Source organism: Protopterus annectens, chromosome 11.part0, assembly GCF_019279795.1.
Source record: "Protopterus annectens isolate FY-2018-M chromosome 11.part0, PAN1.0, whole genome shotgun sequence".
Taxonomy (NCBI): Eukaryota; Metazoa; Chordata; order Ceratodontiformes; family Protopteridae; genus Protopterus; species Protopterus annectens.
Window position 1 is genome coordinate 715,254,689 of NC_056745.1, and position 72,089 is coordinate 715,326,777.

Genomic DNA, 72,089 nt, shown 5'->3' on the forward strand with positions numbered 1-72,089 from the left:
GTTGATAGAGTGGTGAAGAAACTGCTTCAGTCATCGGTGCTGGCCAAATTGATTTCAACTCCGACCCAGTCGGCTCCGGAGACCATGGCCCCTTTATCATTTGTTGTTCCTCCTCCGAGCCTTTCTCGGCCCTCAGAGCCAGAGTTGTCGGTTCCATTGGGTGCCGTTAGGTCGGTTCCAGTAGCTTCACCTGGCCTCTCGGTTCCGATTTCTGCTCAGACCCCGTCGGCTCCTTCCACGGGGTCGAGGGTCCACAGTTCGCCGGTCAGACCCGAGGGGGAGGGCTCGGATCGATCTTCATTTGTTCCAAGCCTTCCTCTCGGTGCTTAGGCTCGGGTGAGCTTGGACCCGACATTTGCTTCGGACCTCATCTGCTCGGCACCGAGAGCTACTATTGTATCCTCTATGGTTAGTCGGCCTTCAGAGCGGGGGGGATTAGCCTTCGAGGTTATGAGGAGCGTGCTGTCCAGGTCATCAGCTGCATCCTACGGCACCGATACTCTGCCCGCTCTGGCACCGGTGTCAGTTTCAGGTCACCCTCTATCCCTGGTCAGCAGGGACCCAAGGCCTCAGGATACCTCCATGAGTGGTCCCCAACTTTCTGACGTCTCCTCAGAGTTTTTGCCTGAGGCGCCTGTCAGAAAGCGATTGTGTAAGAGGAAACATGTCTACTCCCCGGATGAGTCTCTCACATCGGACAACGACTTTGAGGAGTCAGAGGGGTCCCCCAAGTCGTCTTCTGAAGATATCTCTTTTTCAGATATCCATGACATCTTGAAGCAGAGAGGCGGCTGGCCCTCCAAATCCCCTTCTGATGAGGAGTTGGTGTTCCTGAAGGCTTTTGGGTCTCAACCTTCTGCCTCTTGGGTCTCTCCCCCTTTCAATGAGCTACTAGATCTCATCTGTCGAAAGGTGTGGGAAACTCCTGACACTGTGGAACAGGTCCCTAGGAGACCCAATACGTTTTTGTCCACTCCCACAGACAAGGAATATCTGACAAAAGGCATTCCAGTAAATGCCATGATGGTGGCAGCAGCCCCCAAGAAGGAACTTGCTGAAACTTCGTCTACCATCCATCCGCCTAACAAGGAGTCCTGGGCCATGGACAGGTATGGGAAGTGTGTGTTTACCTTAGCGGCCTTTACTCTGTGGTCGCTGAACTACTTGATGCATTTTACAAGGCTCCAGAGAGATCTCATAAAAGAGCTAGGAGATTCTCTACAGGGTAATGTTTCTGATGCCTTGGCACAGAAGGTCAGTGCACAGATGTCTACCCTAAATTCCCTTACCAACTCCTCCATGATGCTGATCTCATACACAGCTGATGGAGCGAGCAGGGAAGTGGGTTCCGGAGTCTGTCTTAGGAGACACTCCTGGATGCGCCTGTGTAATTTCGTGGAGGCCTTCAAGTCTGTGTTCACCAATGCCCCATTTGATGGTTCATCGTTACTCGGAACCAAGGTGAAGGACACTCTCACTAGGTGCGAGCAGGAAGGAAAAACCCTGTCTGCTGTGGGAGTCCATTTTTCCATGCCTTCTAGACCTTACCCCAAGGGCCAGAAGGGTGGGAAAATGTGGCTCAGGAAGTCGCAGAGGTTTTTTCAGGATCCATAAAGTGATTCCCCCTCCAGAGGCAGGGGAAGGGTGAAAATTCAGGTAGACACCACCCTAGAGGCAGAGGAGGCATGCGTAACCAGGGGGACCGTGATTCCCTTCGCGGTTCTCCCTACCAGCGCTCCTGAAGGGAGGCCCGACTGTGTGTCTTTGGAGCCGGTCGAGAGTTGCATTTCTTTATTCCCAGAAGCCTGGCAAGACATCACCAAAGACGAGTGGATATTAAAGATAATTTCCAGAGTTTATCATATTCCCTTCTCTTCTCCTCCCCTGCCAACCAAGAGAATTCCAGACGTTCCACCCAGTCACAGGGTTTCCGCAACTTTAGAACTAAAAAAGAGAGAGCCACCAGCCTGTCCCCGCAGACCAAGTAGGATTAGGGACGTACTCCAGATTATTTTTGGTGCCGAAAAGAACAGGGGACCTGAGACCCATCTTGGACCTCAGCCAATTGAACCTACATGTACAAAAGTCCAAGTTCCGCATGGTCACCTTACAGTCAATACTCCCTCTGTTAGGGAAAGATGTGTGGATGTGCTCATCGACCTCAAAGATGCTTACTACCATATCAAGATGGACAGGGCATCGAGAAGTCATTTACACTTCTGGCTGGGAGCCAGTCATTTTCAGTTTCGTGCTCTGCCCTTTGTTCTCACCACAGCCCCCAGGGTGTTCACCAAATGCATGGCAATGATGAAGGCTCACTTGAGACGTCAGGGATTCCAAGTGTTTCCATACCTGGACGACTGGCTACTTTCTGCCACCACCAAGCATTTACTGTTACAGACCAGGGATGCCACCATTACACTGTGCCAAAGATTAGGAATTACACTAAATTGGGAAAAATCTGCCTTGTTGCCCTCGCAGCGTATCACTTTTATTGGTGCCGAACTAGATACAGTGCTCATGAGGGCCTCCTTATCAGAAGAGAGAATTCAGGCTCTACAACAGCAGGTCTACACCTTACTACCATTGAGGAAGGTCAAGGCAAAAGTGGTCCTCAAGTTATTACTGACCATGGCTGCCACAATCATGCTAGTTCCCCTTGCCAGACTACACATGAGGGTTCTTCAGTGGCTGCTTTTTGCCTAATGGTCACTACAGCATCTTCCACTCTGCCATTCTGTTCTGATTATGGACATGTGCAAGCAGGATCTACGCTGGTGGCTTCAGGCCGGCAAGCTCAACGGGGGCAAGCTTTTTGTCCCATCTTCTCCAGTTGCCACGGTGACCAAGGATGCTTCCCAGATCGGGCGAGGGGGGGCATTATCTCAGCAGGACAGTCCAAGGCACGTGGCAGGATCAAGAGACCCATTTGCATATCAATGTCTTGGAGATGAGAGCAGTGCTATTAGCGTTGCAAGCACTTCAGAGCTTTCTCCCTCTAGGGGACAATTGCAATCCACTCAGACAACACGTCAGTGGTATGGTATCTGAACAAGCAGGGAGGACCCAAATCATACCCCCTTTGCAGAGAGGCATTTCAAGTTTGGCAGTGGGTGGTGTCTTCCCAATGCTTTTTAGTTGCAACGCATATACCAGGGAAGTCTATCGTGATTGCCGACAGGCTGAGCAGAGCTATCCTAATGCCTCACGAGTGGTCCCTGAACAAATATGTTGCGGAGAAGATATTCTGCAGATGGGGTCAGCCTTGCTGCGATCTTTTTTCCAGCCCCCTCAATGCCAAATGCATCAGCTAGTTCACCCTTATCCCCCCGAAGAGGGAGACACCCAGGGACACTCTGGTTCATGATTGGCCCTCTGGTCTTCTCTATGCCTTTCCACCAATATCAAAGGTCATTCAGAAAGCACAGTCTTTGGGAAGCAAAATGATCCGGATTGCCCCTCACTGGCCTCGTCAGATTTGGTTTCCCTTCCTTCAACCTATCTAATGGATGATCCTTGGATTCTGGACCCATATCCAGATCAGCTGACTCATATGTCTGGACAGTTCCATCCCTCCATCCAGACCCTCAAGTTGACAGCTTGGCTGCTCCAGTTCCGTCCCTAGTCAGGCTTCATGATTTTTCCTCGAAAGTGGTCCACATTCTGTCTTCTTCCCAAAAGCCTTCTACCAGAAAGATTTATTCCAGTAAGTGGAAGAGATTCTCCATTTTGTGCCTGTGAAAGACATATTGATCCTTATACAGCGCCTATTTCAGCAATATTACAATTTCTTTGTCAACTGTTCAGTCAGGGGTCAGCTGCAGCAACCATTAAAGTGCAACTGGCAGCGATTTCTACCTTTCACGTTGTTAATGAGCCCAACCTTATGGCTCATAGGCTTTGTAGGGCCTTTCTGAAAGGGACACTGTTACTCCGACCTCCAGTCTTTGATCCAGTAATACCATGGGACCTCAATTTTGTATTACAGAAGCTCACCTCGACTCCCTTTGAGCCCACAGCTATGTGTGACATTAAATTCTTGTCATGGAAGATGGTATTCTTGGCAGCCATAACTTCAGCTAGGCGGGTCTCTGAGCTCCAAGCTTTATCGATTAAGCCACCTTATTTGGTGCTTCACAAAGACAGGGTCTCCTTAAGAACCAATCCCTCCTTTATTCCAAAGGTTGCTTATGTTGTCAATATCAACCAATCCATTAAATTGCCTGTGTTTTTTCCTGAATTTTCTAACAAGGCAGAATTTAAGTTTCATCAGCTAGACGTTCATAGACCATTGCATTTCTATTTACATAGGACAAAAGATTTCAGGAAATCAGATCAACTGTTTGTCTCATTTTCAGACACTAGACTTGGGGTTCCTGTTTCTAAAGTAACCTTGTCTCACTGGATTTCCAATTGCATCTCATTTATTTATGCTTCCAATGCAAAGAATTACACTTTAAAGTGAAGGTTCATTCTATATGATCTGTGGCTACCTCAACTGCATTTCAGGCTAGGATATCTATGGATGATATTTGTGCTGCAGCAACATACTTTTATTAGTCACTACAAATTAGATCTGGTCAGTAGAGACAGATCTTCCTTTGGTTCCACAGTGCTCAAGAGTATTTTTCACTGAGCCACCTAAGGTCAAAGTGCTAGGGACGCTGTCCCAGGGGTAAGAATGAAGCCGAGATTGGACTACATAACATCAAGAAGTTATGTACTCACCATAACGTTCGATGTATGTAAGTCCATCTTGCCTTACATTCTTACTAACCCCCCCTCCTACCCCCTCCTTGAGGACCTGGAGGTATAGTCTCTAGGTGTCAGTAGTCCTTTCTGTTGGGGTGGTGGTTCTTCTCAGTGTGTGTGCGCTTGCAGCAAACAAGATCTGGGGAATGGGCCTGTTGCATGATGGGATACCTCTTAGCCATGAGCCAATTTAGGACTTTGAGCTAGAGTATGGCCGAGTCGGAGCCGAACCCAGGGGTAAGAATGTAAGGCGAGATGACTACATACATCGAACGTTATGGTGAGTACATAACTTCTTGTTTTGTATTGAGTTAACTTTCACATCATAAGGGGGGTATGCAAAATATTTTTTTGCAGTAAATATTCCTGCCAAATCATCTAGGGCCAAGGGTTATTGGAGTTATAAAATCTGGCTAAATATACTGCATTGAGTGAGGTTAGAAGCAAAAATCAACTATTATAATTAGCAATATATTATCTTAATAATATTAGCTGATATTCTTCTGCATGAATTTTTAATTTTTGGACATGGCTTGTGAAAAAGATAGTTTTAAAGTCTTGATTGTTTTCTAGAAGAATGTAGATGAAAATCTGGATTTTATTTAATACATGTGAGGATTACAATGTTTATAATGATTTTTGCCTTGTGTCTGGAACTAAATGATAAAGCTACAAAGTGTGTTCTATGTTTGCTATATCTTGCATGCTGTTGAACATGACAGTAGATATATTAACTGCAGCTACACCATGACCAGGAGAGGAGCATTCAGCAGACGTAGACATTGAAGGAGATTTTGAAGCATATTAAATATCATCTAGATGGCAGTGACCAAGACATGTGTATAAGTAATTCACACATAATATTAAAGTCAGATTAATAGTTTGTGTGTCTGTGTTGATTATCCACATTGTGATAAGAGTTTTGGTTGAATATATTGAGTTTTACATTGCAAGTATGCATAGAATTATGCATATGCTTTCAAATGTGCACAGCCTATAAGGTATCATTATATCCTTAGAAGGGATTTATGCTGTGCTGCTCTCAGCATATCCTTGTCAGGTAGACAGATGGCAACAATGAGGCATGTATATTAACAGCCATAACTGCACACCCAACATGTAAGAACTGCACACCACACATCCCTTGCTAATTATATATGCCAGCTCCAAGATTGCACCACAGTTGGCAAAGGGCCAGTTCCCTAATGCACACTTTACAGCCATCTCATAGAATGTATTTCCCATTAATTTGTCTGTGTTGATGTTATGCAGTTGATATTCACTGTGAGATGTTTAGCTGTTTGGCATTGTAGCTATTCACTGATCTGAAAGGGATGTCTCACAGCACAACAAGGGCAGGCAGCCTTTACATTACTGCCAGTCACCACAGATTCATGGATCACATGACCTGAGTATGTAAGATGCCCGGAAAGAGTAAACAATAACACTTTATCAGTATACTTTGAGATGTCTTGTGAATGGCTATGTAGATTCTGTCACAGAACCTTTTGACAATAGCTACATGATTTGGACTAGCTCATGATGGTGTACTACAGGTCTAAGAGAGCTGCACATTAGTGGAACCATCTCTAGACATAGCTGAGTTGCATGTAACGTTCACATGAGGTTGACACTGTGGCATGGCAGTGTGCCCAGATAATACTTGTATTTTCATGCTTTCCTCCCTTCCTCTGCACCCTGGTTGGGTACCTGCACACTAAGCTAAACGTGTATCATGTGCATGGTATAGTAACCTTTACACATCACATGCATGGCATGGTAACCTTTACGCATGTTGAAACTGCAGTGTGCCTGCATTAAGGCCAGCCTCAATAACATGCTTTGCCAAATTAGGCAACAGAGAAGCTAAGACAACCTTGTCTTTTGCAAAGGTGAATACTGTAGGTGTTCCAGCTTGGCCACAGTGTTGCTGCATACATGTTTTCCAGTCCTTCTTTTGGTACAGTCACACACATCTAAATCATGCTGCTGGTACTAAGATACAGCTCAGCCATGTTTCTTCACAGCTTTTTATATCAGTGACCACTTCAGTCCCACATCACTCGCATTCTTCTCAGTTTCTGCCACACTTTAATAGCAACACACTTTGTTACCTTGTCATTCATCAGGACAACATTCACCTTCTATGAAAAGCTAAAAAGTTAACATCACTCTTTTGGGTGCCATGTATTTTCTTTTAACTAAACCAATACGTTACCTCAGATTGCTTAAAAGGTACTAACACATGCTTTTCAGAAAGACAGCATTAAGTCACATACATCTTAAAGAAATGCCTTTTTCATAATAACTTTAACTAATACAATTGTATAAAGTGATGCCTCTACAACTCTGAAGTAAGATAAATGCTAAAGGAATACTGTATCATTAATGAGATTTAAATTTGAATTTGTATGCATGGATACATAATGGGTGACCTGTAATGCTTACTTTTATGGTGGGGGGGGGGCTGCTGAAATTAAGGCTAGGATTGTGCTCCTCAAGATAGTGAAAGATAAGGTATGAATGTGAAGCAATACTTATATATGTAGTATGTTTAGTAGTATAATTTATGGTATAGCAGAGTATTCCTCATACTTAAAGGTATAGCAATCTTGGGGAGTATGATGGCACAGCCCCCATGTCTGTGCTGGGTAGAGACCCTCTGAAAAAAAACTTTAAAGGTGCAAAAGTGAGTTTTATATATTGCAGTTTATTTTTGAAGTATCAGGGCTTATAGGCTCTGGTCTTACCCTTCTAATGCATGTGTTTTTTTTTTTTTACTCATTTGAGTTCTGAATTTCTAGTTACAGTTGCTGCAGCCATTGTGACAGCTAATACTGACTGTTCACCACAGTTGTAATGGATGAAGATATCAGTGTGCCCAAGGCTGCCAGTTTGTGAATGCATCTGATACATGCCTTGCTGTCTGTGTAACTGTTAGTTGTATTACATATGCAGGGAACTGAAGTTTGCCTCAGGCAGGCACCAGTTGCAAATGTTATATGTTTTCAAGAGTTTACTATCATTATTGCGAAAGGCAAAACATTTATCATTCACAATAATGAAAATAAACACCAAAACTCAACTCTCCACTCCTACGCAATGTCGACCCAAATGATCGACACATTTGAGTCGACATTGTCACTGAAAACATCACATGATAGCCATATAGGAGCTGATGTAAATCAAACTCCTATACGACATATCAAATTTTTGCAGGGGGGCAATGCACTACTGCATTCACATAAGTGTCTTTGACTATCCCATACACTTTTCATTTTGTGCACAGCATTCTGATTTTCGGCAGCATATGTGCCAACAGAATGTCGTTCACAGAAATGATAGTAAACCGTTTTCAAGCTATATGTTTCAGATACATGTACAGAAAGCAGCTGTATGTGCATATCAGAAGCCACAAGGTTGATACAAGGCTTCCACAGACACAGTTTGCCAGTAGAGAAAGTAGTAAACAACAGCCATATTAGTTTGACTGCCTGCCCTGGTCCAAGATATATATCACATATTATAGGTGCCTTAAAACACCATTCATGTCTTGTGGTCATGTAAACTGCATTATGTGGCTGAAGTGGAATTTAACAGTTATGTACTTGGTACTTAATTATTATTTGTTGGTGGGGAGGACTGAGTCATCACATGTGTACCTGTGTCCTGCATATATACAGATGGTGTGAGCCTACACCAGATTCTGAAGTGGGTCAATAAAGCTGATGATACTAATTGAATTTTCTGACAAGTATATGCAGTGCTAGGCCACAACGAATATTCCAGTACTGGATGCACCCTGTGGAAAATGCTGCAATGAAAGTTGGTTTCACTTCAGTTATGGCTTATTCCACTGCTTCCATCAAATTATTACCTTTGCAGACAACTGCACTGCACCCACTTTGCACAAGCTGTATATCTGTTTTAGTTACAACTCCAGGAGTTGGGTATACTTTAATAGGCTTTACATCAGGACTCAACTTTCTAAATCTTCTTCCATAATCTATTCTACAACTCTCTTTACCCTAGTGGATTACTGCATGGGATTCCAACCAGTGGCCCTTCAAGGAATGCCCCCATTGTTAGATATAACAGGTATGTTTGTACTGTATCCTTTAATCTATAAGGTGACATTCCCTGATGTGTCCAGTGTACTCTCCTGCTGTTCCCTTGGGTTTTGATAGCCTTTACATCCATCGTTATCAGTGTGTCTTCTCTTTAAGTAGTATACATTTTATATGGTTGTATAGTACTCGTTGGTATTATAGGGGTCAGATCATCATTATTTACAGATCTTCAGAAAGAGTGATTGCAAGTAGTTCTGAGTAAGCTGACAGTCTCAGGGACTAGGCACAATTCAATAGATGGCAAATGGCATCATGCTGTACACTGACACTGGGTGTACTCATGCCGGGGCATGGCAGTTCACATGCAAAAACGTACAATCATGAGTGGTGAAGAAAATCTCCTTATAGATAATCAGGTGGGATTCCTTGCCAATAAACAGATTAAGAAAATGCCTGTTACATGCTAAATTTGCAGCATTCTGATGCAAATTGCTGAGACTTAAGCATATGATGCTATGTATTTCATACCAGGAACTTTCTAACCCAATATATCTATAGCATAACCTACAACCAGCGTACAGACAGTAGTGCCATTGACCAAATAGGTAAAACACCTTTGATGCTTGAAAATCAAAAGATTGCAGGTTGTGTCCTCATACCAGGTGCTTGGATTCATTTTTTTTTCAGTATTGACTCTCTAGTGCAGGATGGCTAGGGGATGCTGCATTCCTGAACTGCTATCCTTCAGATAAGATGTTAAACAGAAGTCCTATATGCCTGAGTTTGTAGCACCTTAGGCAGATATATAGGAATCATTGTCACTTACTAAAAATGCAGGGTTTTTAATAAAAACATTTGTATTTTTTTTAAATATTCAGACACAATTCTGGCAAAAATACATCATGAGAAAAAGATATAAGGAAACATTCCGAAGAAAATTCAACTAATTATATCAATATAAAAATAAACTTTACAGCCCATCTCCATACATTTTTTTTGTATAGTTTATTCTTTATAAACAAAACGTACTCACACTTTTCAGGCCCTAGTGACTGCCTGCAATTTCTAATTACCATTGTACTATCACCTTTCCCTCAAGATACTCATACAAAATTTTAATAATATGAAGTGAATAATGTGTCTTATCATATTTAAACTTTTGTCTCACAAATCTAAAAAAAAATACTTCTGCTACAGCCAAATATGGCATGCAGTAATTTTCTCTTGTCAACAGCTGTTTAACAAAAATAATATTTTCATCTGTGCTTTTTGTATTTCATTTGTTCCTTAACAGGCAATATGTTGTGACTCAGCCTCCAAATAGTATTCTAACCCTCTGAATGTCCTCACCAGTTCTATTCTTCCTAAAGTGAGTTTTCAAAATTTCCAATCCAGGAGCTTCTTAGTATCTCTTTTTTTGCTGTATTTAATGTTCCCTTTTAATAATTCTCCACAACATCTCTATTTTTTTCTTTTAGAAGTTATATCTCTCATCTTCTGCTTTATTTTTATTTTCTTCCCTTTTAACTTGTATACCAATTGTTCATATATTTCAAGAATATTCTTCACAACTCCTTTTTTCCTCCTTCAGCTTAATCATATAAAATACTTGGATTGAAACTAAGAAAATATATAAAATAAAATAATAATTATTCTTAAATTCCCTTTTCAACAGCTTTATTTAAAATACTCCTTTCATATGGTTCATTCAGCTTATGTACAAGATTTCAACTCCCACAACAACAACAAACAAAAAAGTAATTCCAGTAATATCCAAGACTGAAAACACTGTAGCTTTATACAAGCAATACACAAACAGTTGCAAAGTACACAACATTTTATGTGGGGGCATGCAGCACAATTTCTATGTATACCAACTCCAATGTTGCACTCAGAGGAAAGGGAAAAGTTTGAAAATAAATGAAAAACTCACCTCCTTCTTCTTTCCTGAGCATAACACAGTACTGAAAGGATGACCAAGTCAGCAACAATATTCCCTTAAATTGACATAAACAGTAACAATACTCTTGATGCTATGGCATTCTGAGCACAACTGTAGCAGGACTTGCAAACAGTTGATTTCCTGGTTCGTCTGTTTCCACATATTGCCTCAGAAATATGACATACATTTCTGTTCCTTGGTTTTCTGGTAGAAGATAATATTCTACCAAAATATCCCACTTGTCCGTGTTGGTAGTGCACATACAGGAATCTACACGGAAGCAAGGCATGTCAAATAGAATTAGAATGTAAAGAAATATGAGCAGAATTCCCATGAAAAGGTAACAACACACAAATAATAGGTGATGTATACACTGTGGATGTCCGAAAGCATTGGGGGGTGTCAGATTACTATAAATGTAATTATTTTTTACCTCATGTTTGCACAGTGTGCAGCTTGCCGCAAAAGGTTTTAACTATGATTACCAGAAAAGTCATGTAAAAAGAGGAGTATAATGTACTGTCACCATAGGTAAAGTAATACCCTGACTTGTGTCTTTAAAATCATACTCCCGTGCTGCTGACCAACTTACACTGCTACTAACCGTGTAGATTCCAGGCTGTCAGCATGGTTATTATGCAAATGAGTGCAAAAATCAGTTGATATGTTGAATCAGAAAAAGCAGGAACCGTAATATTGCTGACTGCCACTGGGCATCACGCAAACCCAGTAAGCGGGACTGTGCTCTGCTCATGCCCTCAAGTTGTGGGAATTTGCGTAATTACTCCTGTGGTGTTAAATTGGCATGCGATGGTCCTGGGCTCTAGTACAGGGTATGCTAACTTATACTGTTCTCACATTGCAACTTATACAAATAAAGTATAACTTGCAGTAATTAGTGTTTTCTCTATGTTTCATGACAACAGAGATGAAAATATAAAAGTTTCACATGGCTTAGCTTCATTATGCACAGCTGCACTCTGCTGTCTGATGATGCACACAGCGCACTACTGCGCACTAAAGCAGGACATTTAAATCTTATTAATTACATCCTAACAGGTGAATTGCATCTTGGTTAGCGAATTCCACATGGTGGGCATACTCAAGAAATGTATAAAGTATGCATACAGCCTACATTCTGATTTTCCCTCGCTACTTCAAAACCATTGGAGTAGAGACTTGTAAATTTTAACTGAGATAATAATAGGGGCTGCTATAGCTAGTCTACATGTATGTGCTAGAGGCTGAAGTCAATGCTGCTGGTGCTGCTGACAAGAGGCCTAGGCCGAGAAGGAGAAGAGTGCGCAGGTTCAGGATAACCTTCTAGGTGCTACATGAGATGGAGATTGTCGAGCGCTACAGGGTGGACTAGGACAGATTACAAGATCTCTGTGAGCTGTGCTCCCCTCAACTCAGAGCCAGAGCCAACTAAGGTGTGTGTAACCCTTAGGATATTAGCTACAGATACTTTGCAAAGACCAATACATGCCAGTGATATGTATATTTTCCCCTTTCCCCTGAAGAGAGGTTTAGCAATATGCAATGGTTGTACCATGTAGCTTACTACCCTGAAGTACTGGTTGCCATAGACTGCACTCACGTACACATCAAGGCACCACCTGGTGAGCAGAGTAGAGTCTATATTAACTGCAAGGGATATCACTCCAACTGCCAAGTAGTGTGCAATGCCCAGGGGATTATCTTGAACGTGTGTGCTGGCAACCCTGGCAGTTATAATGACTCCCATAAGTGGCACACATCACAGCTGTACCAGATGTTTGCTGGGGGGGACATCCCACAGAGCCATTTACTGGGGGATGCTGGCTATGCCCTGGAATGGTGGATGATGAGGCACACACACAAAATAGAGCGTGTGTTTGGGCTTCTGAAGTCATGGTTCCGATGCCTAGATATATCTGGTGGAGCCTTGCAGTATACTGCATGCACATGTACACAAATTGTTCACAGTATGTGCTATGCTCCACAGTCTGATCCTGTGGAAGCAGCTGCAGCAGGATCAGCAAGGGGAAGGGGCACACATCTCCCAACCAACACCTAGGTCACCACAGTCACAGTCATATGAGGACTCAGAGGAGGAACCCTCAGCTGCTGTCCTGTAGGCAGACATAGGCATGCTCAGTATGCCCTTGCTTTGGCTAAGAGACAATGCATAGCATATTCACTGACCACTTAGGGACCTAGGGACTAATACCTTTCTCCTACTCACATACATATGTTAAAAATGATGCCAGGCAACTCATACAACCTGTGCCTGTCCATGTATTGGCTGTGTACTGCATGCATCAGACAGAGTCAACCCTGAACTAAAGTCATGTCAACGCTGCATTTGCAAGGTAGGTCCTTACCGACACTGTATTCTTGAAGAGTATTATGACAGATCCTTGTATCTATGAACTTGGTATAGTATGCAAATAAATAGTGGTTTATTTGTACAGAAATTAAATTAACTTGACTACAGACACTATTTTACTATTATGCATCCATTTGTAATTAGTAGGCCTCATGCATGAAACATTCATACAGCCCTACTGCAGCATCTAGATTAGTGTGGTACATCATTCAAGAGAGGAGTCAGAAAGTGAGGCTATATATTGCAGTGTCTGACTTCAGACTTGTTTGTATAATAACAGTAAATGTTGGATGGCACAGTGGTGTAGCAGTTAACATTGTCACCTCACAGTAAGAGGTTCTTTGGTTCGATTCTCAATTGGGGTGCCCTCTGTGCAGAGTCTGCATGTCTTCCCTGCATTCATGTGGGTTTCTTCTGGGTGCTCCTGTTTCCTACCACATTCCAAAGACATGCATCTGGAGCATTTCTCCCTGGGCCTCCAAAGAAAATAGGCTCTGTCCTAGTCAGACTTTGCCAGTCAACAAATGTTAAATAAATAAACAAAAAGTGGTTTGTTCCTCCACCCCCCCTAAAACAGGAGTGTCCCCTTGCAACTGCCATAACAGTAACTCATCTATGCTACCCCCAAACCCACGGTATATGGGTGTTTGTCACAGTTATTATCTCCCACATTTTCAGGACAATAATATAGATTTGGTCATACACTGTATGTGTTAGGTAACTGATGAATAGCAGTGTACATTTTTATGCAGGTGGTTGTGTGATGAATGACCCCAGTTCTGGCAAATTGCTTCTGTGGCCAAACGGACTAAGGCAGCCATCCAGTCTGATGAGCTTGTAATGCTGTTGAGGGTTAGTAGAAGTTTTGGAGGTGTACTAGCAATAGGTTGTGTTTTACAGTCTCTGACGCTGTTGCCCATACTGTTATCAACTTTGTCTTGTTTTAATTCCTCATTTGAGTGGTGCACCACATGTAAGAACCTTGTTGATAAGGCTTAACTGGTTTATATGGAGCACAGCATTGTAGAAATAGTGAAAGAGGAAATACGATTTATGGCAGACTGCCAACCACAGACACCGGATATATTAAATTATTGACATTAGTAATTGGGAAGCGCCAGCCTGGAATAGAGATAGGAGTGGGCTGTAGCAGGTATATATTATATAACAGTAAGTCTCAGATGTGACCAGTGTGTCTCACATTTGCTCACTGCTTACCTACATGCAAACAGGTAAAAAAAAGGCAAACGCGCATGTGTGTACACTTAGTTAACCACAGTGCAAATCCAATGTGCTATTGCAATACATATATATATATATATATATATATATATATATATATATATATATATATATATATATAGTTTCATAGTTTCATAGTATAGTACTAGGCTATCTGCCCTAGGGCATTTATAAGCCTAGCCAAAGTGTATGTGGCTTTCGCCACCCCATGTAATGATACAAAAGTGTACAATTTAAATTCAATTTAGTTTACTGTGCCTCTACCTAGCAATGACACAGAGATGACCCCCGGGGTAAACCTATGATCACCCATCCATTCGTCCAGATTTCTCTTGAAGAGAGTCAGTGAGGGGCTCTGCCTAACATGGACAGGTATCCTGTTCCAGAGTGTGGGAAGCCTCTGGGTTATGAATCTGTCCCTCCAGCATGTCCTATTCATATTTGTGCTGAGGTTTAGATCTTTAGCTCTCGTGGCTCTGATGGATTTGGATTTTTTGAGGTGGAGCATGTCCATTAATTCTGAATTGGACATGGCCTTGTACGTAAGGCACAGATCACCTCTGAGCAGGCGGTATGCTACTGAATAGAGCTGGAGCTTTTTCAGTCTGGCAGCATATGACATATGCTGGAGACCCTTGATTCTCTTTGTAAGGTACTTTTGGGGTCTCTCCAGCTGCTGCAGGTGCCGGGTGAGGTACACACCAAATGGGGCATTGTACTCAATCACAGGCCTGATAAGGGAGGAATATAAGGGTACAATGACATCCTTTGATCTGGATGTGAATCCCTTCATGATAAGGTGGGCACGGTAGAAGGTCCTTCTAACCACTTTGGCGACGTGGGTGTCAAATGAGAGGTCACTGTCAACTTGGGTCCCCATGTCTCTGATTACTTTTTCCGTACTTAGTGGATTACCACCTATGTGGTAATTTGTGGGTACTTTGTTTTTTCCAAAAGGGATGACTATACATTTTTTGGCATTTAGTTTAAGGCCATGACTCTGGCACCAGTCGTCTGTTTCTGTGAGGCCCTTCTGGAGGATGCATGTGTCAGCTGGTGTGTCGACTATGGCGCCTAGTTTGCAGTCGTCTGCGAACTTTGTCAGCCACAACCCCCCTATGTTTGCCTGCACATCTGAGAAATAAATGCCGAACAAGAGGGGTCCCAAGACAGAGCCCTGTGGGACTCCACTTGTGACTGGCTTAGAGTCTGACATAGCTCCTGCTATTCTGACTTTGTGGGTTCTGTCCTTTAGCCAGTTTGCAACCCATCTTGTGACAAATGGGTTTACATTTAAGCTGTTGAGCTTGTCTATGATGCCTGAGTGGGGTATTGTGTCGAAGGCTTTTGCCAGATCCAGGTAGGCTGTATGAACTGCTTTGCCTTCATCGATGGCTCTAGTGACTGTTTCAAAAAAGTCCACCAGTTTTAAAAGACAGGATCTGCCTTTTACAAAGCCGAACTGGGTAGGGTCAATTGTCTGTAGGTCCCCGATGTCTTTGTTTATGAGTTCCATAATGATCCTTTCCATAGCTTTGCAGACCAGGCTGGTCAAGCTTATGGGGCGGTAGTTTCCAGGGTCTGTAGAGGTGCCACCTTTGTGGAGTGGGACCACTGTAGCTGTACGCCAGTGTTCAGGGACGTATCCTGTAGCGAGGCTAAGATTAAACAGAGTTCTTATGTGCAGGTTTAGCTCCTCTAGGAGTATATATATATATATATATATATATATATATATATATATATATACACACACACACATACACATACACATACATATGTTCTTAGTGCCCTACATACCTCTCAAGCTCTTACAGCAAGAAATTTGGACAAATCCACAAATAATGGGAGGAGAAAGCCTCAGAAAATAGGGTCACTTTTTAAATATTGCTCCTACAATCTTAGAAAGTTGATAGAATAACAGGCATTGCAATAACATGAATTTTCTGAAGGATATGACATCTGAAATTCAGATGTCTGTCGTCATTTTCTGACTTAATTTCTCAATGATTTCCTATTGATTTTCCAGAAAACCACAATTTTGTGAGGAAAAGACCAAAAATATGAGTCAAACACCTGGACATTCTGTGAAAATCGGGACAGTTGAGAGGTATGGTGCCCTATCATTCTCAGACCCCATGCCTGCTCTAAGACTACATGTGAAAACATTGCAAATTGAGGGCACAATATAAATATATGTAAATATTTTGACAAGCCATCTATTTGTTTCCCCACCAGCAACAATGCCAACAATCACAACAACCCTGGGTCTCCTTGATTTTTCCACACGTATATCAACCAATGTACAAGTTGTAATATATAATATTGTGTGCTCCCTCATAAACAGGACCAATTGATGTTGCTCACAGGCTTGCTCATCCAAATGCAAACAGACAAATATGGTCAATAAGGGTATCATTGTCACACAGCTAGACTACTAAACAGTATTCGTCTGCTAGGCTAATAGCCTCAGATGACACTGCTAAGCAATGTGACTATGCAGGCCTATGAAGCTGTTGTTCAACACATGGCTTGGTTGTGTCATCTAGTGTAAGTTCACCTGCAGTTCTACATAAATCAGACTTGAGCCGTGATGCATATGTTAAGTACCGTATTCTGTAGTCTGTGCACTGAAATAGGTAGGGGTTCTAACCTTACTGCAGTCGTGTGTGTGTATGTATTTGTGTGTTGAAGCAAAAGTGAAAGTGTGCATCCCAATCTGACTTCACAAATAGCATGGTTTTCCATTGTTTTGCTGCTTGCACAAACATCCAGTCAAAGCAGGCCTCCAAACTCTTGTCCCCCCCGTGGCCCGCTTATGTCATCTACCATAAGATTACCTGCAGTCCTGGTCAAACCAGACTTGTGCTGTGGCTAGTGCATTAAGTACTGTGTGTGATCTGCAGTCCACAAACTTAGACAGGTAGGTGTTCTATTACCCCTGAAGTCAGCTGTGTATGTGTGTGAGCTGTTGGTGGATGTTACACAAAGCATTTTACAGCAGCCTAAGGGACACTGTCCTCTTGTCTTCAACATACACTACTGATGTCATCAGCAATATCAGATTATTGGATATGTATATGTCACAACAGGCCATGGTCACACACTAACCTGACAGACTGGTAGGTGTCACCTCATACTATATAAGACAGACAAGAGTGGCATTCCTGTTATTGTATGCACAAACATCATGGCATCTATTTGCAATGGTGATGAACAGGTTGACACATTACATCACATAGGACTATGATGTCTGTGGATGATATTGTGGTCTGTATTGAAAGTAGGGAACAGGTTTAGGAAACCCTGGAGAGGTGGAGATATGTTTTACAGAGGAGAGGAATGAAGGTCAGCAGGACCAAGACAGAATGTATGTGTGTGTATGAGAGGGAGGCTAGAGTAATGGTGAGGATGCAGGAGCTACAGTTAGCAAAGGCATATGATGTGAAATACTTTGGATCAACAGTTCAGAGTAATGGTGAGTGTGGAAGACAGGTGAAGAAAAGAGAGCATGCAGGGTGGAGTGGGTGGAGAACAGTGTCAGGAGTGATTTTTGACAAACTGATACCAATAAGAGTCAAATGGAATGTCTACAAGATGGGTGTGAGACCAGCTATGCCATATGAGTTGCAGATGGTGCCACAGACAAAAAGACAGGTGTCATAACATGTGTTGGCAGAGTTCCAGATGTTACAATTTGCATTGTGTGTGCTGAGGATGGACAGGAGTATTAACCATATATTAGAGTGTCAGCTCAGGTTGTATGGTTTGGAGACAAAGACAGAGTGGTGGGATTGTGCTGGTTTGGACATATGCTGAGGAGTGATGCTGGGTATATTGGGAGAAGGATGCTAAGGATGGAGCTGCCAGGTAAGAGGAAAAGAAGAAGGCCTAAGATAAGGTTTACGGATATGGTGACAGAGGACAGGCAGGTGGTTGGCGTGACAGAGGAAGATTCAGGGGATGGGTAGAAATGGAAGCAGATAATCTGCTGTGGTGAGCCCTAATTGTATTATCCAAAAGAATAGAAAGAAGATGACATCTGTGTTTGAAAAAATCCTATCTGTACACTTGTAACAGGAGTGTACAGTAAGAGTATCAATTTAAAGGTTAGTGTGTGTAGACTCAGTTTGGGCTGCTGTGGATTGTGTGCAGAGGCTGTAACACTTTGCCATCATACTTGCAGAAATGTCAAAACACATTTTTTCAAATACAATTGGCTGGTGCTATGTAGCAGAGCAGATCTAGCGGTCAGAACCTCTGTTGCAAAACAAGCAGCAATTTAACTAACCACTTGCTTATCATTAACAGAGGTATTGATCCACCTTACGAAGGACCTCATAATGTACACCCCATAGATTAGTCACCTGAAAATAGCAGTCGGATCACATATACCCTTCCTTTTTGCATTCTCTATGCAGATACAAGGTTCAAACCTCCCATTATCACCTATCATTTTCCCTCTGTTTCCCCTGCCAGCATAGTTGGCATGAGTTTTTGACTCAGTGCAGATAATGCCTCATGTGCACCGAATAGTCTGTAACTCCTACATCACTGAAGTACAATTTTTAAGAGATCCATCTATAGTAGGAATCTGGAATTAGTGCTCTCTTGCTTCCAAAAGAGTAACACTAAACAGGTTATCTGCTCGCACACCATCCTAAATAGAATCGGGCTACATCTAACACTACACCCAAAATAGGCAATCTTCTTCTTTCGGCTGCTCCCGTTAGGGGTCGCCACAGCGGATCATCTGTTTCCATTTCTTCCTGTCCTCTGCATCTTGCTCTGTCACACCAACCACCTGCATGTCCTCTCTCACCACATCCATGAACCTTATCTTAGGCCTTCCTCTTTTCTTGTTACCTGGCAGCTTCATCCTTAGCATCATTTTCCCAACATACTCTGCATCCCTCCTCAGCACATGTCCAAACCAATGTAATCTTGCCTCTCTGGCTTGGTCTCCAAACCTTCCAACCTGGGCTGACCCTCTAATTCCTAATCCTGTCCATCCTCGTCACACCCAGTGCAAATCTTAACATCTTTAACTCTGCCACATCCAGCTCTAACTCCTGCCTTTTTGACAATGCCACCGTCTCCAACCCATGTAACATAGCTGGTCTCACTACCCTCTTGTAGACCTTCCCTTTCACTCTTACTGGTACTTGTCTGTCACAAATCACTCCTGACATTCTTCTCCACCCACTCCATCCTACCTGTACTCTCTTCTTCACCTGTCTTCCACACTCACCATTACTCTGAACTGTTGATCCCAAGTACTTAAACCCATCCAGCGTCACCACCTCTACTCTCTGCATCCTCACCATTCCTCTATCCTCCCTCTCATTCACACACGTATATTCTGTCTTAGCCCTGCTGACCTTCATTCCTCTTCTCTCTAGAGCATATATCCACCTCTCCAGGGTCTCCTCCACCTGTTCCCTACTCTCACTGCAGATCACAACGTCATCTGCAAGCATCATAGTCCACGGGGACTCCTGTCTGATCTCGTCTGTCAACCTGTCCATCACCATTGCAAATAAAAAAGGGCTCAGAGCTGATCCTTGATGTAATTCCACCTCCACCTTAAATGCATCCGTCACTCCCACTGCAGACCTCACCTCTGTCACACTACTCTCGTACGTATCCTGTACCACTCTTGTATACTTCTGTGACACGCCTAACTTCCTCATACAATACCACAACTCCTCTCTAGGCACCCTGTCATATGCTTTCGCTAAGTCCACAAAGCCACAATGCAACTCCTTCTGACCTTCTCTGTACTTCTTCATCAACACTCTCAGAGCAAACATCACATCTGTAGTACTCTTTCCTGGCATGAAACCATACTGCTGATCACTAATCATCACCTCCCTTCTTAACCTAGCTCCCACTACTCTTTCCCATAACTTCATGCTGTGACTGATCAGTTTAATCCCTTTGTAGTTACTACAGCTCTGCACATCACCCTTACTCTTAAAAATCAGTACCAAAAGACTTTTTCTCCATTCCTCAGGCATTCTCTCACTTTCCAAGATTTCATTAAACAATCTAGTTAAAAACTCCACTGCCATTTCACCTAAACACCTCCATGCTTCCACAGGTATGTCATCTGGACCAACAGCCTTTCCATTCTTCATCCTCTTCATAGCTATCCTTACTTCCTCCTTACAAATCCACTGCACTTCATGATTCACTATCCGCACATCATCCAACCTTCTCTCCCTCTCATTCTCTTCATTCATCAGCCCCTCAAAGTACTCTTTCCATCTGCTCAACATGCACTCCTCGCTTGTGAGTACGTTTCCCTCATTATCCTTTATCACCCTTACCTGCTGCACATCTTTACAAGTTCAGTCCCTCTGTCTAGCCAATCGGTACAGGTCCTTTTCTCCCTCCTTCATGTCCAACCTTTCATAAAACTCTTCATACGCCTTATCCTTAGCCACTACTCTCTTTGCCATGCACTTCATCTCCTTATACTCTTGTCTACTTTCTTCATCTCTTTGACAATCCCACTTCTTCTTCACCAACCTCTTTCTCTCTATACTCTCCTGTACTTCTTCATTCCACCACCAGGTCTCCTTGTCCTCCTTCCTCTTTCCAGATGTCACACCAAGCACTTTTCTAGTCATCTCCCTTACTAGCTCTGCTGTAGTTACCCAGCTATTCGGTAACTCTTCACTGCCACCCAGTGCCTGTCTTAACTCTTCCCTGAACTCCACCTCACAATTACCCTTTTTCAATTTCCACCATTTGATCCTTGGTGCTGCCCTCACACTCATCCTCCTCTTCTTGATCACCAATGTCATCCTACAAACCACCATCCTATGCTGCCTAACTACACTTCCCCTGCCACCACTTTACAGTCTCCAATCTCCTTCAGACTGGCCCTTCTACATAAGATGTAATCCACCTGTGTGCATCTCCCTCCACTCTTGTATGTCACCCTATGCTCCTCCCTCTTGTTAAAGTACATATTCACCACAGCCATGTCCATCCTTTTCGCAAAATCCACTACCATCTGGACTTCTGCATTCCTTAGCTTAACATCATACTTACCCATCACTTCCTCATCCCCTCTGTTCCCTTCAACAACATGCCCATTGAAATCCACTCCAATCACCACTCTCTCACCCTTGGGTACAGTCATCACCACTTTGTCCAGCTCACTCCAAAAATTTTCTTTCTCATCCATTGCACACCTAACTTGTGGAGCATATGCACTAACAACATTCATCATTACACCATCAATTTCCAGCTTCATAAACATCACTCTATCTGACACTCTTTTCACCTCCAAAACACTCTTAGCATACTGTTCCTTCAGGATTACTCCTACCCAGTTTCTCCTCCCATCCACACCATGATAAAACAATTTGAACCCACCTCTGATACACCTAGCCTTGCTCCCCTTCCATCTGGTCTCTTGCACACACAATATACCAACCTTCCATCTGTCCATCATATCAGCTAGCTCTCTCCCTATATCAGTAATACTGCCAACATTCAAAGTTCCGAACCTCACTACCACAGTCCTAGCCTTTACCTGCCTTCGGGCATGCCTTCCCAAAGCAGACAATACGCATAAGAAATATCATCACCACTGTCTCACCATAGATGTGCTTCAGGAAATGGGTATGTATCCCAAAGGTTTTCATAATAGTTGACTGTATACTGAGATGTACAGATGCCCCACTCACCAGCTTAAACAAGGATAACTTTAGTGTCAGTTGGGTGGCAAACATAGTTGTCACAGCACACATGCAGTCAAGTCTCTCAATAAGTCCCACTCAATCCAGCATGCTTCATCTTGGTATGCACAACTTGAGAAGTGACTATATGAAATATATGAACAGATAGGTTGAGCTATCTAAATGTGGGTCCCAGCCAGGTATCTCCCTATGTTGGAGCAGTATTATACCCTTGCCTAGGATGGTACCACTATATAAAGAACAGATTTTCTGAACTTGCATAAGTTTCTGGTGTCATTCTAAGGTGATACAGTACCTGTCAATGTGGAATGACATAGTGGACAGAGCACACTGCTTTACCAGACGTAAGGCTATTGACTGCACCATAATCTCTTTATTAGGCAAGGTCACAAAAACAGAATTACCATTGTGAAATTGTTCACCTGCAACAATGTAAGAGCCATGCTACTAACTCCTAGGAGTTCACATCTTAAACTGCACTTTCTGTTAGACACTCTTAGTGAAGATGTTGATACCTGTGCGATCACAGAAACCGGATTCAAGGCTGCAGTAAGTACTTTGGCCTCGCAAGGCTAAAATGCCTTCCAAACATGAGGTGTCATATCTATTTACATTGAAGATTAGTACACCTCAAAAGTGTTTAGAGAAGATAACAATAAGGAGTAATTCTACATCCAACAATCTGTGGATAGGAAACCCTTTCATGTTATCACCATTAATAAGTCACCATCCCTAAACATAAGAGGCCACACTGTATAAAACCACTGAAAGTGTAACTGGTCGATCGGTTACACTGCAAAGGAGTCAAACAGCCAGCTCACAGGTATTCAGCTCTCCAAAAAACATCCAGGTCCATAAACGTTCCAAAGGTATTTATTAAATGAAAACACACACAAATAAAAATAAAAACTTCATCAGAACACATTTGAATCTAAACTGAAACTTTAAATATAAGTGCCAAAGGAACTGATTGGACCTGTTAACCAATGATGTATAAGCACTTTACATTAACGTAATTAAGTTAATTAAATTAAATTCCATTGAATTGAGCTGAATAAAACAGTGTTACAATACATACAATCCATCAATATCATATTAAAAACATTAACAAAAACATTAAACAAAACTTTAAACAAAAAACTTGCCCTTTAGGTTACCCTTGTGCGTGTTGCAAAAAATAAACTAATTCATCATGTTATTGTGTGATAGTTGTGATTGGTATTGCAACACACGGATTCAACACCAAATATAAAATATACAATAATAATGTAAAATGATAATATATGTTAAAAAAAATATTTTAAAATTAAGTTACTCATTGAATTAAAATTTGCAATAAAGGTGGTACAACAAGTACAGCCGGTGCCCAAAACACATTCTAAATAATATCTATTATATGTATGCACTATAAATATGTTAAAATCATTATTAAAAATGTTGTATAAAAAATAATAAATAAAATATAAAATATAAAAAATATTTTGTAATGTGTATATATATATATATAATTAACCTATAAATACATTCAAAAAATACATGCCAAACCTAAATCCATTGTGAAATACAACCATGAATGGTGCAAAACCAAATGTCTTATTCCAAAGAAATTACATGTACAAAACCTATATAATAGTACAATGTAGCAAATATAATAATTTATAAATTCATGTTGTGTAGATCAGCTGTTGTATATAAATAATGCCTATATATAAATGTATATGCCATATATATAGAAAAGATATGTTAAATATGTATATAAGTATAATAAATATATAAATATATAGATATATATGCAAATGTAAATAATTAATAATATAATAAATAAATATATATAAACGCACGTATGCTATTAAACTATTAAAATGATATTAATTTTATTTATTATATATATAAAAAATATATATATATAAACTACTTGTGTAAAAGTTGAATGATCAAATAAGGGGTAAATGTAAAATATGAAGTGATGTTATGAAATAGATATAATATATACGAAATATATATATTGTCAACGTATCATGTATAATATAGTATTCAAAAAAAGGTTAAAAGTAACCAATTGAATTGAATTAGAAGCTCCATTACCATCCATGGCAGTATAAAAAAGGTTATGTATTCTACATAGTATATATTATGATGTTCCATAACTTGTATGTGTATTAGACATATGATACTCCATAAATGCCCAACCACTAAAACCCTTTAATACTTTTCATCCATAAAATGGGTTTAATACTGATGAATTCATTTAAACCAGGGTTGTGGTTGGCATTAAGTAAAATCTGTAACTTTAATTCTAATACATCTAAATTATACTTAGTAACCTTTCCTTGTGAATCGAACTGTTGGTGAATAATCCCAAAAAACATAAAAGAATGATTTGGAAATTGGTCGATATGTCTGGCAAGGGCGTTTGTTAATTTATTGTTCTTAATATTCATTAAATGTTCTCTTACCCTTGCCCTAAGTTGCCTGCTAGTTTTGCCAACATAAAATCCCTCACACTGTTGACACTTAGCTATGTAAACAACATTTTTTGTGTAGCAATTGATATATTGTTTAATCCTTATATTATATCCATTAATAGTTATATTGCTATCTGTATTGATCATATATTTACAAGTTGAACATCTGCCACACTTGTGGTTACCCACCAGTTTAAAGGACTCAACACCTGTGTTGCTGTTCATACCTTCAAACATATCCTTGAAGGACAAGTCCTTCCTACAAACAAATTGTATATTTCCTGTGCACATGTCCCCCAATATTTTGTCTGAACTAATCAATTTCCAATTCTTGTTAATTATATCCTTTATATCTGAGGACATACCATTAAAAGTGGAAATGTATAAGGGAATATTAAGAGGCCACACTGCCTATATATTACTACACGGAACAATTCAAGTAGAACAAAATAACCCAGGCAGGGGTGCGTAAAAGTATTCATCCATTATCGGGATAATTATAGGACAACAAACTTACTTGCACAATATTACCTGGAGTTTGTGAACTAAAATTTCATGGAAGAAATAGTGCACTACCCCACAAGGTTATCTCATATTCCAGACCTGTACCTCAACAATATGAGTGAACAATGTAATGGTACTTGTGTAGTGCCTGCACTGTTAATCCAACCATAAGGTGGTATGTTTTGAAGTAGATATAACTACTGAACTCTCCAAAGGAGGAGTCAGGTTCAAAAAACATCATCCAAGGTAGCTACACCCTCCTAAGGGTGGTCTATATTATAACATCGAATCTTACAAAGATCGAATGTTATAATATCGAACCCGTAATGTCGAACGCTGAAAACAGTGAAGGTGAAGGACACCGAATTCTTTCCCAGGGAAAGAATTTGGTAGGCCGTTGCTGTGGCTTCGCTGTTTTCAGCATTCGATATGTTGGAGCGCTACGGGTCGGGTTCAGGTAAGTGTGCAATTGTGTGTAGGTTAGGGTTAGGGGCGGGTTAGGTGAGTTAGTGTTAGGGAGCGGGTCAGGTAAGTGTGCAGTTGTGTGAACGTTAGTGTTAGGGCGCGGGTCAGGTAAGTGTGCGATTGTGTGTAGGTTAGGGGCGGGTTAGTTGAGTTAGGGTTAGGGCGCGGGTCAGGTAAGTGTGCGGTTGTGTGTAGGTTAGGGGATGGGTTAGGTGAGTTAGGGTTAGGGCAAGGGTCAGGTAAGTGTCCGGTTTTGTGTAGGTTAGGGTTAGGGGGAGGGTTAGGTGAGTTAGGGTTAGGGCACGGGTGAGGTGAGTGTGCGATAGTGATGGACCTTAGGGTTAGGGTCGGGTTAAGGTATGTGGATAGCTAGTAGTGTATGTAAAGTTTAGTTTAGGTTTAGGTGTAGGATTTTAAGTGTGTGTGTGTGGATTGCTGTTTTTTGTGTGTGTTTGTGTTGTGTGTATGTTTCTCAGAATAGCGATTTTTTTTTTCCTGGGGAAAAAAAAAATCACTATTCTGACTGTTCGATGTTTGCAGATTTCGGTGTTTAGGGTTCGATATTATAACATTCAATCTTTGTAGATTTCGATGTTATAATATAGACCCCCTAAGGGATGGTCTAATCTATTTCCAAGCCACAGTTTCCACAAAGGACATAGACAGCTATAGTAACTTACTCCCAGATGCCCTGTCTACACATCTACACAAATGTATACACACAGCCGTGCTTGACAGGCTCAAACAAAGATCCTCCAGAAAGTACAAACCATACTGATGGATGTCTGTCATTACTTCATTATACAGTAAGTGAAAGAAGCTGCTGTTTACAAATACAACATTGAGAAACCAGGACTGGAAGGCTACTCTCCTCAGCGTTGACATGCAGATAAGACACCTTCAAAAACCATCACAGAGCAACTATGCTAATAATTTACACAACAACATATCCATGAATAACCATAAGGCTTTCTTCATGTACATCTGCAAACTGATATATATATATAACTCGGATATATTTGGATCAAATTATGTATGGGAGTACGCACACTGATCAAGTGTAAATTCCAAACCTGTTAGCAGACAGGTTTGGCTGAAAATTTCCCCCTGTCATCACTAAACCTACTACAAGTCATATGTGCAACATCACTTCCAGCCTGTGGTATCTACAGTGAGAAAGTTATCACTGCCCTCTCCAAGACTAGGAGCACAGTCTCCATGGGACCAGATGGCATTCCAGCCTGTGTTCTTCATGTGCTTCAACAATGAGCTACTGCCCTAGGCACCAAATTTAATCACAGTCTGAATACTGCTGTTGTCCACATTGAATGGAATATAGTGACCATTTTCCAACCACAAAAGGGATGATCAGCAAAATACAAGTGTAATTATAGAACCATAACTTTATGCAATCTCTTCCATAAGGTAATGAATCCAAATTGCATGCATCTCAGCCACAAGGAAATAGGTGACCTCCAAACACTAGATGTGTCCCGGTAAGTTCTCAAGGGTACCTTGTGGGTGTAAAACCCGGTGGGATTCAAGACTGTGGCCAGAGACATACACAAAGTCAAAGCTGTTCACACATCCTATTGTAATTTGCCAAGACCTTCAACATAATCCAACATTTGGTCTCAGTGGGAAACTAACCAAGGTGAATATCAACTCTTATGTTATCAGTTGATTTGCAAATGAGATCACAGACCAACAACATTCATTCACAGTGCGAGACTTCACCTCAAGCAGCAGACATGTCACCTATGTGGAACAGAAGTGTCACTGCTGTGGCCTCTCATGTTTGACATATACATCTCAGAAGTCCTGAACAAAACAGAGGGTCCATGGCAAGCCATCTTTGTTGCCCTAATAACTGCTGACAAAGCCATGGGTGTTACATGAACTGCAAAGAAATGCGTTAGCATACCCTGTGGTAATAATAAATGTTCCTGCTTATTATAAAATAACCATGAATACACTATTCCCCACTTCTGTATTGATAGACTTTGGAACACATGTTGACTGCAGCCTGGGTCTACTGTAGGGAGGTAGGCATTCAACATCTTACATCTGATTAGCAACTGCATTACATCAATGGCAATATATCAATCCGCTATACTCATCCATCATCAGCCGTATTAATGAATATAATCCTCCCTTTGATATGTATTGTACCAGACACCTGTACCAACTTGACAGACCTCAGACATGTCTGAGTAATAAAACATCAGAGGGTGTCCAACATGTGTCTTCTCTGGGCAGAGTGATGTAGCTGTCACTGTGTGCAGTATCATATAGATAGCTTTGAGGCCAATTATGTATGTCTTCCAGGTCTATTTGTGGCCAAAATGGGATGAAAATGCTGCATATCCTTAACTAATGTTCCAAGAACTTCAATGTACACTATGACATATATAGAACATACTAGAAATACAAATACATCTGTCAAAGGTTATCTCTCTTTTGCAGTAGGCTTCAAATCCATGTCAAGCAGAGCACCTCCATTACCTTGTTGAAGGACAGGCTGGATGACTTGATGTGAAAAGGTTATCTGCCAAGGATCACTGCTGCTTCACTCCTGCACATGGATGATTCTTGCTAGACAAAACTTTGGCCATGCATTATGTTTGACTTTTAATATTATATTGTGATGTAATGGCTATGCTTCTAAACACCATCAGGTCAATACTCTAGTCACATCCTATGAACCTTGGAACCTATGGCAATGTACATGCAAAAAGGAACATTATACTGTATTACCGTTCTGATGAGATTTGTCTTCAGTGCTGACATACAATCCTGAGCTCTGAATCTGATGGGCTGACTTTGGATGTGCACCCATACATTTGTACTAAATAATTAAAGAGAAAGTTAGATATATTAATGATTCATTTAATTGTCTGATTTCACAGCCCTTACATAATCATCTACTATAAAGTAGATAAATTATTATGCTAGCAACTGTCTAAATGGCTATGTGCAATCTAAATGACAGGTGCAATTATCAGTTGAACAGCTTAAATGGAGATAATAAAGTCATATTAATATAGATAGTCACTCTGTGCATCAGACACATAGCTTTAATACCCCTGAATCCAAAAGATAGACAACAGGGATGCGGCACAGTTATCATCACTTGCACAAGGTATTGTATGGGGGTGCAGGAGGCCAAGGCTGACACAAAAGGTTGGTGAGTGTGTGTGAGTAGGCAAGCAAGGTGGACCATGCAAATGTTGCATGTGTGTCTCTATGTGCCTTCAGCGTGACATTGGTGTGGGAGTCTCTGCATGAACACAGCCAAGCTGAGTGCTAGCCCTACATGGCTGCATGTTGGACAGCTGTGAGCGATGCATGGTAGAGCTTGACAGTTCACCTCCACCCCCGAACATGTGAACTGGCTCTGCCAAGAGTTACACTGGCACCTCCATGTCCAAAGTCAGATGCTATGCTACTACCTGAAGGTGACCGATGTGTTCTGAACATGCTTCCTTTACTGGAATGCCCAGGACCATGACCTGCTACGTCTTGGTGTGGTCAGCATAGTCACTGCTGGAGCAGTGGATGTACTGCCACTCTGTGAGCATGGCCACGATGGCTCTCAGCAGATGTAGTTGCTGACCTACGCCCATGAGGCCAATGCTCCCCTCCCAGCAGACATTCCATCACAGACAATGTGCATTCCATAACAAATACACTGCACTCCCTCACAAACATATCCCATTCCAATGTGTCTTTCAACCAATCCAGGGAATCAACAACACAGTGGAGGCAGTCACAGATGTCAGATTATGCTGCATCTGTAACTCTGAGCATTCTACTGGAGTTCCTTTCTGAATGTGCCTGTGCCTCCAGGACAGCCCTAAACATATGCTGAGTGGCATGTGATGAGACATCTGCAACAGACTGGGGAGGGACAGCAAGCCTCATCAGAGCACCCCTATCAATCTGCCTGTGTGACACCTTGCAAAAAGTTTGGCTACGGCCAGTGTCAACAGTCACTGAAGGTGCAGTAGCCATACTTCCCTGGTCAATGTCCTCACCCTCCAACTGTCCAATATATATGGCTTCAGTGGATGGGGTATGCATAGGCATTCTGGCTGCATCTGGTGATAATGGGGGGGGGGGGTCAGTGGAAGTCAGCCTCTGTGTCAGAATCAGCTTCTGCAACCCACAGCTGTGCCTCACTTTGGCCACCATCATCATCAGAGTCTGATGAGACATTGACATTGGGTGGCATAGGGGACATAGAACCACTTCCATGTTCAACTGTGATAAAAGTAAGGAAAACAGGAATACATTAATACCTGCACTACTATGCTGCAAAATATGTCAAGCAATTTATGCTGCTGTCACTATTACATACATTTATACCTGTCAAACTCTTAGAGCAAGAAATGTGGACAAAGCCATGAATAATGGGTAGACAAAGGCCCAAGAATAGGTACCATTGTGACATATTGCCCTTCCAAAGCTAGAAAGGTGATAAAATAACAGGTATTTTTTCACCATGATATTTCTGATGCATATGCAGTCTGAATGTGAGAGCTCTGCTATTATTTTATGTCTCTAATCTTTAATGATTTGCCAGTAGTTTACAACACAATCACTTTGAGTCAAACATTTGGACATTCTGTAAATATCTGTACAGTTGACAAGTATGCAGACAGTACAGCAATCCATGCAGCAGGCATGAGATGATACTTTAGCAGAGATGTTGGAATATTTCTACATTACTGACATAAATGTATTCTGCTCACCAGGGGTGGGAGGATGACATAATGGTTAAGGTGTTTACCTTAAAAACACAAGGTGCAGGGTTTGATTCTCACATGGGGTAACTGGCTAGGCTTCAAATGGCCCTAAAGGGCAGTTAGCCTAGTACTAATCTATAAACCTATGAACTGCAGGAGCCCTATATCTGTGGATTCCTGATAGTCCTGAAAAAAAGTAAAGGGAGAGGTAATGAAAACAACACCACATTTAACAGTATAACAGGGGGTTTAATAATCTATATCTACAGTAACTGCAATGTTAACAAGAATGTGGCTGACAACCTCTAAATGACCTTAAAACTGCAACTATCTTAAATACCCCCACAAAAAACAATCTGACACACATATAAACTATATACACTATTACAGAATGAATGCAACAGTGTTCTAGTGATGATCTAACAAAGCCTGCCTGGAAGCTCCTTCTGAGACGCAGGAGTGGGCTATGGTAGTGACTTATGAATGATCTTAAGCATGAGGTTATAAGCAAAAGAGATAAGTTGGCTAAGCCCTATTTTACAAATGATGTTAACAACCCTATTCAACTTAAGAGAAATGGTTCATTACATTATACTAGCACCTTCAATAGAAGAACTAATGCTGTCAAGAAAATTATAATTAATAACTGGGGCATTTTAGAAGCACTACCTGAACTTAAGGGCATTATTGGCAATCGACCTGGCTCTGCATACGAAAACTGTCGAAGTCTTAAACACCATTGATGTTATAAAGAAATGAGTATGGGTAAGAATAATAAGATGGCCTTTAACAAATGTGGCATGTTTCCCTGACACAACTGCCCTAGCTGTAAATACATTCTAACCCAAATAGACATCTTCCATCCTACTACTAAGTGGAAATTTATTTTCAACACATTTTCAATATGTACCACCTCAAATATTGTTTATTTAGCTACATGTAAAACATGTGACAAATTATGTGGGTAAAAGCAATAGAAGATTAAAAGATAGAATTATTGAACATTGCACTGATATATGAAGGAATGTTAATGCCAATGTTTTAGCTAAGCACGTAATGGAGTATGGCTCAGAACATGATTTTATGGATAGGGTCATAGAAGTTGTTAATAAAAACATGAGAGGGGGTGATATTAATTTATTAGAGAGGAAAGAATATCAGTAGATAATACTCTTACAAGCTGATACTGAACCAGGCATTAATGCAACTGTAAGCTTAAAACCTGTTTTAAAATACAAGCAGAAGTTGTTGAAGTGATTTTATTTTACTATTATACTTGCATTTTTTACAAGAATCAGGATCCTCCACCGATGAGACCTATTGTATCTGGGGCAGGATGGGCCACTGATAATATTTCATTTTATATCGAGAGGATGCTACGTCCTTTGGTAGACAAAGTACCACATATTTTGAAAGATACCTACCATCTCCTTGAGTCTCTTGAACAACTAGATGTTAATTTAGTTAATGATGAGTACTTGCTAATCACTTTGGACGTGAAAAATCTGTTCACCTCAATCCCTAATGAGGAGGGAATACAGGCCATTAGAGAGCTCATGGTACATGAAATAGAATACAGTAATGACAGACAGATTTTAGTCTGCCAGTTACTTGACCTGGTCCTATCGTATAATGTGTTTTCTTTTGGTAACCAGATATATCAACAAAAGTGGGGGGTAGCCATGGGCACTTCGTGTGCCAACACGTACACTAATCTTGTTGTCTACAGTTGGGAGAAGGAACATTTGTTCCCCCATGATCAGTTTAAACAGGTAATCGTCTACAAAAGGTTTGTGGATGATATTCTGATCATGTGGAAAGGATCTAGTGTTGAATTTGGAAGTTTTCTGGATTACCTAGAAACTTCCAGTAGTTTTTTGAGTTTTACCATGGAAGCCTCTTGTATAACCATTAATTTTTTAGATGTGAGTTTGAGCATCCAGGCGGGAAAGTTGATTCCCTCACTTTATCGCAAACCCTGCTGGAAGAATACGCTCCTGAGCTACGACAGCATGCATCCTAGGCATGTCTTTCCAGGCATAGTCAGGAGCCAATTCATAAGAGTAAGCAGAATGTGTAAAGAAGAAGCAACTAGATTAGCTCAAGTAGACCTCATGGTAAAGTTATTTGAGGAGAGGGGTTATGACAGTAAATTGATTGAGGAGATCAAGAAAGACCTGTTTGGACCTGCGTATGAGGTAGAATTTAAAGACAGGCATAAACCATGTGGTTTTTATCTAAGCCCCCCAGCCAAAGACAAGATTAGACTTACGATTACTTATACTAATGATTATATAGCAATAAAGAACATCATAAGTAATAATTGGAAAGTTCTAGCGGTTGATCAAGATACTCTTCGTTTACTAGGCAATAAACCTAGTATAGCCTACTGCAATCATAAGAATTTAAAGAGATTGCTCTGTGACAATTTTAAGTCAAGTGAAGCAACAGCCACTGTTAAGATCAATAGGAGAGGGACCTATCCCTGTATGCATTGTAACACCTGCAGGTATATAAGCAAAGAACAGGACTTTATACACCCAACATTGAACTTGATCTTTAGGCCTAGATTCTATGCCAATTGCGAGACTCAGAATCTGATATATCTCACAACTTGTGAGCATTGCACAGCCTTCTATGTAGGGCTGACCAAGAGACCCTTTAAAAAGAGACTGTACAATCATATCTATGACATCCGTCAGAAAAAGGAGCAAAATGCTTTGGCCAAGCACATCATGGCATTTCCTGATCACACATTCTGCTTTAGAGTCCTTCAGATTGTTAAGAAAAGTGATAGAGGAGGGGATCATGTTAACCATCTAGAAAAAATAGAATTGGAATGGATCTTTAAATTTAGAGCGCATATGCCTCCAGGTTTAAATGCATATGTTTCGCTCAAACCCATTCTGAAAAGTAGGGATTAAATATGCATGTCTCAGTGGTAATTAGTAGGTATACATTAATAAACATATATACATCTTTATACATTAACAAGCAGTTTTGAAGCAGTTTATTTAGGACTGTCGTTTTGTATTTCTACATATTAGATAGTATTCAATAATCTATATAGTTTATAGATATTTTTGTTTCATCTATCTATTCATTTGGAACCATACATCATTCTACATTTCATCCACCTGGATTTATGGTTCCTCACATTTTACCTTTGCCAATATGTTTATATATATACATGCCGGTTATAGTATAAATGAGTTATATAAATATATGTATACATTAGTGTTATTATACGTATATGCACATATTTTAGAATACTAGGATGTCTCAGATATTTATGTATTTATATATTTATATATTTATTTATATATATGACAATATTTTGCTTGTATAATAGAGGTTTTGATTTAATACAGGTTTACTAATGAGTTAGATCTGTATGTTTTACATTTTTTACATTAGTTATGCAGTTTATGTTTTCTGTAATAGTTATCTAATCTCATTCCTTAGTTGGAAGTTACATGTGCATTAATTGTCTCAGAGTTTTAGTAGTACTTATAATATTGCATTATCGTTGGTCTACAAGTTATGCTTGGTGTTTTATATATAGGCTGTTAACAACAGTTTATTTTATAATTTATTTTTAGTCTTGTATGAAAGACAAACTATGCAGTTAGGAAGTAGAGATGTGCCTTTAAGATAATGGTCAGGTTTGACAATTAACTTCATAATTACATGGTTAATTGAATAAATGATGGTTTTGTATGAGTATAAAAAGGAAAGTTTTCTTTTTAACTTTGATCTGAAGAAGCGTACGTTAATAGTACGCGAAAGCGCTCATCCTGTTTTTATCGTTTAATAAACTGCTTTGAGGATTTATGCCTTGTACCTAGACTGATTTTTCCAGCGTGGTGGGTCCTACAGTGTTTTTCCTTACTGCATTTTTTACATTCATATAATATTATTAATATTTTATATTCTGTTTAGGAAGTTGGCTTCTTTAATTTATTTGCATGTTTAATTGTTGATTAATACTGTGTCATGTGATCTTAATTTTTTTTCAGTACTTTATATTTTACACTGATGAAAGGTATCTCCCAAAAGCTCTGTATTTAATAAACTTTGTAGCTTGTGTTTTTTAGTCCATTTTTTTGTTTGTTTTTCTCATAACTATGACTGGGTTCCCTGTGGTTTGGATCCTATTGATTACTTTGTGGATCCACATCACTGGCAGCTCTTAGAATGCTGCAACTGACTACCAGTTAACAAAAGAGCAACCTTACACTTTTGTTCATAGCGCTACAAAATAGTAAAGATGGCTTACTCTCCTCTACTGAAAACAAAATTGATAATCAGACAACTAAAGTATACACTAAGACATAACCAGGAAAACAAACTCTCATTAGACCACAATTCCAAGCCTCTACAGGAGAAAGGGCATTTTCTAAGATGGGTCCACCTATCTGGAGTCAACTTTTAAAAGATGTGAGACAACAAAATACCCTGGAATTGTTCAAAAGTAAAATTAAGTAGCATATATTGAAGGACTCTGCATGTACATGCTATTAGGAGAAGGGGTTGTCTTTGTGTCTCATGTCATAGTCTAGTTAAGTGCCTATAATATTCTACATTATCATTCACATATGTGATATTTGAATTACTAAAATCAGCTGTGCATAAGCGTAGGAAGTACCTGGCAATTTGCATAGTAAAACTGACAAGTTAAAAGACTGTCTATTGCATCTTGTTATATATTATATTTGTGCCGTATGGGCCAAGGTCATGAATGAAAAGGTGATCAAAGTGAAATAAAAAAAAATAAATACAAATAATAAATAAATATGCAGTTGATAATTTGGCTGTAGTTTAACTTTTCCAACATTCTGAGTAGGGGGTCATAAAATTGGCTTTTGGACAATAGTCCAACACTGTTGTGGGTGTTCATATCTTAAGTATTGGTGTAATTAGCATATGTTTGATACTATGAGGGAGGGACTGGGTGGTTAGAGAAAAAGGTTGAAAGATATAAATAAGGTGCTTAGCCAACCTCGGACTTTCAAATTTTAATATTTTAGAGTGACTAGTATGGAATGTATGGATGTGTGTCACACCTTTTGCTTAACTTCATATTTCGTCATACAAGTGGTTGCTCTACAAACATCTGCTCGAGGGACCTACATTTAGACCAACAAATTAGGACTCACTGGAGGGGATGTGCTCCTACCTAAGCATACCATTAGCCTATGGAATATGTTACTACTACAGGTCAAGTAAAGCCCTACTCTGTCTACCTTTAAGGCTAGTCTCGAGGACTGGCTTGATAGACATACATTTTCACCAAGGGTTATGTACAGCCCTATTTGATAGTGGAGATGAGCACTAATGAGTACTTATCAATGGTGGAAAGAACTTTTAATTGTGCATTCCTAAAATTGTATATGGTTAGTCCCATTATGGTCCCCATGATTGCTTGCCTAGTACTCTTCTTATGTTCCTATGTACAATTTTGCTATCCTGAATATGTGTTCTTTGTTAAATAATAGTGGGTGATTTCATGCAACACAATACAGTATAGCAGCTGTCAGGCTGCAGATGGGGGTTGGAATGAAATGACCACCTGTGAGCACTGTACACTGCTGTGTACAATGTGCTCTGGTGTGCAGTTCATAAACAAATGGAGTTAGATGTTCACCACTGCTAAGGAGCATGATGCACAATGAATCATGATCCTGAATATCAGCATACAATATATGGTGTGCAAAGTACTCATATATCTCTGTGCAGTATGTATATGAATACCTGGGTGTATGTTTAGTAACCTGCATGCTCTACTGATAACAGACAGATTTGTGTGTGGAACTGTGATCAAGCCAGAGGCAGAATACTGAGAGAAGATAAACTGACACTTGCTAAAGTACTAGATGTATATAGAGGAAATAAGCTTTCAAGCATTCAGTTTAAAAGCATGACTAAAAAACTAGAACTGTGCTCAGAAATGTGAATGAAAAAAAGGGTACTGTGAAGCTCAAAACTAATAAAAATGCATTTATGTATTATCTCATGGTATCCAAGATAGTGCTTAGTAATAAATAAGATGTTAGGCATAACACCCAGTACAATCAATGTAGCTAAAATCTTTAGAAAGCATGTTGCAGAGCCATTAACCAAGTCAGTAGACTGTGTGGAGGTTGTAATCACTGTATAAAGTTGGAAAACATTTGAAATAAAGTGTTACAGCCAGACTTGTATGTAATATAAGAACATGAGCAGAATTAATCTTAAATGTATGTTGCCACTATTCAAATGCATACTGTAAATGAAAAGTTGAGAGGTATAACTGGGTCCTAAGTTGTTCCCAGCTGTTTTTTTTTCTCTATAGTAAGTGGCAAACATTGTCTACTGTGTCTGTCATTCTAATAGACGGGAGGCTTGGCAGCCTCTGTAGGGCACTAGAGATGGTAATATTTGATTTAAGTAGATTGATTAGCAGCCTATTCCTTTTGTATTATATGATTAATTTTGTGAAACAGCCTTGTATATTTTGTTGAAGATGGGTGATGTCATTGCAAAATTCAAGGAGTAGGACACCATCAGAAAACAAGAAGCATGCGAGATCAGTGGTTAGGTCATTAATGAAAAGAGAAAATGACAGGACACCAAGGACAGGGCATCGGGGGACCCCTGTGTTTATGGTAGCATGACTAGAAAGGCAATTTTCTGAGTGAACCTGAAATGTGCTTTCAAACCACCTTATTCTTGTAGAACCAAAGTTAAGGTTACTACGTTTGTCGAAGAGAAGGCTGAGATTTACAGTTTCAAGGTCTGTAGTTAGGTCTATGAGTGGACAGCATATTAGTTTGGATTCATTCTTATTACTGAATAAAGTATCTCCAGCTGAATATAATGCAGTCATGTTATTGAAAAACATTTTGGAACCATGTTTCTCATCACAGAGAAGGCTATGTTTATTTATACATTCAAAAAATTTTTTGTAGATTAGCTTTTCAAAGATTTTTGTTAGTGAACGTAAGTCTTTGTACTCTTTTGTGATGGTCTTCTTTGGAAGGAGGTAATGTATACATACATGCTTAAAGGGTGTGGGAAGTATACAAAAAGATAAGGAGAGGTTGAAGATACATATGAATGGATAGACAGTGAGATATGCTAACATTTTAAGGAAAGGTGTGGAGTTTAGTGACTCTTGTGCTGACTTTATCATCTGATTTAAACAATGATTGTATTTCTATTTCAGTTATTTGCCTGAAATATAAAATAGGACTGTAAACTGCTAGAGTTGTTAATTGGAAAGACTGAGTCTGTGAAGCCTGTGCCGTACTCAGACTCAGTGGAGGGGTATGAATAGGGTTGAAGTTTCTAGTTATGTCTTGAATGGTTCCAGCCAGGAAGTGTCTGTAGGCATTGGCAAAACTGTTGCAGTAATTGGTTAAATTAGCAGACTGACTTTAAATTTTAACACTGCCAGGCTGTAGTTCATTACAAAAATTGGTGTAGACTAGCTGAAAGTATGTCCTTGCATATACAACATAGAAAATTATGATCAGGGCTTACACCAACACAGAGAATTATGATCAGGGCTTACACCAACACAGAGAATTATGATCAGGGCTTACACCAACACAGAGAATTATGATCAGGGCTTATATCAACACATAGAATTATGATCAGGGGTTATATTAACACAGAGAATTATGATCAGGGCTTACACCAACACAGAGCATTATGATCAGGGTTTACACCAACACAAAGAATTACGAGCAGGGCTTACACCAACACAGAAAATTATGATCAGGGCTTACACAAACACAGAAAATTATGACCTGGGCTTACGCCAACACAGAAAATTATGCTCAGGGCTTACACTCATTTAGTCAAAATGAGGCCTTTGCTAGTTAATAGCTATTGTGGCTTTTGCTGAGCTGATTGCATGTTCTATGAAGTTGCTCATTAGTGAGCTATTACTTCCATACCTCCCTGGCTTCCTCCCTGAATTTAAGCAAGTGTTTCACATCTGAAGAAGCCAAGGGCATTTTTGCCCTCCCAAACTTCTCACTGAAGGAGGACAGAGTCTTGTACTAGGCTCAGTATATCAAAAAGAGGGACATGATAGTTCTAGGGTCATCATGGTTGTACACAAGGGACTAATCTATAGGTGATGATGTAAGGTGTTTTTTTCACTGTTTTGACAGCCCAAATACTGTGTATTCATCAACAAAACTATTAGGAAGGATATTTATATGTCTGAATGTATCTATAATGTCACTGATAGTGATGTCCAGTGTATACTTGCTTCCTTTCAGTGGCTTGGATCTTGGAGGTTTACTTGTTGTTCCACATTGTGTTAAAGGAGCATTTTATTAAGTGAGTGGGAAGGTGCAGTGGATGCACTGATAGTGTAATCTCCTAGGATTATTATATTGTGAGGGATACATGTAGAAAACATAGCTTGGAGCAGTTGCTGTAGTAAAGATAATGGGAATGGGGAGGGAACATAGGCTATGCACAGGTGCAAGTCAGTTTGTCCTCCTACTGGTACATTCACGATTTGTGTTGTTATCTATAGACCTAGTTACTCCTTTGATGGTTATTGACAGTCTTTTACTGACAGAATTACAATGCCTCCACCTTGTCTCTTGTCATAGTACATGATGTGGTGAGAGTTAATGAACTGCGAGGGACTGTAGCTATCCTTTAGTTAGGTTATGTTTACGCTAATTTTATTATGTATGATTTCCAGAATTAAGTGAAGGCCCTGAATTATCCCATTTGCTACTTATGCTGCCAGTGCTCATGCAGGCAGTTATTTAAATAATTTCTGTCATAAAGAGATGGGTTAGTGAATGCACTCCATGGATTTTGGTGGACTTGTGTATGGGGTTTTGGGCTTGTCTGTGAGTATTGTGTATAGATAATGGAGCCTGGGGTTGGCTGTATGCCACCTGCAAGTATAAATTTAATAAAGAAGCAGTATACTTTAGAAAAGGTTTGTTTTAATACACCATGTAGTGTGAGGGAATTGTGCAAGAGGTATTACGTATTGGCTCCTGCTAATATAAATGTAAGTTGTTGCATAGTTCTGTAATAAAGGAAAGGGTGACTTGTTGAAAATGCATGGGTGTTGAGTATATAATCTGCCATTGACTTGTTAGTGAGTCAGTCAAAGACGAGCAGCTTAACAGAGTAAGAAAGGCAGCAGATGAACTGAAAGGATTATGTAGGAACATGTTTGTGTTATTGTATGATGATAACATTGTAGAATGTATTGTCTGCAGGAAAAGAAGTGAAAGTATGATAAAGGTTAGAAAGCTATATAGATGAGACCTAGAAATACAAGACATTTTCCTGTAAGTTTGAAAAGAGGTAAGATAAAGGATGTCAGTATAGTTATGTGATTGGAGAGGAGATGTAGGGTGAAGTACCCAAGTAATAGCAATTAGAATTGAAAAGAGTGATAGGAAAATATAGAAAAAATGCAAGTAAGAGATGATTGCAAACTAGTATTAATTGAGGTGGTACTTCTGCCCTGAGCACTCAGACTAAAATGTTTCAGCTTTAGATGGTGGGTTTATTTGACTGCCAATAGGAATGAACTCAATAAACACTGCCAACACCAGTACCCCTAGTGAGTTACTGTAGCCTTTAACAGTGGGATTAAAGTAACAGGTATACTGTCAAGCTATGGGTTTGTGGATATAAGGAGAAGGTAAGCAGCATGAGCAGAACAGTGTGGTCAGTGGATAGTTTAAGTCTGAGATGTAGTTTTCTGTGTCAGAAGGGATTCATTTGGTACTGCTGCCACAAAAAACAAATGTATGGCCAATAGCCCTATTCCAATAGGGTGCTGCCAGAACTGTGTGGAGTTGTGATATGAAGTGAGTATAGCAGGAGGATGATAAAATGATGTAAGGTCACTTGACTTACACAGAAAAATGATGGGAGGTCACTTGCCTTACAGAGAAAAATGGGAGGTACTTTCGGAGAAAGGAGACACTAGTGGCAAGGTAAATATATTGCATATATGTATCTATATGCAGTAGTTTTGCCTGCTACTACAGCCAAATGAAATGCCAGTGTTTGCCGTTTGGTTCCTCTGGAGAAAGTAGTACACTTAGGTGTGCTTATCGCTTCAAGCCAGTTTACATAACTAAGCCAAGGGGATAAATACTTGGAGAGGTTACTCCAAGAAGGGAATGGGATTACTGATTGGGGTTCCTGTACTACTGTCAGGTGGGCAAAGGCGTGTAGAGCACTGTGATCATGGGATGGTTAAATGACTCGGTACTAAGTTATAATAGAGTAATTATTGTGCAACATAGGTTAACTATGTGTTGGAAGAGATTTAAAGCGGAAATAGGAGTGATTTAAGGAAGAACTGGGACTGGCTTGAAGCGAATACATGTAATGATATGGGGTGGGAGGGAGGGAATGGGGATAGGGAAAAGAGCAAAATGAAACCACACGTGGCACAGCTAAATGGAGTGGGGCTACGCCCCCTAGAGTAAGTGTTTTCTATGAAAAAAAGACTACTGTCTGGATTGCTTAGGTTACCACTGTTTTATACCAGGAATAGCAATGATAAGCATTCAACTGAAGCAATGAGTGGAGTTACACCCTGAGGGGTCGCAGACAGTTCAGGAGGGTGTTGCATGTGTCAGGATCTTAAACCTTATGGTCTTCTATGAAGTTACCTAGCTAGTATGTATCTCTTTCTTTAGGGGAGAAAAAAAAGACTATCAGCTGTTAAGGGAAAAATACATCCTCAACATTAAGCATATCCTATCCTGTTTGAAGACCAATCTTTATGGTTTACTTAAAAGCAGTAATGTTTTCAGTGCAACTAACTGCAGAATTATTTCTGAAGGACTGCAGATCAGCAATTTATTTTCCTAGTATCAGTCCCTTTTATCAATGAGTAGTCAACAAACTGATGTCCAACAGGCTTGCTAGCACAGGGGCTGTGCAATGGCCTGTTAAAATATAAAAATGTTTTGTTTATAAAATGACATAACATTTCTAAATTTACACAAATATGTCACACAGATTAGGTTTGCCCATATGCACAGCTGACAATCTTAGTGCTCTGGTGATCTACAGTTTAGTAATTTAGCCAATTATTTCTAATGCAGTTTGCATGGAGTGTTACACTAGTTAGATTAAACCAAACTGGTTAAATAAATTCAGTTAACTGAATAAATACATATGGTATTACTTCTCAGGCTTTTGGCTTAGAACAAGTACAGTATATTAGATGCCAAACCAGAAATGTTTGGTAAAGTCACATTATGTCAATATGATTTTATTGCATTAGGTGGATGCTTATGTTGTAACATAACGCCAATTTTAAATTATTCCACCATAATTATTTTTTCTTTCTAAGAAGACTCGTAGAACTGAACCAACTATCAATAAACACCAAATGGCTGTGCACCAAAATAAACGCTGCTCGAACCAGGAGACTTCAAACTGTTTATTCACCAAACACTGACGATTATAGCAAGAACATCCAATTAATCCAAAATACAAATCGGTTAAGCGCTTTCATCTGCTTAAACGGCAGATTTCATCAGAACCAAGAGAAAGTTAAAGATGCTTTCTTATATAGCGATGTTGGCGCCAAAAAAATCACTTAAAGTACATTAATTTGCATTAATTACATTAATTACATTGCTAATTCCACCACAAGGTTAGATATTAGCATGTACAATAAAATAAAATAAAATAAAATAAAATTGTTAGAACATATTTTAAGATGTATTGAAATATATTAAAATATATTAAAAATACAGTGAAACACCACATATTCATAAATATTTGTGAGGTAGTGTGAAAAGTACACAACATACACAAATTGTGTATGTACATAATACATATAAAATTTGTATTGAATATAATGTCTCAAGTGAAACTAGTGAACATGACAACAGGCATAAACAACAAAAAATAACAATTATATGTATAAATATAAAAATGTATGTACTATAATATAATACAAGAAACTTGTTTTAAATATATAAGTTATAAGTTATGAATATATAAGTTATAATGCATAAAAATGGATGTCTTATAAGATATATACATGAATGTAATAAATATGTTAATATGAAAAATGTAAACTGATATCTAAAAATAATTTCTAATAATGTAATTTCTAAAAGTATATAATGATGACTAAAATGACTAAAATATGATAACTGACAATGTCATAACTAAGGATAACTGAAGATATATGTTATAAATGAAGACTAAATCAAGAGTCCAAGATAAGGAAGGGTTTAATGCTAATATAATCATTCAGTCCAGGTCGAGTAGTAGCATCACATAATAGTTGCCATTTACTTTCTAAAAGTGCCAAATAACATTTCCAATTGCCCCCTAATACGGTGTGATCAATATGATCTATAATACTAAACAGAAATGAATGTTCAATACCTTTATCTAAAATATGTTTGCTTAAAGCATTGTTAGGATCCTGCTTCCTTATTCTATATGTATGTTCATAGATTCTGGTCCTAAATTTCCTCACTGTCTTACCGATATAATATGCATCACACACTACACAAGTGGCAACATATACTATTCTGGGTGTATTACAATTCCCCACCATACTGTATAAGCTATTTTTAGTAATATTGTTTAACTTAATGACCTTAGCTTCATTAATAAACTTGCATTGTTTGCATGTACCACACTTTTTGGTGTGCTTAGATCTATTAGCCTCTCTGTTATTGTCTTTCCTCCTTTCCAACATACTTTTAATGTTGTGTGAAGTTTTGAATACAAATTTGGGTGCACAACCTACTATGTTGCTAATTTCATCCGAAGTTTTAAAAAGGTTCCAATGTTTAAGCAGTATTTCCATAATAAAATTAACGTAAGGACTATACATAAGTACACAAATACAACTTTTTTGCTCGCCTTTTTTCATTTTAGAAATAAAAGGCCTTCCTAATAAGGGTGGGTATTTGTAACCCCATTCCTTCTTAACATAACCCAGTATTGGTGTAATCAATTCTTCAGGGTACCCCCTGTTGGTAAACATGTTGTATATAGTGTTCAATTCACTTTCCATAGTCTCCCTATTTGAGGACATGCGGGCAGCATGTATGCATTGACCTTTAAAAACATTTTTGAAAATATGAGGTGGGTGACAACTGTCATAAAATAAATAATCATTAGAAAAGGTTTCTTTCCTGTAAATCCTGGACTGAAATTCTTTGTCATTGGAATAAACATAAGTGTCCAAATAAGAAATACCTTGGGACTGTACCTTGTACGTAAATTTTAAAAAATTAGTTGTATTATTCAAATAATCAATAAAACCCTGTATCAAGTGGACTGGTCCGTTCCACAAAACAAATAAATCGTCCAAGTACCTAGTATAATATGTCATGTACTTATAGTACTCACTGGGAAAAATGAACAAAGATTCCCATTCCAACATTACCAAATTAGCAAAAACAGGGGCACACGAAGCCCCCATTGCTACCCCTCTGCTCTGTCTGAACAGTTCACCCTGAAATTGAAGATAATTGTGGTCCAAGACCAAACCCATCATGTCAACTATCAGGTTAATTTTTTCAAAACTTAAACCAGAAAACCTCTTTAAACTATTAAAAAAATAATCCAAATCCGTCTCCCTAGGAATACGAGAGAAAAGGTCAACAACATCAATTGTTAGAAAAGTCAGTCCCTTTTGCCATATCATAGGAGTCAGTTTACCCAAAAAATTCCAAGAATCTTTAGTAAGGTGATCTACATTGTTATACATGTGCTTGGTCCACGTGTCAATAGTTACCCCCAAATTATAAGTTTTGGACTTAGATCCTGAAATTATCGGTCTAAATGGGGGTTTCTCAAGGTTCTTGTGTATTTTTGGGATCCCTATAATAGAAGCCATCTTAGGGAATTCCACTCTAATAAATTCATATATCTCATTTGATATCCGATTATCAAGTAAGTATTCCTCAATGGCAAGATCTATACGTTTGTAACCTATATTGACCTGATTAAGGGACAACTTCTTCATAGTTGCCTGATTGATGTAAAATATTCAAAATTTCCTGATTGTAATTAGTGGTGTTGAACAACACAATTCCGCCCCCTTTATCCAGCTTCATGATCCTAAGATCACGATTATCTATGACTTTGTTCAAACATTCCCTCTCTTTAAAAGTTAGGTTGTCCTGATAACTATTGGGGGATTTTTTATTATTGTTCTTAACGCGATGGTGAAACCAATACATGTCTTTGGCAACTAGTCTTTCATATTGAGCAACTATAGGGTGGTAGCTTGGAACATATGAACTTTTTTTTTTCAATTTATCTAACTGATCATATTTGTCCTGTACCTTATTGTTATCTTTATCATTGTCCTTGAACTGGATTGCCAAATTCAGTCTCCGACAAAAAAGTTTTGTCTCCTTAATAGTGTCAATAATGTTGAGACGTGCTGTAGGTATAAATTTCATTCCTTTACAAAATAAGGTGCAAAAATCATCAGAAATAGATGTATCCATATAATTATAAACCTTTAAACCTATGTAAGTATGTATAATTACAGAAGTGTGTTCTTTCTCAATACTAGTACAGGTAATAGGGCTATCAATATTGGTCATAGACTCATGTACTAGTTTGAAATCTAACTCATTCGATGAGAGATCCACTTGCTCTAATATCTCCTTTTGTAATATTTGGGGGCTGGGTGGAAACGTCCCCCTTGAAAATTTTCATCTTCATCTAATACCCATGTGTCCTTCCTACCCTTATTTGTTCTCTCCATCCCCAATCCTGGTCGGGTAACATGTTTTTTACTCTGTGGCCATACATACGCTCTCTGCTGTTTGTATGACATCAAATCTCTATCAATTTTACTGTTCTTTCTATTGTAAATAGTAGACGCCCTATTTTCAGCTATACTAAATTGTTTATGATATAAATCATACCACTTGTCAAAATGCTCGTCTTGTAGTATTTCTTCATTTAATATGTCAATATCATTTGTAATATGCACCATTTTCTCATCATTGTATTTAATCAATTTTTCCATAAATAAAACACCAAATTGATCGAACATATTGTTAAAATCATGTGTGATATTTTCAGTGTACTCTAACCCTAAGGGTAATTTAAAAAATCGTAGCCCTTTGGGTATAATACATAAATTAATACACTGTTTAAGATATGCATTATCTATCTTAATACTTTTGTCTTGTAATAACTTCTTACCTAATGCATAAATCTTTTGCTTAATACCACCCTCATCAAAATTCAAATGTGTTCTGTTAAAATCATTATTATATTCACTATACTTAAAAACAACATCTCCATTAATAAAATTATCAATTTCTAAATGTTTAAAACGCTTGTTGTCAGAAGCTAAACAACTTTTCTTGTTGTTTTGCGTATTATGTATGTCCTTAGGGCTTGATATCACTTTTTTATATTTATTCACAGTACCTTTCTGTATATCATGGCGCTTTGCCACTGTAGAATATGTTTTAACAGCTTCCTTGCGTTTAGGTCTAGCCCCCATACGTTGCGTTTCATCATCCAAATGAAACAGACTGAAATCAAAAGTGCAGTCCGCTTCTAAAGAAATGTTTAAATGATTGTCCTCTGTGGCTGCTTCCTTCATATTCAGCTGTGGAGGCTGATTTAGTATAACCCCTTCATGAAAATTTCCCTGTGAGTTGTGGGGTTGTGCGTTTGGAATTTCCGAAGAACTGTTCGAAATAATATCCGTTCCTTCCTGATAAGGAGATGCAAGCATTAGCCACTACAAAATTGTCCGGTCCGTTGTTAACCGTTGGTAACGGCTCTTTACTTGTGTTAGCAAGTATCGCAAGTTTGCTAACCATGTCCAACAGTTTACCAACGTCGGCTTGCAGTGACGTAACTTCGGCTCTTAAAGATGCAAGCTCCTCTTTGTCCGATAAAGCAGGCGAAGACTCAGGAACATCAGCCATCTCGAAAAACTAAGAAGACTCGTAGAACTGAACCAACTATCAATAAACACCAAATGGCTGTGCACCAAAATAAACGCTGCTCGAACCAGGAGACTTCAAACTGTTTATTCACCAAACACTGACAAAAAAGTTTTGTCTCCTTAATAGTGTCAATAATGTTGAGACGTGCTGTAGGTATAAATTTCATTCCTTTACAAAATAAGGTGCAAAAATCATCAGAAATAGATGTATCCGTATAATTATAAACCTTTAAACCTTTGTAAGTATGTATAATTATAGAAGTGTGTTCTTTCTCAATACATAATTCATAACTTATAACTTATATATTTAAAACAAGTTTCTTGTATTATATTATAGTACATACATTTTTATATTTATATATATAATTGTTATTTTTTGTTGTTTATGCCTGTTGTCATGTTCACTAGTTTCACTTGAGACATTATATTCAATACAAATTTTATATGTATTATGTACATACACAATTTGTGTATGTTGTGTACTTTTCACACTACCTCACAAATATTTATGAATATGTGGTGTTTCACTGTATTTTTAATATATTTTAATATATTTCAATACATCTTAAAATATGTTCTAACAATTTTATTTTATTTTATTTTATTTTATTGTACATGCTAATATCTAACCTTGTGGTGGAATTAGCAATGTAATTAATGTAATTAATGCAAATTAATGTACTTTAAGTGATTTTTTTGGCGCCAACATCGCTATATAAGAAAGCATCTTTAACTTTCTCTTGGTTCTGATGAAATCTGCCGTTTAAGCAGATGAAAGCGCTTAACCGATTTGTATTTTGGATTAATTGGATGTTCTTGCTATAATCGTCAGTGTTTGGTGAATCAACAGTTTGAAGTCTCATGGTTCGAGCAGCGTTTATTTTGGTGCACAGCCATTTGGTGTTTATTGATATTTTTTCTTTCTAGTCCAGGAGAGAGGAGTGATATATCAAAATTCAATATACAAGCAGACAAACGGCAAGAGTTTAGGCAAAACAGAATACTTTGACTGCCACCTTTACCCTTAACAACTAAATTTACAGTAACATTGATCTAGGCCTCTTAACTGTGGCTGCATTTCTTGATATGTGATAAGGCATTTGAAATGGTGGATCCCATTGTGCTGATTAAAATGATAAAATACATTGGATTTTAGTTGAGGTAACCTTGTGGTTCAAAAACACTCTCTCTCAGGGTGAAGAGTCACATTTTTTGGTGCCGATATACAATCCAGAAACACATACAGATATACCACAAGGGCCAGTGTTAGGACTATTTTTGTTTTCATTGTTCTAGAAGACCTAGCAAGGAAAATCCCACAAGTATACTTTTTATTAAAAGCTGATGATAATGTGATCACAAATGCTGGCAAAAAATATAGCTCTGGTCACTAATGAACTGTAATATAACTCTAATCTTCCTCAGAATTGGCTAATTTTATGTTATTCAGCACTGCACAACAATTAACAAAAGGAGGCCAGCATAAAAACTAATGACCCATACAAAACAGCCCTATCAATTGTCACTTCACAGAAATATCTTGGACTCGTACTGCACTGGAACATGAAATTTATGGCACATAGAGAACATATTGTTTATAAACTAAAATCACAGCTCAGGATGGCATATAAAATATCTAAACTGCTAATCATTGAAAGTCAATGCTCTGTAGCTATGAATGTTGTGCTGCCCAAACTTGAATATAGACTACAACTCATTACATTAGTTTTTGTCTCATAATTCTGCACTATTGCAAACTATAGAAAACAAAATTCTTAGAATTGTACTTTTTGCCAGTTAGATGAACCATCATTGCCTCACTTTAACAAAATACAAATGGCTTCCAGTGCAGTTACAGCTTCTCCAATACTTAATACAGTCTAATGATGGGTGCTGACCACTATTTCAAAGAGATCCATTATACTTTCTCAGTAACAATGATGGGTTACTAGTGACCTGGCAAAGTTTGAAACTGTCACTCACAGAAAATACCTTCTCAAAAATGATTCCCTCTTCATAGAATGAAATAACACAGGAAATAAGTCACACAGATGATCTGATTCTGTCTAGAAGAAAACTTAAATCTAGATAATCTAAATAAATGTTTTAGAGATATTAGTTAACTTCTATCTTCTCCTTATCTGACACTAAACGTAGCTCCTTATTGTGCTAGTGACGTACTCTCTCTCTTACGCATATTTCCTTGTTAAAAGTTACTAGACCCATATAACTACATTAAACCTATGATACATTATTATACATAATTGCTGTCTTTACTCTATTGCACACAGGTTGCAAGAGAAACAATGTTTTGCTGTATTTACTTTTTGCTTTTCTGCATAACATTACTATGTGGATCTACTCACATGACTAGGTTATGCTGTGTATATAAAGTTTACACATTCTTGTGCAGTCTGTTCACATAAAGCCTTATAATTAGGTCCAGTTACTTCATAAGTTTAGTAAAGTACTCATTTATTCATTCAGTAAGTAATGGCAAATCTTTAGGTGTCTTTTTTGAACCCTTAGACAGTACCTCCTTAAGGTATGTCATCTTCTCAGGGTGTAGTAATTCAACCCTGCCACTTTTTGGCTAATCTTTCAGCAAGACCTCTGCCTAATCAGCCTGTTATAGTGCAGATATGAGAGAAGAAAATCTCCATGAAGGAACACCCAAAAACCTTATTGTGTTATATACTTGCAAGAGCCCTCCTAATCTGCTTCTCTGATTACTTCGCCCTCCCAGTGGATGTACCCCACCCCCCCATGATTCTTGCTACCCTCTTTATAAATTAAAACTTAAGTCTCTATATCCCAGTACCAGCATCCTTTAGACAATTATCATTTACTGCTTGAAACTGATGTACAATTCTTCTTATTTAATGCAGCTACTACCTATATATTCCCCTTTTTATATCACAGTAATTCTTTCTCTTACTGTAATAAAACTTATAGCAGAAAATTTACCCCCAGACTGCCCCCTGTACTAGTAATGGACAGAGGCAGCTCCTAAATGCTTTATACAATGCATGGATCCCCTCGAATTATATATGGTATGATCCCAATTATTCTCATTAGAGGTAATATATAATTATCGACCATAAGATGGATAAGGTCAATCTAGAACCAAACGGGATAGGTTAATTTGAGTGCAAAAATGGAAATTGGCTTGGCTTAAAATTGCCTGCGAGGGTAGCTAGCCTAGTACTTACCTATGATCCTCTGAACAGCTTTATTTTCTAATCAGATCTACTACAAACTGGTTCATCAACACTAACTTGAACTTTCTTTTTTCTACCATTCCCATTTTTGACCATTGCAACTTTGTCAGCTTTTACCTAATTGATTGTTTCTGTTACTCTGGAATTTCTTGTCCTCCTTTACCTGGTGGGCTTGTATTTTTTCTGAATTAGTCATTGTTTCTCAAGTTACCACTCTGCTTAGTGTGCTTACTATATTCAGCTCCTTATTCCACAGTTTTCTGGTCCCTACACTATGCAAACCTTTAGGCACCATTTTTCAAACCCATAACCAGTAGCTCCTTAAAGAGCATCCTATGGTCAGCATGTAGTAAGGTAGGAAAGTGCAAAGTATTTCTCAAAGAGTAATGACCCAAAAACCACCAAGAAGCAGCTGAAAAAATACAACAATAACTTAAGCGCTTTCGTTCTTTTACTTATAGAACTTCAGTTATATAACTTCAGCTTAAACTGTTCCACAAATAAATTTAAATCAGCTTTCTGAATAACCAAAAAATAATTTTTTTGAAATAAAACACAATTCATACTGTGTCTTGTGAGGGCATTATTAACATCCTTATTTTTTATTGCTCTAATATGTTCACTAATATGACAACTAAGTGTTCTTGTTGTTTTGCCAATGTAAAAACAGTGACAAAAACAACAAATAGCCAAGTACACTAAACCTGCACTCTTACAGTTAAACCTACCTTTAGGTTCAAATACAAAATCAACATGTTTGAACACATACTGACTTTCAGGATAAATAAATCTACAAAATGTGCATCCTTTAAAGGAAAAGTACCAAGAGGCCCAACATTCACTTGACTATTATTTTTCTTAACCTCCTCTAATAAATACTTTAAATTATGTGTTCTTTTGTGTTTAAAATTTGGTTCTTTAATCTGTGAGACATATTTGTGTAAATTTATAAATGTTATGTCATTTTATAAACAAAACATCTTTTTATATTTTAACAGGCCATTGCACAGCCCCTGTGCTAGCAAGCCTGTTGGACATCAGTTTGTTGATTGCTCATTGATAAAAGAGACTGATACTAGGAAAAGAAATTGCTGTTCTGCAGTCCTTCAGAAATAATTCTGCAGTTAGTTGCACTGAAAACATTATTGCTTTTAAGTAAACCATAAAGACTAGTCTTCAAACAGGATAGGATATGCTTAATGTTGAGGATGTATTTTTCCCTTAACAGCTGATCGTCCCAGAAAATAAAGTTTTTTTCTCCCCTAAAGAAAGAGATACATACTAGCTAGGTAACTTCATACAAGACCATAAGGTTTAAGATCCTGACACATTCAACACCCTCTTGAACTGTCTGCGACCCCTCAGGGTGTAACTCCACTCATTGCTTTAGTGCAATGCTTATCATTGCTATTCCTGGTATAAAACAGTGGTAACCTAAGCAATCCAGACAGTAGTCTTTTTTCATAGAAAACACTTACTCTAGGGGGCGTAGTCCCACTCCATTCAGCTGTGCCATGTGTGGCTTTATTTGGCTCTTTACCCTATCCCCATGTTGTTGCCTAAAACTACTTTCCCATTCTCCTTAATAATATTCGTCAACAATTTCCCTTCAAACTCCTAGGTACAGGAAAAGACATTTTTTTTTCCCTTAAAACCTTCATCTCTAGTCTTTGGGACAAAACCTGAACTAAGAATTGGGAGAAATTTATCATCCTTCAACTTAATAACTTCATTAGAAATCTCTTTCAACTTGTCATAAGGGTAACCCCTATCAAGAAACATGTTAATCAACAAATCAACCTCTTTTTAAAAAAGTCTCTTTTTCACTAATAATACAACTCAACCTGATAACATGACCTCTAAAAATACTGTATTTCATAAAAACAGGATGAAAACTACTAAAGTGCAAATAATTATTACTAAATGTCTTCTTCCTGTAAATATTACTAACAAATCTATTCTGTACAAAACCAGCCGTTAATCTAATATCTAAAAAAATAATTGTCAAGCCAATGCAACCCACTTCAAAATTCAGCCATCTAATACTATATTCATTCATTTCTGCAACAAAAAGTATAAAATCTTCTTTACTACCCTTCCAAATAAAAATAATAGTCAAGTGGATGTTGGGCCTCTTTGTACTTTTCCTTGTAAAGGATGTAAATTTTCTAGTAGATTTATTTATCCTGAAAGTCAGTATGTGTTCAACTATATTGATTTTTGTATTTGAACCTAAAGGTAGGTTTAACTGTAAGAGTGCACGTTCAGTGCACTTGGCTATTTGTTGTTCTTGCCACTGTTTTTACATTGGCAAAAAAACAAGAACACTTACTTGTATTATTGAACATAGCAGAGCAATAAAAAATAAGGATGTTAATAATGCTCTCGCAAGACACAGTATGAATTGTGCTTTATTTCAAAAATTCTATTTTTTGGTTATTCAGAAAGTTGATTTAATTTTATTTGCGGAACAGTTTAATAATTATCTTGAGTTCTTAGAACTCAAGTGGCAGGCTTTTTACATGCAGATGTTTATGCAGGCTTAAATGAAACTGTTTCAATAAAAAGGCTGTTAAAATATAAATGTTTGTTTCTAGGTCATTTTATATTAAAATGTTATATATATTTTTAAATGAATGTTTTAATGCCAATATGATGTCAGTTAACATTTTTGATTGGATGATTGTTTAGTGATGTAAATTGGAATGAGGTTTAAATGTTTGTAACGTGTAGACTATATTATTTTGAAGAAGTTCTAAAAGTAAAAGAACGAAAACGCTTAAGTTATTGGTGTGTTTTTCAGCTGTTCCATGGTGATTTTTGGGTTGCTTTTCTTTTTGAGTTGTTCAGCCCATTTCTCATAAGTTTATTTCTCAAAGAGTGCATTGTATTACCTGAGAATTGTTTAAGTATGCTTATGTGATAGAGCATATATTTATGGTTTATGTATTATTTTTGTTTCTCTTTTGTTTTGCTAATTGAGAAAAAAAATACAGTTAAAGACATGACAGTACTATAGAAAATGTTAGTGTGTGCTTTACAATTGCATTAGGTCTCTGCAGCTTTAAGAATCTCCTGGTGTTTTCCTGTTATAAAACTAGTTACTAATTTCAGAATTGTTGCAACAACTGTGTGTAATGTATTATTGGACACGCCTTGCAGACATTAATGATAGCACTGTGACTCTGGGCTTATTCTTTTTGCAGTTTCCTTCCTTCCAAAGCTGTATCGGTGATACTGGCATTTTTTCTGTTGAGTAAGTGCTCACAACCACTTTTGGAACTGTTAATAATCTCTACACTCTGATCCGAGTTACCTTATCACATAATTATTGTCTTTATCTGCAGGTGCTATTTTTACAAGGAAACACTAAACAAGGTGGCTAATTTTAATATCCCTAAGGTATTAAAGTGATTTTTTTTTAATTAATCTATGCTTAGTATCTATATTATTAGATATTGAACATGTATTATATAATGGACTTATGGCAGCCACTACAGTCAAAAAAGAATAGAAATTCCCCTGCTGCTGGATCACATTCATAATGAGACCCATACTTCAGGGCAATTTGTTTGCAATTTATAACCAGTTACTGTTTATGCAGATGCTTTATTTTCATAACAGCATAGGAATTACTCTGTTCCTGGATCACATTCGTAGCATAGTATATTTCCTATGGATTCATGTTCCAACACGGACTATATTTCAAAGCAGTCTGTCTATAGATTTGTGTCCACAAAATGGACTCTACATTTTTAAACCATACAGACCACAGATTGTCTACATTTTTAAACCATATAATCCTGATACTAAAATCTAGACTATTCTGTACTTTAATGCTTTATTCTGTCTCATAACATGGGCTGTATTTGATGCTGCCTCACATTCATAATGTAGACTATATTTCATGGTAGTTTGGATTCTTAAACCACATACTCCTAATGCCAGAATCTAGGATAGTGAGGTATCCAAAGATTTTTTTCTCTCATTCACACATGCAACACTAGCGTTTTCCATCAGATTCAGTCATGCCTTAGTGTTTGATAGTGGATATTCCGCAACAGTTTTGCCTTCTGATTTATACTCTATTATGGATATACATTGCTTTTTACTGACAGAAGTGATTCATTGCTCATTACAGACTCTTTAGTAGTATCACAGGCACAATAATTCAATAATTGATGTCAGATTTATTTAAGCAAAACAATCTGAGTCTGTAGAGGTTTCAACATAGCCGGTGCTTCATAGATGTAATTCTAAACTGTGTTTATCTGGTTATAGTGCCTACTCCGCTCAAATGGAAGTTTTGTGATTGTGTTTTATTCCAAAATGTTTCTTAACTGCGGTATATAGTGTTATTTTTATCTGTCATTGGATGTTACCTAGCACTGCCTTACAGTATTATAAACATACTTTATAGTTGCCAAACCTTACATCGTTCTCTCTTCACCCATCTAATTGTCTTTTTTGTTTCATAAGTAACTCTTCCTTTTCCATGCTATTTCTCTTATTTTAGTCACCTCTGCTCCCTTTTGGCTGAATTTTCAAACCTCTGCCTAATCAGCCTGCTATAGTCCATTTTCCATAGAGGAATAGTCTCCATGACAGAACACCACCCAGCTTTCATCTTTTGCCTGCTGTTCCACCCAGGTTTTACTTTACACCCTTCCATTTTAAACAGTTGTCTGCATAGCTGGTGTCATTCTAGGGGGGACCTGTATGCGTCAGCATGGAGGAGATGCTAGATTATCATTCTTGCTTTACCAGGGATGGCTTGCACTTCTCATTCCAGGGCTTCCACATACAAAGGAAAGAAACTAACCACCAGGCCATATGAAAGTGTCTGTGGTCATTGCCAAGAGGTTAAATAACAAATTGCCAGACTGTGAAAGCCTACTGCATTTGGAGTACATACAGGTGTGTCTTATTACAGAAGCTTGGTATAAAAGTACAAAAGTACACTCATCAAGGGTTTGCATCTACCACCCCTTTTTGGTCTGATGATAACTGCAGTGAAAAATCCATGTTTGTTAAAGACCTCATAATTTATAGGTAGATACCTTGAGATCCAAAAACTGAACTGATTGTGATCTAAATCAGACAAAATAGAACCAACTATAATGTCATAGCATGTTACAGGAGCCTGTATTTTCCCAGAAAAACATGTTAGGCTCCTAAATACATAGGATGAACTTCAAATGAACATGAATTCCATTATACTAGGAAACATTAACTACATGACAATAAATTGGGGTATTTATACTACAGCTGTAGGTTATACCCAAAAAATACATTGATTTCATAAACAAAAGTGCCTGCTCCAAATTGTCAAGAAATTCTCCATCAGTATGTACTATTCCCTTGTTCTCTCTTTCCTAGTTATTTCTGATCACACACTAATAACCTTTTGTTATATCTCCAAGCAGTTAAATGCAAATGTCACAAAATGCAGAGACTTCAAACATACCAACATTCTACAATTCTATGAGGAAGTCTCAAAATTCAAGTTTAACTGTATTTCCCAAGATACTGATACAACAAATAGTTTTGTAAACTAATTCTATGCCCACCTGGCAATCCCTACAAGAGCTAAACAAAATGGGAAGTTTAAAAGTAAACCAACCTGGTGGTCCACATGTATAAATAAGAAACAGAATAAAAGAAAACAATGTCTTAAATTATACATCACAAAAAAAAAAAAAAAAACTCCAATCAAAGTTAATATTAAAAAGTTATTGAAGAAAGCATCCCATGAACCTAGACTAGAATCAGAAGCTAAGAGCAATTCAAAATCTTTCTTCAGTTATATTTGGAAACTAAATAATAACACCCAGCATTGCTCAGAACGTAATACAAAATGGCATTGACTACTTGAATCCAGTAAGTATAGCCAGCATAACAGCTAAAAAAATTCAGTGCAGATTTCACACTGAAACACTTATTATACAGCCCACATATCCTCAAACCCCGTATCATAACCAAAGACCATTTGATCAACATACTCTCCAAAATAAAAAAAAAATACATCATTCCTACATCATCTATGATAATATACCCAACTACCAAAGAAACATTACAAAATGCACTGTAATGGGCCTACTCCTACACCTATTCAATGTGAGATTAGCCACTGGCTTTATCCCTGAAGTATGACTATTGCTATGATGGCTTAGTGGTTAGCTACTGTGACTATAGTGTATAGGGTCCTGGGTTTGAGCCTTGCAGAGGCAGTTTATTTGGGTTGGGTGGGTGGCCTAATGGTTAAGGTGTTTGCCTTACAAACACAAGGTGCAGGGTTTGAGTCTCACAAGGGATAATTGGCTAAGCTTAAAATGGCTCACAAGGGCAGTTAGCTTAGTATGAATCTATGAACCTATGACACACACACCTGTTATAGTGCCATGTCACAATGGTGGCTGCACCAATGACCCTGGAGTCTACAGACCCATTAGGTTCATAGGTGTGTACTAGGCTAATGGCCCTGGAGCCGTTACAAGCATAGCCCAAAAAAATTGCCCAGGTACCAAGCCACCCAATGTTAGTTCACAGTGCCCATATCCAGTAGGGCAACTGGAATGATCCCTGGTGTGAACTTTCGGTTAACCATCCACTCGTCAAGATTTCTCTTGAAGAGGGCCAGCAAGCTGCTCTGCTTGACATAAATGGGAAGCATATTCCAGACTATGGGCAGTCTTTGGGAGATGAACCTGTCCCTCCAGCGAGTTCTGTTAATTGTGGTAATGGGGTTGTGATCTCTGAAGCGTATGGTGCGGGGTGAGTGGGATTTCTTTAGGTGTAGCATTTCAAGTAAGGCTGTGTCAGACATGGCTTTGTAAATCAAGCAGAGATCACCTCTAAGGAGATGATAAGAGACTGAGAACAGCTGAAGTTTTTTGAGTCTGTCCATGTAGGACATGTGTTTAAGGCCTAGAATCCTTTTTGTGAAGTACTTTTCTGGCCTCTCCAACTGTTGTAGGTGTCTGGTCAGGTACATGCCAAATGGGGCATTATATTCGATGACTAATGAGGGATGATTAGACAGGGATGATGACCTCTTTCTTCCTGGATGCAAAACCTTTGGTTATAAAATGTGCCACGTAGAAGGACTTTCTGACGACAGTGGCAAAGTGGTGGTCGAAGTTGATGTGGCTGTCAACCTGGGTGCCCAGATCTCTTATGGCCCTTTCAATGTTCAGTGGGCTCCCATTAACATGGTAATTTGTGGGAACTGACTTTTTTCCAAAGGGGGTGATAATGCATTTTTTGGCATTAAGCTTCAGACCATGGTTCCGACACCAGTCATAGGTCTCAGAGAAGCCCTTTTGTAGAATGCCTGCATTACTTGGGGAGTTGATAATTAGCCTGACTAGTCTCATCTGCAAAGCCATGGAATGTATCATAATTTGATGATCAAAAATCTTACAAGGCTTTGACCCACAGACGTTCATCTTTCTTAAGGCCAGATCCTGTCTGTTGAATCTGGTCAGCTTCTGTGAGAGGATATCACAAGCTGTGGACAGTGGTCATGCCATACCACATGCTGACATAATAAACAAGCTGAATGATTTTCAAATTGATCTCAATGTAGTCAGGTGGAGAGTAATTTGAAGGATAGAACCCATGTAGTGAGGGTAGCAGATGCATCTGCAGTAAGCATGAAGATGACCAGTGGTGTGCCACAGGGCTCCATGCTAGGATCTCTGCTATTTGGCATCTACTTCTCAGGTTTTCAAATTACAAATGGCACAGCCTTAATCCCACTATCCTTTTCATTTCTACTTCCTACTATTCCCAATCCCATCCTTTCTGGTGTTCTATTTTCCCTCATTTCTGTCGTCTCCTCTAATAAAATGACATCTCTCCTTAGTGTTTTCTTTTAATTTCCTCTCCTTATCACTTTCTTAGCTACTAACCTCGATGAAAAGTAACTGTTTAAAACAATGTTTTATCATACATCAAATAACATCTGATTTGTGATCTGTATTTTGTTTCAAGAACTTTTTAACATTAACTACCATTCTTCTTTAACATAATCCAGTCTGCATCAAGAACAAATAATATGCTTCCATGTACTTAAAACCTCCTCTTCACTTTGAACCAAAAATTCCAAGAAATGTCAGACTCCAGCCTCCACAATTTATTGTGTATTTTTATAAACACTAGGCTTGAACAGAATAACATTATAAAAATACCTCTGCTCATTAAATATATCAGTCATGTGAGTAAAACTCAATCATTTTACAGCACAAATGCATAAATAGCAATACATAAAAATATATAAACAATACTTAAAAAAATCCCTACAAAACTGCAGTCTAGTTAAGAGACAAACGATATAGTTTTCAAGGATAATATCTAAACATTGCTTTCTGACTTCAAAAAAGTTCAATGGTAAATCAGCTGGAAGGACTTGAAACATAAGCAGTAATAATATTAACACAAAGAAATGCAGTGTTTGTACATTTTACTGAGGTGGCAACACCATTATTTTTCACGCACAAGTATTATCTGGTAGTCTACTTCAGGAAGACACAGTTGGTGTAATGGTTAAGGTACTTACCTCCCCTGCACAGTTTGCAAAGTTTGAGCCTGATTTTCTGTCAATACCTGTACAGAGTCTGCATGTTCTCTCAGTGTCTCTGCAGGCTACTGCCATCTCGCAAAAACATGTTGAGGGTTTCCACCTTAAACTCACCAAATAATGAAGCTGTGGGCAACAGCACAGAATCTGCATGGTACCTAATAAGGGAAGAGTTGTATAGACCAACTGCTTTGGTCATCGACTGTGGTGTGTATGCATGCTGTGTCTGGGCTAGCCACTTGACCATATAAAAATTAGCTCTAGGTGATTTGGTCATTTTGACTGTCACCAAAACTGGGCATGGTTATTGAGTGGTGATAAGTGGGTGGGGGTCTTTGTGCCCCTATTTGCCAGTGTGTGCTTGCCATAATTGCTAGCAGGTATCCAATTAGGATAGCCCTGTTGAGTGAAAGCTGGATGGAAAACCAACCAACCTGCCACATATGAAAAGGATTGCTACACTCAATATAGGTTGACTGACAGGGTGTAGCTTACAAATGGATGATAGTATGGTAAGGAGAAGTCTGGATGTCCTCTGTACTCGAGGCAAAATGGATGGACAGTGCAGCAAAGCCATTTGGGTGGGTTAAAATGAATAAAGGAGAGGCCATTCTAGACTTCTCTATGATAAACAGGTTGATGTTAGCCAACTCATGGTTTGGCAAATGAGAGAGATTCACTACATCACATACAAGAGTGGCCAGCATGCAACTCAGATAAACTTCCCCCTCCTCCTCCTAGTCAAGAAAGGACATGGGGGTAGAACAAACAATTGCTAAGTCATCCCCAGTGAAACAGATGGCCCACAGCTACTTGTTGCACAATAAGGTGCAATCAATGACCATTAAAAGCTCTAAGGTCAACAAAAAACAGGCTGAAGACCTGGACATAGATTGGACAGAAATCACAACAGTTCAAGGAAATATTTAGGGCTCTAGTACCTCAGGAAGAAGAGGAAACAGGTGGAGCTAAAGAAGAATTGCAGAGCCTCAAAACAGCATGTGTGAGGACTACAGAACAGATGTGCAGCTGAGTCAGGTATGGAAATAAGGTACACAAGGAAGGGCAGTTGGTTTATAGTTTATACCAAACTCGACAAAAGAAAATGTTGAAAGAACAAAACTGGATACACTCCAAACCAACAGGTTGTTCTATAATGTGGAATCATTCAATCCGAAACTCCAGAACACGTAAACATTTTATTTTAAGCACAATGAACAGGCTTTTCGTCGGATACACTCAACTTCATCAGAAACGGAAAACAGCATCTCTCACAAACATTTACCTTAAATACAAGATTTGAAAAGGTCACATGGTCTCTGTGTTGTATCGGACAAATCCTGACACACCCACAAATACTAAATCCTATGATCTTCAAAAACGAAGTGAACATACTAAAAGGTTGAATACATCTATCGATTAAAATGTTAAAATGTTATTAAAATGTTTTTTAAAATTAATCCCTGCAAGATGTAAGGACAAAAGCACACGATATATAAGTTGGTCAAAAAAATATACAAACAGATTAGTAAAAACTACAACATCGCAACATTAAACCCCTATAAATAAGGTGCTGTTGCTGAACAATACTGAATGGATCAAAGACTTACAACAACTGACTAGCCCATGTAGTACCAACTTAAATGAATAAATCACAAAACTCTTCCTGTCGTAATATGAACTCTCTCTGGACTCTGTAATGAAAAATAAAAAATAATAATACAGCTTTGCGAACGTGCTAAATATGCGGTGTCCCCTTACAATGAAAACAAAACATTGATTATATTGAACTTCAATACTGTACACTAGTATGAACATACTTCATGCATTTGAATATCGCAACAGCAACAACTAAACAAACCTTGCAAAACAAGGCGACAAAGAAAAACTAAACTAACCCTGTACTCTAACTAGCTTGATAAGTTACAAACTCATTGGTATGAAAACCTGAGTAAAAGAGGGGGGCCTATAATAAGCCCTAAACATTGCTAAGCACCAAATGGAACCATAAAATATGCCTGGCATACCCTAACAAAAGGGACTTTCTAATAGGACTGTTAAGAAAAATTGAATAAAATTGTGTATTAACATAATGAACAGTCTAGTGTAATAATGAACAAGAAAAACTATATTAACTGCAGATAAGGATCATGTAAATTCCTAACAATAATTTATCTGCTTAACCTCTTGAGTTTTAATAGGCAAGCTATGGACAACATGCCATTAATGCCGGGGGCATGACAGGCATCTAACCTAAGTTGCCATGGCAACTCTCTACTGTCCAAATGGAGGGATGTGGGCCCTCCCCTCCCATCAACTTTTACTTGATCTATAATATAAAACAAGAAGTTGTGGTTGGGGTTCTCTACTATATGCTTAGTTAGGGCATTTTCCATCTTGCCTTTCCTAATAGCATATAGATGTTCATATATGCATTCATGTAATTTTCTGTCGGTCTTCCCGACATAGAAAGCTGAACAACATGAACATTGGGCCAGGTACACCACTTGTATGCTAGAACAATTAAATCTACCCACTATACAATATACAGAGTCCCTAATTGCATATCTTGACCCTGTCTTTATATAGCTACAGTACCGGCACATACTGCACTTAAACATTCCATCCCTAGTGCTGGGTACCTTTGATTTTTTCTCTTAATAGACTTTTGAGGTTGAAACCTCTCTTAAACACTATTCTTGGTGATTCAACCAATAATCTACAAATAGAATCATCCTGAGTTATCAAGTTCCAGTTTTTCAATATGATAGAAAATATCTCTTTAGCATCCATACTATGTTAGTACAAAGCTTTTAGACATTGAGGTGACTTCATCCCTCTTCACTTCAAGATTACCCTGCACTATGATGTCTAGGTTTAAAATTGGTACATAAACACCAGTAACTCTCTTATTTTGAACCTCCCTCAAAAGGTCATTAATAAGGTATGCAGGGTAACCCCTGTTCAGGAAAAGACCTGCCATAAAGGCACATTCCTCTAAAAGTCACAGTCTCTAGACACTATTCGGGCAGCTCTAACCAACTGGCCTTTAATAATTGATCTCTTTTGGGAAAATGGATGACAGCTATTAAAATGAACATAGCTATTAGAAAAGGATTCCTTCCTGTAGATCTTAGCTATGAAGCATCCTTTCTCTCTGTCTTTCATGAGATCCACATCCAGGTATGCTACCCAGTCTAAAGCAAAACTGTGAGTGAAGTGAAGAAAATTTATAGAAGAAATGAACAAATCTAACATTATAGTAGCTGTCTCTTCATTGCCCTTTAGGATGATAAAAATGTCATCCAGGAACCGTGTATACAACAATACCTTGTCCAAAAATAGAGAATTAGATAAAATATACTCCCTCTCCCAGTAGGCCATAACCAGGTTAGCCACACTGGCTTCACATGGGGAACTCATCGGCACACCTATCAATTGTAGAAAAAATCTGTTATTGAAATACACAAAATTGTAAGACAGAATAATGTCTAACAATTCGCCAACCAGTTGAATGTCTTTGGCTTGGGCCTTTTTTAAGGTCAAGATTGCTGGGATCCAATCTAAAGCTACTGAATGAGGAATGGAAGAATATAAGTCCTTCACGTCTATAGTTAAAAAGTGACTATCCTCACTATAAGTAGTTTGATTGATCCTGGATAAAAAGGACCAAGAATCCTTAGAAATTTGAGGCTCACCGGCCATATATTTCTTCAGTATGGTATCTACTACTTTGGTGCTGGCATAAGTAATGCTGCCCCTAGCACTTACCAATGGGTGCATAGGTGGATCCAGTGGGTTTTTGTGAATCTTGGGTGATCCAAAAATGATTGGAATTCTATAGGCTGGTAGAGATATAAAATTCATTAAGTCTAAATCTAGAGATCCATTAATAAACATGTCACTGAAGTAGGAAGACACCCTTGAATTACCTAAATTTAATTTGTTCCTTGATACCTCTTTGTATGCCTCAGAGGAAAGAATGTCTTCCATCCTCCTGACATAATCGGTCTCATTCATAGCTACCAAACCTCCACCCTTACCTGGTTGCATTACCCTCACTGTAGAGTTGATTAAGGAATCTAACAGAGACCTCTCTTCTTTACTAATATTGTACTTGTGTGTTTGTTTAGATAGGGGTTGACTGAGAACATGCCGTATGTCCAACTCACATATCTGTTCAAATAAATTTAAGGATGGGTGCAAAGGTGGATTGTATGTACTCACCATAAGGAATTCACCTTTATCCCTGGTAAAGTTACCCAATAATAATTGAAGGTTTAACTTTCTAATAAACAGTTTCAAGTCTATAATAGATGGTGCCAAGTCGGCTCTCTTAGAGGGCACAAAGGAAAATCCCCTGGCCAACAAGCCAACCAGTTCCTTCTCGAAAACAAAATCAGAGAAGTTGTATATTCTAAAGTTGTTTCCTGTGTTTAGTACAATGTTGCTTGTCCTTGGCAATGGTTGGTCAATACCCAACATGGGCTGACTCAATTTCTCCTGTTCCTGGACCGGCTGCTGGATTTCTGACCCTGGTCTATCGGAGGGGACGAGTCTAGGTCCCGAATATTTGGGCCCTCTACTTCCTCTTTAGAGTTGTTGGAATTATGGTGCACTGCCAGCCGTTTACTACATCTGACTGGATCTATAGTGTCCATGGAGTCTGTGGAAGTATTTTCCATGTACTTGGACGTCGCACCCCTGTCCACATCAATAGAATTAGATCCCTCCGACTGCCATGATCTAAAGGACAAAAAATTGCCTTGGGATTCAGGAGGTTTCAGATAGGCAGAACCGTCTTTATAGACTTTGACATCCCTCTTTAGTTTTTTGATTTTAGTTAGTGTAAGTTTTGAAATGTGTTGGTCAATACTGTTATAGGTACGGTCATAATCAAACCTGTACCTATAAAAATTGAAGCCAACAATCCGTTGTATGGCAGAATGACATATCCTCCCAACTACCTGTCTCCATAGAGGTTCCCCAAGGATCCATCCTTGGACCCCTACTCTTCTGTTTTCACCAATAATCTAGCCTCTGCCACCAAACATGGCACACTCATACAATACACAGATGACTCGACCATCATCTGCTCAGCCCAGTCCCTACCCAAACTGCAAAAAGTCACACAGGAAGCCTTTTCCTCTGTTGAAACTTGGTTATCCGATGCCCAATTAATACTCAACCCAAACAAAACTAAACTACTCATCTTCCAACCCACCAAACATACTCAAAACAACTCTCACTTTAACATCACAGCAACAGACAACACCACTATATACCCAACCGAGCACACTAAATTGCTAGGAGTGGAAATAGACAATAAACTAAAATTTGACATTCACATATGCATGACAATAAAAGTCCACAAAAAACTAGGAGTGTTCTACAGAAATAAGCAACTTCTCACCAAAGCAGCAAAGATTTCAATAGCAAATTCCCACTTTATCTCCACCCTACTTTATGCCTGTCCAATATATACCAACCTAAGGCAATGCGATCAAAACAAGCTAGAGACCTGCTACAACAAAATCGCCAAATTCGCCACAGGGGCATCCTACCATAGTCACCACTGTCTCTCACTTGCTGAACTGGGCTGGCTTGAACTCCCTCACCTCCTTCAATGGTATCAACTCTCACTCGCCCACAAACTAGTAAACCATCCACTAAATGTCCCATCCCTCCAGAATCTACTCCAACCCTATCGCACCACCAGACCACTAAGATCCAGCAACAAAAATCACTTGCAGATCACTAAAGCTAATAACTCTGTTGGTGAAGCACTATTCTCTTGCACCATAGCCAAATTATGGAACTCCCTCCCACCCACAATTACCTCCATACCATCATGCACCCACTTCAAAACTTTACTAAAAGCGCATCTAAAAACATGCTGGCTATGCCCTTGCAACTCCCACTCTAATATCACCCACCCCATCCAACCACTACCTTTCTTTCCACTCCACTAACTACCTTGATTATAGCAAGCTCAGATACTCATAAGCCTAGTACTTATTATACAGCAGGAACTTCTTATTGTAACGTTTGTTAATGTCTGTTATGTACTTCACAGATAGATTCTAGTTGCCTACTGATGTACTATGTTCTTCATCTGTAAATATGTTGTAAGTAATTGCTATGTAAATTGTTAATCGATATGTAATCCACTGTAACTGCTGTTTGTTTGTTTTAACTGTGGAGTTTTTCTCCCCGGGCTTCTGCTGAAAATGGACCTATGTCCAGTCAGACACTCCCGGTCAACAAATATAAATAAATAAATTAATTAATTAAATAAAGTCAGTCTTTATTTCCCCGTCCAACTTATTAATATCCAAAATCAAATTGTCCGCTGCCAACTGGTAATGTTTACTGATAAGATCCATTAGTTTGAACCCATGTCTATCAAATAAACAAATTAACTCAAGGTGGAAGGAAGACCCCTCCTCCAAACCCGTAGGATGTTGCCAGGATCTAAGACCTCTGGGTACAACACCAGCCCACTTACACTCACCAAAGTAAGCCACTTCTAACTGAATTTTCCTTGACTTCATAAGATTCTGGTCTTATACATTCAATTTAGAGGGGAGGTCAGACACTCCACCAGGGCCTTGGTCGGACACAGAACACCCCCCATTGTCTTGAAAAGAAAAGCAACGACTAAGCCATTGATTTAAATTAGGCGTACCTTGGGAGTTCAGTACTGGTGTACTGCCACTACCTGGCTATGTAGTGACTGTCCCCCGACTTTGTACTCCTGTTGACAAAGCTTTTTCCAAAAAATGGACTCCTATAGGTGCAAATGTATTCCTTGTAGTCTGTATCTCGTCCCCAGGAGGGAAATGGTCAGATGTAACCTCCGAAACACTGGAAAGGCCACCTCCAACATGCCCTTCTACGCTGACTCCGTTTGCACAAGCAGATAAGTTATGTCCCAGTGCCTGCTGAGATCCCAGAACATCATCAAAACGATTTGATAAAGTGTTCACTTTTTGAGTCAATAATTCAATCAACTGAGTAAGATTACCAGTCTCTCCTTCTGTACGAGTACCCGAGAGTGGAACCGGAGCGTCTTCCATCACAAACACACTCAAACCAAACTCGACAAAAGAAAAACTGTTGAAAGAACAAAACTGGATATGCTCCAAACCAACAGGTTGTTCTATAATGCGGAATCACTCAATCCGAAACTCCAGAACATGTAAACTTTTTATTTTAAACACAATGCACAGGCTTTTCGTCGGATACACTCCAACTTCATCAGAAACGGAAAACAGCGTCTCTCACAAACAGTTACCTTAAGTACAAGATTTGAAAAGGTGACATGGTCTCTGTGTTGTATCGGACAAATCCTGACACACCCACAAATACTAAATCCTATGATCTTCAAAAACTAAGTGAACATACTAAAAGGTTGAATACATCTATCGATTAAAATGTTATTAAAATGTTTTTTTAAAAATAATTCCTGCAAGATGTAAGGACAAAAGCACACGATATATAAGTTGGTCGAAAAAATATACAAACAGATTAGTAAAAACTACATCACCGCAACATTAAACCCCTATAAATAAGGTGCTGTTGCTGAACAATACTGAATGGATCAAAGACTTACAACAACTGACTAGCCTGTGTAGTACCAACTTAAATGAATAAATCACAAAACTCTTCCTGTCCCAATATGAACTCTCTCTGGACTCTGTAATGAAAAATAAAAAATAATAATACAGCTTTGCGAACGTGCTAAATATGAGGTGTCCCCTTACAATGAAAACAAATCATTGATTATTGAACTTCAATACTGTACACTAGTATGAACATACTTCATGCATTTGAATATCGCAACAGCAACAACTAAAACCTTGCAAAACAAGGCGACAAAGAAAAACTAAATTAACCCTGTACACTAACTAGCTAGATAAGTTACAGACTCGTTGGTATGAAAACTGAGTAAAAGAGAGGGGCCTACAGCAAGCCCTAAACATTGCTAAGCACCAAATGGAACCATAAAATATGCCTGGCATACCCTAACAAAAGGGACTTTCTAATAGGACTGTTAACAAAAATTGAATAGAATTGTGTATTAACATAATGAACAGTCTAGTGTAATAATGAACAAGAAAAACTATATTAACTGCAGATAAGGATCATGTAAATTCCAAACAATAATTTATCTGCTTAACCTCTTGAGTTTTAATAGGCAAGCTATGGGCAACATGCCGTTAATGCCAGGGGCAGCCGGTCCAGGAACAGGAGAAATTGAGTCAGCCCATGTTGGGTATTGACCAACCATTGCCAAGGACAAGCAACATCGTACTAAACTCAGGAAACAAGTTTAGAATATACAACTTCTCTGATTTCGTTTTCGAGAAGGAACTGGTGGACTTGTTGGCCAGGGGATTTTCCTTTGTGCCTGCTAAGAGAGCCGACTTGGCATCATCTATGATAGACTTGAAACTGTTTGTTAGAAAGTTAAACCTTCAATTATTATTGGGTAACTTTACCAGGGATAAAGGTGAATTCCTTATGGCAAGTACATACAATCCACTTTTGCACCGATCCTTAAATTGTTTTGAACAGATATGTGAGTTGGACATACGGCATGTTCTCAGTCAACCCCTATCTAAAGAAACACACAAGTACAATATTAATAAAGAAGAGTGGTCTCTGTTAGATTCCTTAATCACTCTACAGTGAGGGTAATGCAACCAGGTAAGGGTGGAGGTTTGGTAGCTATGAATGAGACCGATTATGTCAGGAGGATAGAAGACATTCTTTCCTCTGAGGCATACAAAGAGGTATCAAGGAACGAATTAAATACAGGTAATTCAAGGGTGTCTTCCTACTTCAGTTACATGTTTATTAATGGATCTATAGATTTAGACTTAATGAATTTTATATCTCTACCAGCCTGTAGAATTCCAATCATTTTTGGATCACCCAAGATTTAAAAAACCCACTGGATCCACCTATGTGCCCATTGGTAAGTGCTAGGGGCAGCATTACTTATGCCAGCGCCAAAGTAGTAGATACCATACTGAAGAAATATGTGGCCAGTGAGCCTCAAATTTCTTAGGATTCTTGGTCCTTTTCATCTAGGATCAATCAAACTACTTATAGTGAGGATAGTCACTTTTTAACAATTGACATGAAGGACTTGTATTCTTCCATTCCTCACTCAGTAGCTTTAGATTGGATCCCAGCAATCTTGACCTTAAAAAAGGCCCCAGCCAAAGACATTCAACTGATTAACGAATCGTTAGACATTATTCTGTCTTACAATTTTGTGTCTTTCAATAACAGTTTTTTTCTACAGTTGATAGGTGTGCCGACGGGTTCCCCATGTGGAGCCAGTATGGCTAACCTGGTCATGGCCTACTGGAAGAGGGAGTATATTTTATCTAATTCTCTATTTTTGGACAAGGTATTGTTGTATACACAGTTCCTAGATGATATTTTATCATCCTAAAGGGCAACGAAGAGACAGCTACTATACTGTTAGATTTGTTCAATTCTTCTACAAATTTCCTCCAGTTCACTCACAGTTTTGCTTTAGACCGGGTAGCATACCTGGATGTGGATCTTATGAAGGACAGAGAGAAAGGATGCTTCATAGCTAAGATCTACAGGAAGGAATCCTTTTCTAATAGCTATGTTCATGTTAATAGCTATCATCCATTTTCCCAAAAGAGATCAATTATTAAAGGCCAATTGTAAATTATAATTATAAATTACAATTATAAAGCTGCCCGAATGGTGTCTAGTGACTGTGACTGTCTAGAGGAATGTGCCTTTATGACAGGTCTTTTCCTGAACAGGGGTTACCCTGCATACCTTATTAATTTTCTTTTGAGGGAGGTTCAAAATAAGAGAGTTACTGGTGTTTATGTACCAATTTTAAACCTAGACATCATAGCACAGGGTAATCTTGAAGTGAAGAGGGATGGAGTCACCTCAATGTCTAAAAGCTTCATACTAACATATAGTATGGATGCTAAAGAGATATTTTGTATCATATTGAAAAACTGGAACTTGATAACTCAGGATGATTCTATTTGTAGCTTATTGGCTGAATCACCAAGAATAGTGTTTAAGACAGGTTTCAACCTCAAAAGTCTATTAAGAGAAAAAATCAAAGGTACCCAGCACTAGGGATGGAATGTTTAAGTGCAATATGTACAGGTACTGCAGCTATATAAAGACAGGGTCAAGACACATAATTAGGGACTCTGTATATCGTATAGTGGGTAGATTTAATTGTTCTAGCATACAAGTGGTGTACCTGGCCCAATGTTTATGTTGTCTAGCTTTCTATGTTGGTAAGACCGACAGAAAATTACATGAACGCATATATGAACATTTATATGCTATTAGGAAAGGCAAGATGGAAAATGCCCTAGCAAAGCATATAGTAGAGAACCCCAACCACAACTTCTTGTTTTTTATTATAGATCAAGTAAAAGCTGATGGGAGGGGAAGGCCCACATCCCTCCATTTGGAGAGTAGAGAGTTGCCATGGCAGCTTAGGTTAGATGCCTGTCATGCCCCCGGCATTAATGGCATGTTGTCCATAGCTTGCTTATTGAAACTCAAGAGGTTAAGCAGATAAATTATTGTTTGGAATTTACATGATCCTTATCTGCAGTTAATATAGTTTTTCTTGTTCATTATTACACTAGACTGTTCATTATGTTAATACACAATTCTATTCAATTTTTGTTAACAGTCCAATTAGAACGTCCCTTTTGTTAGGGTATGCCAGGCATAGTTTATGGTTCCATTTGGTGCTTAGCAATGTTTAGGGCTTGCTGTAGGCCCCTCTCTTTTACTCAGTTTTCATACCAACGAGTTTGTAACTTATCTAGCTAGTTAGTGCACAGGGTTAGTTTAGTTTTTCTTTGTCGCCTTGTTTTGCAAAGTTTGTTTAGTTGTTGCTGTTGCAATATTCAAATGCATGAAGTATGTTCATACTAGTGTACAGTATTGAAGTTCAATATAATCAATGATTTGTTTTCATTGTAAGGGGACACCGCATATTTAGCACATTCGCAAAGCTGTATTATTATTTTTTATTTTTCATTTCAGAGTCCAGAGAGAGTTCATATTGGGACAGGAAGAGTTTTGTGATTTATTCATTTAAGTTGGTACTACATGGGCTAGTCAGTTGTTGTAAGTCTTTGATCCATTCAGTATTGTTCAGCAACAGCACCTTATTTATAGGGGTTTAATGTTGTGGTGTTGTACTTTTTACTAATCTGTTTGTATATTTTTTCAACCAACTTATATATCGTGTGCTTTTGTCCTTACATCTTGCAGGGATTATTTTTAAAAAACATTTTAATAACATTTTAATCGATAGATGTATTCAACCTTTTAGTATGTTTACTTAGTTTTTGAAGATCATAGGATTTAGTATTTGTGGGTGTGTCAGGATTTGTCCGATACAACACAGAGATCATGTGACCTTTTCAAATCTTGTATTTAAGGTAAATGTTTGTGAGAGACACTGTTTTCCGTTTCTGATGAAGTTGGAGTGTATCCGATGAAAAGCGTGTGCATTTTGCTTAAAATAAAAAGTTTACATGTTCTGGAGTTTCGGATTGAGTGATTCCGCATTATAGAATAACCAGTTGGTTTATAGTTTATACTTAGGTCCAGTTTATTCATATGTTTAGTAAAGTATTCATTCATTCATTCATTCATTCATTCATTCATTCATTCAGTAATTAATGGCAAATCTTTAGGTGCCATTTTTGAACCATTAGCCAGTAACTCCTTAAGGTATGTCATCTTGTCAGGGTGTAGTAAGTCATCCCTGCCCCCTTTTGGCTAAGCTTTCAGCGATACTTCAAAGACAGGAGGAGTACTTTCATCATTTTCTGAATGAGAACCCCACCGAAGCTGTACTGCTCCAGACACAGCCTATGATGAAAGAACAGGAGACCACCTTAGAAGAAATAAGAATAGCATTAAGGAGAATGAAGTCAGGGAAAACAGCAGGCCCAGATAAGGTCATGGCAGATATGAAGATGTTGGTTGATTAAGGGGATTCATAGCACTATAGAGAGAAAAGAATATTTCAGATGACTGGAGAATAAGCATTCCAATGCCAGTGTTTGAGAACAAACTGCAGGCAGTATATAAGTATCAAACTCCTATCTCACTGCATGAAACGTCTGGAACAGGAGACTGCTAAATGAATATTCAGAGTAGCAGAAAGTGAGATGGGAGGTAAGCAGTTCAGATTCAGATCAGTATGCAAAACAATTGATCCATTATTTGCAGTGAGTCAGATAGCTGAGAAGAAGCTAGAGATGAGGAAATAATCCAAATGGGAATTCCTGGATATGAAGAAAGCATATAACAACACCCTAAAAGAGCTGATTTGGGCAGTCCTATGATGGTTCAAAGTCCCAGAAGTATTGCTAAAATTAGTGCAGGCAATGTACAAGGACACAAGCATGAACAGTGTTTGGGCTAACAGACATGCTCCAGGTGTGAGTGAGTGTGCATCAGGGTTCAGCTCTGAGCCCAGTGCTGTTCATACTGGTGATGGGCTACATTAGCAAATGAGTCGGAAGGGACAGGTCAACAAAGCTGCTATATGGAGGTGATGTGGCATTACAGGCAAACTCTGAAGAAAAACTTCAGCATATGATAAAATGTGAAGCTGAAGGGACATGGGATGAAACAGATTACAGATAAGATAGCTGAAATGGCAGCAGAAGGGGGGATCAGGAAAAGCTGAGACTTGAGACAGAAGGGAAAGTAGTAGAATAGGTTAACATCTACAGGTATCTGAGGAGGTGGTTGAGATGAAGGGAAGTCTGAACGAGGAGATCAAAGCTAGAATCAGATGGGCTGCAATCAAATGGCACAGATAATCAGGCATAGTGTATGAAAGAAGAATGCCAAAGAAGCTGAAAAGTAAGGTGGACAAAACAGTGGGGTAACCAGTACTGCTCTATGGTACAGAAACCTAGACAATGAATGCAGAACAGCTGAGAAAGCTAAATGTGACTGAGATGAAGTACCTGAGACTGGATTAGGACACACACACCGTGGGACAGCTGGAGAAACAAGGACATCAGAGCAGAAGTCCAAGTAGCTCCAGTTGCAGAGAAGGTGAAATAGAAGAGTTTATGGTAGTTTGGGAATATGTGCAGGAAAGCAGAAGACAATCCGGTGAAGATGATTTGGGACTGACAGGAAAACAGAAAGAGGAAATTAAGGCACCCAGCAAAGAGATGAATGGATTGTGTAAGAGAAGGGAGAGTGGCACTGAATCGAGACAGCAGTCGAACGTTGATTCGACACCCCAATTGCATATAGAAAAGGGAAAAATGGGTTTGATATCATAAGTTCTAATAATTTACCCTTCCAAAATATTCCTAACCAAATATATCCTTTTTTTCTTGTAAACTGAGCTTCCAACTGATATCCATCTGTCTTTTCTACTTCCTGAGAAGACGTATATTAACTGTCACTGCCCTATTTTTCATTTCATTAAATGTATTTATTGGCATACCTCCAAACTAGTCAAGTATGTAAAATTACTTAGTATACCTTTTGAGTTTATTCAAATAAATAAAAATATATATGTGAATAAATACATTGTGAACACTTTCCACATTATTTTATATCACATTATATGAAGTACTGTAATTTTGACTTCTAAAGGTTCCCAATAAAAAGCAAACAGCATCAGTACAACAGACATCTTTGCCTAGTTCTTGATTAGGCAATGACAATTCCATGTATATTTTAACTTGTAGTTTGGGCTTAAAACACACTTCTTCTTCTTTCGGCTTTTTCCCGGTTAGGGGTCACCACAGCGGATCACCTGTCCGCTCATGATTGGCAGTGGAGTTTTTTACGGTGCTGAGGTGCCAGCCCGGCAGCCACCCTTCCACAGAAGGCACACACATGCACACACTCACACCTAGGGCCAATTTGGAGTGTCCAATCCACCTACAGCATGTCTTTGGGATGTGGGAGGAAACCGGAGCACCTGCAGGAAACCCACACGACCACAGGGAGGACATGCAGACTCCT